Here is a 72,089-nt window from a genome sequence, read left to right on the forward strand (position 1 = left end):
TCATTGCCGATATCCCTGCATTTCAGTTGTAGACTACCTTACACCTCCAACAGACTACCTTACACCTCCAACAGACTACCTTACACATCCAACAGACTACCTTACACCTCCAACAGACTACCTTACACCTCCAACAGACTACCTTACACATCCAACAGACTACCTTACACATCCAACAGACTACCTTACACATCCAACAGACTACCTTACACATCCAACTTGCTTGATTGCACACACTGTAAAACCTAATAAATTCAGAATACTCAACTTTTGTGGAAACTGATTACATCAAAATATTTAAGTAAACTAACTTAATTTTGTTAAGTAAGTAATTACTTACAAATGACAATTTATTGGAACATAATAGTTCAGATTTTTACATTTTCTATTTCAAGTTTACGGTACATAAAATTATATTTAAAAAATCAAATTTGCCCTTTAAACGAACTCTAGGGTTACCACCCATGACTGTATTTGTTAATGCCTGAGACATGGTTATTGAACACATTTATTCCTTTTGTCAATTCATTGTACACAGTTATAAAATATTAACATGGACTGTTCATTTCAGATGCCATAAAATATGCTGTGAAATGTCAGATTGAAATCCTAGCACAGTGGCTAGAAAATCATGTTTAAAAAACAGTCTTAACATCCCAGATTTTCAAAAAGAATTTGACACTTCTGCTGAGAATTCTGCAAATCCTGGGAACTTCGGCAGAGTTTTGCAAAGCTACCCACAAGGCATTGGCTTGCAAAAGAATGCATCATTTCTATTGGAACCAGAACCTCAGACACAAAGATGGATATTTTATGTAATTGTTACAATAATTTCAGTAGTGGGTGCAAACTATATTTTTGATTAAATGATTGGATTACTTTAGACAAATGTATGTGTTTGATTTTTGTGTAGCTAAGATTAATTAATCAGTCAAAGTACATGCAAAAAATGGAAAATAAAACATTTCCAAAACTTGAAGCAGAGCATGTTGGGAACATTTTCAAATTTTAGTAAAAGTCAGTAAAACATAAACATTTTAAGTTATTAGGAACATGTATCGAACTTTGAGTTACATTTAGTAGAAACATTTGAGTAACAAATACGTTAGGGTTTACAGTGCAGTCAAAATTGCAACTTGCACTTGCCTCATCGCACAACTATTAATTCCCACTTGCATATACATATAAATAATACCCTCTACCCTCCACTATTTGTCTTCATTGCTCATTTAGAATTGCCATTTTGCACTGCATTTGCCTTCACTGCACATCTATTCATTCCACTTGTAACATACACTTTACTTAATAAATGGTATTCAAGATGTGCAAATCAGGCAAATGAAGGAGTGATGTATTAAGGTAGCATGTGCACCCGGGATGCAGAGATAGCAGCAGTGAGGTGCCGAGGTAGGCATACACCTGTAACAACTGAAAACATCTATTATCAGACTTTGCAAGGCAGTGTCAGAGTAGTACAAAGGGAGTAGTGCAACAAGGTCCCTGAGAGGTGTGTGTGTGTGTGTGGGGGGGGGGGGGGGGTATGGTAAGTGATTGGTCACAGAGTTCTCTGGGTCACAGAGTTAAGCAGTGTTACAGTAGGAAGAAACTGCTCAAGAGCCTGCTGGTGCCGGACCAAAGCCCAACCTGGTCTGGTTTTCAGGACAGAGAAACGAGAGGAATTAGTGATAAGATGTGAGAGCAACTGTACTCACCAGTCAGGCATGGGTTATCCACAGGATCCTCCAGTCACCACGCATCCCAAACATTTCATACCTGTCCTTTCAAGTCTGACACAGCAGGTTGGTGCCAGAATACGGCCTCAGATCCTCAACGGAAAATGAATGCAACAAAATACACAGAAATCCTGGAAGAAAATACTTAGGCAATAAATTCTTGTTTGTATTTCTAATTTATTGAAAACAATAAAAAAAAAACTTTGAAATTATGGATGTTTTTGTATTGTTCTGTGGCAAAACCCCCAAATTAAATAAAAATAAATAAAAATGATGGATGTTTTTGTGTTGATCAGTGGCAAAACCCCCAAATTAAATCAGTTTTGATTTCATGTTGTCACTCAATAGAATGTATTAAAGTCCAAGTGGGATGCATACTTTTGAAAACCACTGAACGTCTGCTTTAAATACACAATGGCCACATAAGAAACATATATTTTCCTCAGATCATAGGCTACAGACACATAAAAGAACTTTAAACCAAATCAAACATCAAATAAAATCCCATATTTGTTATGTGCAATCACAGCTGCAAGATTTGTGAATTGTTGCCATGAGAAAACTATCTGCACATTGATACAACAATGTACATAGATAATATAAAACTGTAAATGCCATTGTGGGTTTGAAAACATATAGGCCTAGAAGCTGTAGTGACAAAGAGACAGACAGAGACATTGAGAAATTACACTTGCTATGTTCAACAAAGTTACCAGCAGAGGTCAGCATTGCACATTAAGACCTGAAGACCAGAGACCACGAAGACAGCCCAAATCTGACAGGCCAAATATTCTCCAGTCTCTCTTTGTCCTAACTCCTGTAGAAATAGAATAAACACAGAAGACTTAGAACCTCTAAACTGGCAGTGGTACCAGAATAAATGGTACTGGTCCAATAACAGTTGGGTAAACTCTGATTGGTGGTTAAGTGGTCCAATAACAGGTGGGTAAACTCTGATTGGTTGTTAAGTGGTCCAATAACAGGTGGGAGTAACTCTGATCACTTTTAAGTGAAGCTTCCTATACATTCAATGCATTTTTCCACAAGTGGGTAGGTTGTTGAAATAACGAGTTTGGTATAGTTGTTCCTACAACAGTGGCTTTGACTACACAAATGATGCTAACGGATGTGACTCGGTGCACAAGGATGCATGACGGCTTTCACTAGACTCCACTTGATCAGCATTTCCGACTGGGCGCGAACGACGGCATCCTACTTCTATTGGATATGTCATTTTTAATGTAAAGGGCTTCAATTCCCGGAGGGCTGTGTTCCTGTGACCTCTTTATCAGTTAAATGGATGGGGTATAGAGGTCAGTGGAACGCAGATCAAGAGGAGAAAAAGAGGATGCTGTCATCGGCACACAGTCAAAAACTCTGATCTAATACTGGATATTCGTCAAACCCATCACGGTTATATTATTACGATAGGTCAACAGTGGGGTTAATCAAGTCTGATTTGCATATATTGAGAGGTTTTTGTTTTTCAGAAAAAGTAATTGCTAAATGCATTCTTCCGTTGATGTAAGTTTTGCTAGCAGTCAGAAATCGGTTGTTTTAGGAGCACTTGCCCCCTCAGTTTCATCCTGTTTTCAAAAACGTCAGGTGTTACTACAGTGGGGAGAACAAGTGTCACTCTCTTCGTGTGGTGTAGTGTTGGGCAAGGAACCAGGAGCAGGCATATATCGCGTTCGTGGGTTTATTTGACAAACTAAACAAAACAACGAACGGAAAAACTATACCATCGACTGAATGAAACGAAAGTGCGCGACGCGTCTTAACAAGAACTCTTCAAACAGTACATAAACGATACACGAACCGACAATAATCCACAATGTGGGGAGCAGAGGGGAAACATTTAAACACATACAAATTAAATAACAGGTACCTGGTGTGAACAGTAATAGACATGTGACAAAGAACAAGTCCGGGATGCATTTGTGTGCGATGGGAAAGTGAGAATCTGTGGCACGGCGGCGCTGCTGCTCACCACACCGTGACAACAAGTATTTGATACACTGACGATTTTGACAAAGCATGTAGAGGTCTGTCATTTTTATCATAGGTACTCTTCAACTGTGAGTGACGGAATCTAAAACAAAAATCCAGAAAATCACATTGTACGATTTTGTAATAATTAATTTTCATTTTATTGCATGACATAAGTCTTTGAAACATCAGAAAAGCAGAACTTAATATTTGGTACAGAAACCTTTGTTTGCAATTACAGAAATCATGCGTTTCCTCTAGTTCTTGACCAGGTTTGCACACACTGCAGCAGTATTGTGTATGGTGTTTGGCAACAAAAATAAAAGAACAAGTATTGGTAAAGAGCTGGATTCTTGGGCCATTAAAACCGGGGATCAAGTGCGTAATCTTGGTGTTTTGATTGACTCAGATCTTACATTTAACAGTCATATCAAAGCGGTCACCAAAACAGCATTCTATCATCTAAAAAATATAGCAAGAATCAAAGGCTTGGTGTCCCAAAAAGACCAAGAGAAGCTCATCCACGCTTTTATCTCTAGTAGGGTTGACTACTGTAATGGCCTCTTAACTGGACTCTGGAAAAAGACTGTAAAACAACTCCAGCTCATTCAGAATGCTGCTGCTAGAATGTTAACCAGGACCAAGAGAATAGAACACATCACTCCAGGTTCTTAAATCTTTGCATTGGCTTCCAGTCAGTTACAGAATAGATTTCAAAGTGGTGCTTTTAGTTTATACATCTCTGAATGGTTTAGGACCCAAATACATTTCTGATATGTTTGCAGAATATAAACCGAGCAGGGCTCTTAGATCCATGAACACAGTTCAGCTAGTAGAGCCCAGAGTTCAATCTAAACATGGGGAAGCTGCGTTTAACACTTATGCTGTACATAACTGGAATAAACTACCAAATCTTAGACGTGCCCCAAACGTATCAATTTAAAATAAAGGTTAAAAACACTCTTCTCACGTGCCTATGACTGAGCACTTAAATTTAACTACACTGTTTTGCCTTATAGCTTCCCACTTTTAATCTTTATATGTTTTCTTATTGTATTTTTTTAAATATTATGATGTATTTTGGCCCACACTTCCAAACAGACCTTCTCCAGATCCTTCAGGTTTTGGGGCTGTCGCTGGGCAATACAGACTTTCAGCTCCCTCCAAAGATTTTCTATTGGGTTCAGGTCTGGAGACTGGCTAGGCCACTCCAGGACCTTGAGATGCTTCTTACGGAGCCACTCCTTAGTTGCCCTGGCTGTGTGTTTCGGGTCGTTGTAATGCTGGAAGACTCAGCCACGACCCATCTTCAATGCTCTTACTGAGGGAAGGAGGTTGTTGGCCAAGATCTCGCGATACATGGCCCCATCCATCCTCCCCTCAATATGGTGCAGTCGTCCTGTCCCCTTTGCAGAAAAGCATCCCCAAAGAATGATGTTTCCACCTCCATGCTTCACGGTTGGGATGGTGTTCTTGGGGTTGTACTCATCCTTCTTCTTCCTCCAAACACGGCAAGTAGAGTTTAGACCAAAAAGCAACATTTTGGTCTCATCAGATCACATGGCCTTCTCCCATTCCTCCTCTGGATCATCCAGATGGTCATTGGCAAACTTCAGACAGGCCTGGATATGCGCTGGCTTGAGCAGGGGGACCTTGCGTGCGCTGCAGGATTTTAATCCATGACGGCGGAGTGTGTTACTAATGGTTTTCTTTGAGACTGTGGTCCCAGCTCTCTTCAGGTTATTGACCAGGTCCTGCCGTGTAGTTCTGGGCTGATCCCTCACCTTCCTTATGAACATTGATGCCCTACAAGGTGAGATCTTGGAGCCACAGAGCGAGGGAGATTTACCATCATCTTGAACTTCTTACATTTTCTGATTATTGCACCAACAGTTGTTGCCTTCTCACCAAGCTGCTTGTCTATTGTCCTGTAGCCCATCCCAGCCTTGTGCAGGTCTACAATTTTATCCCTGATGTCCTTACACAGCTCTCTGGTCTTGGCCATTGTGGAGAGGTTGGAGTCTGTTTGATTGAGTGTGTGGACAGGTGACTTTTATACAGGTAACAAGTTCAAACAGATGCAGTTAATACAGGTAATGAGTGGAGAACAAGAGGGCTTCTTAAAGAAAAACTAACAGGTCTGTGAGAGCAGGAATTCTTACTGATTGATAGGTGATCAAATACTTATGTCATGCAATGAAATGCAAATTAGTTATTTAAAAATCTTACAATGTGATTTTCTGGATGAAAGAAACTGTGAAAGCAAGGCCCGTATTCTAGCCCATACAGGATCAGTATGGCATGCTGGAAAATCCTACACCACAGACCAACCGATTTTAATTCATCTAAAAGAAAGGAGACTTTTAATCACCCAATCAAAAGCTTTCTAAAAATGAATTAAACAAGCCACGGTCGTTTTTTCTCTTCTGAAGAAGAAGTGTAGATATGTTAGAGACATGCCGTCAGTTTGAGGGCTTGGGGGTTCCCAACTGTCACCACAACACACAGCTTTTTCTAGAAACTAACTAAACACTTCAGATCAGCACACCCACATGTGCACATACTTTCGGACATGGTTAGGACATTGTCTAGGACATAGTTTAGGACATGGTTAGTACATATTTTAGGACATGGTTAGGATATGGTAAGGACAGAGTTAGGACATGGTTAAGGAGGAAAGTTATTTTTTTTTGCATTCGCTGGACATGAATATGGAAGTAACTAACACAGTGCCTACTGTCAAGAAATGTTATAGGTCAAAGGGAGATTATGTAGAAACTTACCGAAAATGGCCAGAACGTCAATACAATACTGGTGAGACAACTTCCTGAAAAAAATTATTTCACTTATATTGAAGGAGTATACCTAGAAGCAGAAAATGTGAATAGTACATTTTACTTATCACCTAAAACATCAAACTTAATTAAATGAATATCACTGACAAATGGTTTGACAGGGAATGTAAAAAACAATTACATAATGAGAGGTTGATTCAACTAAAAAGCTCATAGACACAGAAAACCAGAACATCGTTATAATCGGTTAGCATCAAAATACCCTGAGGAGTAAAGGACAAACGTGTTAGAATAACAGCTTGATGAAAAAATATAATCAAATCACTTGTGAGAATTTTGGAGAACACTCAAAAAACTGTTAACACAGTTCGCCGTCCAAAACAGAGAAGCGCTAAACCACTTCTCCAATCCTTTCAACCCTAACAAAAAAAATCACCAAAAATACACATGAATGTGGTCATTTAGAAACTCAAAAGAAGCTATTAAAAACCACGACAACTCAGTATATTCTCTAGTTACCCATAACAAGCTGCAGGACTAAATACGAGTCCTGCAGCTTCCCACCTAAAAAAAGGTCTGTGATGTTGCTGGCTTACTACACAATTTGATACAATTAAGAAATTCTAATTAGCTTTTCTGTCACATTACCATTATCCTCACTTCTGGCAATATTTGGTACCAATGTCTAATCCCACAAATCCACTAAAGTTGAGACAACTTTGACCTCAACAATTATTGGGGAATCTGTGTGTACAGTTTTCATAATGTCCTTCCTAATAACAAAACCCTGAGCAAATTGTCTTTTGGCCAAAACATCACGCGACAGACCATGTATACACCCTGTTTGGAAAACGCTGTTGGGGGAGAACATAAGATACTACAAAGTAAATGTGAACAAACATATACATTAATATAACAAAAACATACAGATTTTTTACTTCAGCCACAGGGTTGAGACAAGAATGCAGCTTGAGCGCATATATAATTTGAGCCCACATAACTTGAGCCCACGGGTAAGCTGGTGACAGATTTCTTAAATACTTTGACCGCCCCGAAAAAACCCTGACTATGTATAGATTCATTGAACATGGCCTTTCTATTGAGAGAGGCCACCATAGGCAGACATGACTCTTGACAGAACACAAACTATGTGCACATTGCTCACAAAAAATCGTTTGGAAACTGAGCTGCACTTCCTCCTGCCAAAAGTTTTACCATGTAAAAAACTGATATTTCCCACAGATCATACAGACCTACAAAAGAATATTATATTTTAAATGAAACTTTTATTTGACTTCCATATCTATCAGGTGATATAACTTCAACAATCACTGCAGTCAGATTTGTAACCCATTGCCAGTCCCACTCTATATTTTCTTTGCTACCCTCTATTGAGAGAAATATTTACACCTGGGAATCCAGGTGGGTGTAATTAATGGTGAGGTGGAAAAGAAAGCCAGCAGGCTCTGGGCCTCATATGGTAAGAGATGAATACCCTAGGTCTACTCTCCATATAGGGTCAATTGACAGTTCTTTTTTCAGATTAAAGGCTAGTTCTTTAATTACATGTAATATCCATCTACACTCACCTAAAGGATTATTAGGAACACCTGTTGAATTTCTCATTAATGCAATTATCTAATCAACCAATCACATGGCAGTTGCTTCAATGCATTTAGGGGTGTGGTCCTGGTCAAGACAATCTCCTGAACTCCAAACTGAATGTCAGAATGGGAAAGAAAGGTGATTTAAGCAATTTTGAGGGTGGCATGGTTGTTGGTGCCAGACGGGCCGGTCTGAGTATTTCACAATCTGCTCAGTTACTGGGATTTTCACGCACAACCATTTCTAGGGTTTACAAAGAATGGTGTGAAAAGGGAAAAACATCCAGTATGCGGCAGTCCTGTGGGGGCGAAAATGCCTTGTTGATGCTAGAGGTCAGAGGAGAATGGGCCGACTGATTCAAGCTGATAGAAGAGCAACTTTGACTGAAATAACCACTCATTACAACCGAGGTATGCAGCAAAGCATTTGTGAAGTCACAACACGCACAACCTTGAGGTGGATGGGCTACAACAGAAAAGGACCCCACCGGGTACCACTCATCTCCACTACAAATAGGAAAAAGAGGCTACAATTTGCACGAGCTCAAGAAATTGGACAGTTGAAGACTGGAAGAATGTTGCCTGGTCTGATGAGTCTCGATTTCTGCTGAGACATTCAGATGGTAGAGTCAGAATTTGGCGTAAACAGAATGAGAACATGGATCCATCATGCCTTGTTACCACTGTGCAGGCTGCTGGTGGTGGTGTAATGGTGTGGGGGATGTTTTCTAGGCACACTTTAGGCCCCTTAGTGCCAATTGGGCATTGTTTAAATGCCACGGCCTACCTGAGCATTGTTTCTGACCATGTCCATCCCTTTATGACCACCATGTACCCATCATCTGATGGCTACTTCCAGCAGGATAATGCACCATGTCACAAAGCTCGAATCATTTCAAATTGGTTTCTTGAACTTGACCATGAGTTCACTGTACTGAAATGGCCCCCACAGTCACCAGATCTCAACCCAATAGAGCATCTTTGGGATGTGGTGGAACGGGAGCTTTGTGGCCTGGATGTTCATCTCACAAATCTCCATCAACTGCAAGATGCTATCCTATCAATATGGGCCAACATTTCTAAAGAATGCTTTCAGCACCTTGTTGAATCAATGCCACGTAGAATTAAGGCAGTTCTGAAGGCGAAAGGGGGTCAAACACAGTATTAGTATGGTGTTCCTAATAATCCTTTAGGTGAGTGTAATATGAACAGAGGAAGTCAGCAATTTGCAAATACTGAAAAGTCAATTGGTTTAAAAAGCCCGTTGTTGTCAACATTTAACCTGTTATATTAGTGAAATCGCATCACACCTCATGGAATTTTGACTTGTCAGGTTTTTAGTTCAGGAAATGACACGCAGTCACTGAATTATACAGAAGTTTGTCAGAAAAGAACAGAATAAAGGACATTAAAGATATTTAATAAATATCTCACGAAAAACACACAAGGGGGGCCATCAAGACCACAGGATACTAGTCTGTGAAACAGATGACCGGTTTGGCTGAACATAAGTTAGGACTGGGTTTCAGGACAAGGCCTTTACACGCTTTTGAAAAGGGTATCACTGACTGCCCCTGCACACACCTTAGGCCTTCACCAGAAGCACGTTGGGGAGAAGCACATCTATTCATTACAACTTTTTACAGCTTCAAATCGTTCCTAAACATCTATGAGGTGGCCTTCTGCAGTGTCAGGTACCACGACCACGTCTCGGTGGTGAGCCGGGGTGCAGCCACGCGCTGAAGGAGCCCTCACTCACACTCGTCATTGTAAGCTGTGTATGTGCTCTTTGTCTGAGAACAGGATGTTAGTGCCCACCTGCTTTTCCTCCAGCTCACTCACATCCTCTGAGCCCAGGCTCTGTATAGCAGACATGCACACGCACCCACACGTGCGCACACATGCACACACACTTGTCAAAACATGTCAGGGTCAGCTACAGCATTACTGTCCATCACAGAAGTGTGAGCTTTGGCACTAAGTCAAAAAAACACTCAGTTCAGATACATGTTTTGTGTGTTTGTGTGTGTGTGTGTGTGAGTGTGTGTGTGAGTGTGTGTGTCTGGGGGGGGTTGATGGTGGGGGTTGTGTACATTATGTACAGAGGCCACCAGAATTATTTTCCTACTTAGTAAATAAAAGCAAATGCCATATTAGCAGTTTTATGTCAGATTACATTACAGTTTATATTTCAGATTATATTACCAGTTGCGTATGATATTATATGATCTATTCTACATCAGATTATATTACCAGTTGTGTAGATTATTTTATCTGTTGGATATCAGATTATATCACCAGTTGTTTGTCAGATTATATAACCACTCTCATATTAGATTATTATCACTTTTATATCAATTATATTATCAGTTGTTTGTCAGATTATATTACCACTATCCTATTAGGTTATTATCACTTTTATATTATATTATATTATCAGTTGTTTTTCAGATTATATTACCACTATCATATTAGATTATTATCCGATTATATGACCAGTTGTCAGATTATATTACAGTTATATTACAGCCCTGCAAAGGGACAGAGGAAAAATCTAAAATGACCGTCAGCGTTTCACGTTTCAGTTCCTCCTTTCTCCTCCCCCATCCTCTTTAAAATCATGTGTTTATCTGACCGGTCATTTCCTGAAGGGAACTGATGATGTAAATTCATTAGAACCATTAAACCCCCACAAAAGGCTGTTGAAAATAAACTACACAGGTAATGAGTGGTGTTTTAATTTCCCAATGTCGAATCAATTGCACTTTTTATTTACGGAATCAACAAAAATGACAAATTATTGAATATATAAATATATTTCCCAGAAGAATAGTTGTTACACGTGTCTCCAAGTAGTTTGTGTATCCCTCCCAAGTATTTCAATACTAAACCTTTTCCTATACATTTGATGTATTTTGGAGAACACATTGAATGAACAGCCTTCCTCCATAACAAGAAAGACAAACATTTATGCAGATTACATTGTCTTTTTGAAACATCTTGGGAAAAAACATATTGTTTGGGCTGTTGTATTAGTACAAAATAATAGTTTTCTCATATTACATAATATTGCATGAAATACAGCTCATCACCTGTGTAGTTCATTTGATACAGGCATTTTTGCTTATTTTAATCAAAGGTTCCTTTAAGTTTCAGATACACTAACCTGAAACTCAACCCTAACTCCAATGATTTGCCCTAAACCTAACCACTAGGCTGAAGAAATCATTTTCTGCTGAAAATATCCTTGTTATATTTTCAACATGGGAAGTGTTGGTCACCACCATGATTGTTAAACCTGTACATACAAACACCTCAAACACACACACCGAAACATACAAACACCCCAAACACACACACCGAAACACACAAACACCCCAAACACACACACCGAAACATACAAACACCCCAAACACACACACCGAAACATACAAACACCCCAAACACACACACCGAAACATACAAACACCCCAAACACACACACCGAAAACATACAAACACATGAAATGCCCATTGTGATCGCGTGTTTGTTGGCGTACTGGTCCTTAATTTGAGCCATGTGATTGGTTGTTTGCTGTGTTGGCAGCAAGTCATGTCAGATGAAGGTGTTGCTGGTTAAAGACACCACGCCCCTTTCCTGTATCTCAGATTCTACACTTCCTCATATGACCAACACACACACACACACACATACAGGAACTGCCTGCCACTCTACCCTCTCGCTCATGGTGTGTTGAACAGCAGTAGTTGTGTTGCGGAACTCAGCCAGGCAAGATCGGAACTTCTCTTCTTCATGCTATTCTATGTAACAGTCCAAAGCCAGGAAATTACTTCTCGCTCTGCTTCACTGTGATACCTCTCTTCCTCTCTCCCCCTTCCCTCCTCCTCTTCTTCCTCGTCCTCTCCCCCTAGCTCTCTCCTCCTCTTCCTCTCTTGCCCCTCAAACCCATCTCCCCCGTAGCTGGGGGTTAGTGGGGGTCTGTGTGTGTGTGTGTGTGTGTGTGTGGGGTCAGGATGGAAGCAGTGGCACTCTACACATTCCGAGCCACGGAGGTTGACGAACTGAGCTTTAACAAGGGAGACATACTCAAGGTAAGTGACTGGAAGAACCTCCACACTGAGAAACACACTGCCGAAGACACACACTCACACCCACACACACACACACACACACACACACACACAATATGACACGCAGACACACACACACACACACACAATATGACATGCAGACACACACACACAAAGAAAGACCAAAACACACACACAGAAATCCTAAATATAGCTTTATGCTGTGCCCCAGTGATTTCATGTTGGTAAAATCAGTATTGCGGGTATTAATATAGAGTTTTACTAGCATGTTCTGATTCAGTATTGTGGGTATTAATATAGAGTTTTACTAGCATGTTCCGATTCAGTATTGTGGGTATTAATATATAGTTTTACTACCATGTTCTGATTCAGTATTGTGGATATTAATATAAAGTTTAACTACCATGTTCTGACTCAATGCTCTGGATAATTATACAGCTCCGGAAAAAATTAAGAGACCATTGGAAAAGAAAGAAAAAGGTGCAGAAAAGTTGAAAAGGAAGGTTTCGAGTGAGGAACAGAAGGATTAAAATCAGGAGACCACTGCAAATTTAACGCTTCTGTTCCTCACTCAAAACCTTCCTTTTCAAATGTTTTGGAAAGGACAGAAAAAGGTGCAGTGGTCTCTTGTTTTTTTCCAGGTCTGTATATAGAGATTAAATACCATGGCCTGACTCAGTACTGTGGATATGAATATAGAGTATTATAGTATATAGTGATATCAGTATTGAGTTCAGATTGACTGCTCTGCCCCAGTACCAGAAATTAGTATTTGGGACAGCAGGGTAGATCGTAATGTGTTCTTGGCATGCGTACCTGGTAAAAATAATGGTAAAAGAATATAGACCACACATCTTAATGATCAAATATTTTGACCCTTTACACTATCTGAAGATGGGCTACTGTCTTTGTGAGGTCATAAGCCAGTGTGTAATCAGTATCTACATTATAGGGGCACTGTATATAATCCTACCTCTAAACCACAACTTGTCTCAGGTTTCAAGGGGCACTGCATATAATCTTACCTCTAAACCACAACTTGTCTCAGGCTTAAAGTGGCACTGTATACAATCCTACCTCTAAACCACAACTTGTCTCAGGCTTGTCCAGGGTAATTTAGGATGGGAAGGATATATACTGACATGTATATTACAAGCTACTCCAGCCTGGTTTAGGGTGAGAAGAATAGTACTGACTGGTATACAGTATTTCTAGTTAGTCCAGGGTGGTGTAGGGTGGGGGGATAGTACTGACTGGTATATTACTAGTTAGTCCAGGGGGGTTTGGATGGGAAGGATAGTACTGACTGGTATATTACTAGTATGTCCAGGGGGGTTTGGATGGGAAGGATAGTACTGACTGGTATATTACTAGTTAGTCCAGGGTGGTTTAGGTTGGGAAGGATGGTACTGACTGGTATATTACTAGTATGTCCAGGGTGGTTTAGGGTGGGAAGGATAGTACTGACTGGTATATTACTAGTATGTCCAGGGGGTTTGGATGGGAAGGATAGTACTGACTGGTATATTACTAGTTAGTCCAGGGTGGTTTAGGGTGGGGGGATAGTACTGATTGGTATATTACTAGTTAGTCCAGGGTAGTTTAGGGAGGAAAAGATAGTACTGACTGGTATATTACTAGTTAGTCCAGGGGGGGTTTGAATGGGAAGGATAGTACTGACTGGTATATTACTAGTTAGTCCAGGGGGGTTTGGATGGGAAGGATAGTACTGACTGGTATATTACTAGTTAGTCCAGGTTGGTTTAGGTTGGGAAGGATGGTACTGACTGGTATATTACTAGTTAGTCCAGGGTAGTTTAGGGAGGAAAAGATAGTACTGACTGGTATATTACTAGTTAGTCCAGGGGGGTTTGGATGGGAAGGATAGTACTGACTGGTATATTACTAGTTAGTCTAGGGTGGTTTAGGTTGGGAAGGATAGTACTGACTGGTATATTACTAGTTAGTCCAGGTTGGTTTAGGTTGGGAAGGATAGTACTGACTGGTATATTACTAGTTAGTCCAGGGGGGGTTTGGATGGGAAGGATAGTACTGACTGGTATATTACTAGTTAGTCCAGGGGGGTTTGAATGGGAAGGATAGTACTGACTGGTATATTACTAGTTAGTCCAGGGGGGTTTGGATGGGAAGGATAGTACTGACTGGTATATTACTAGTTAGTCCAGGTTGGTTTAGGTTGGGAAGGATGGTACTGACTGGTATATTACTAGTTAGTCCAGGGTAGTTTAGGGAGGAAAAGATAGTACTGACTGGTATATTACTAGTTAGTCCAGGGGGGTTTGGATGGGAAGGATAGTACTGACTGGTATATTACTAGTTAGTCTAGGGTGGTTTAGGTTGGGAAGGATAGTACTGACTGGTATATTACTAGTTAGTCCAGGGGGGTTTAGATTGGGAAGGATAGTACTGACTGGTATATTACTAGTTAGTCCAGTGTGGTTTAGGTTGGGAAGGATAGTACTGACTGGTATATTACTAGTATGTCCAGGGTGGTTTAGGTTGGGAAGGATAGTACTGACTGGTATATTACTAGTTAGTCCAGGGTGGTTTGGATGGGAAGGATAGTACTGACTGGTATATTACTAGTTAGTCTAGGGTGGTTTAGGTTGGGAAGGATAGTACTGACTGGTATATTACTAGTATGTCCAGGGTGGTTTAGGTTGGGAAGGATAGTACTGACTGGTATATTACTAGTTAGTCCAGGGTGGTTTGAATGGGAAGGATAGTACTGACTGGTATATTACTAGTTAGTCCAGGGGGGTTTGGATGGGAAGGATAGTACTGACTGGTATATTACTAGTTAGTCCAGGTTGGTTTAGGTTGGGAAGGATGGTACTGACTGGTATATTACTAGTTAGTCCAGGGTAGTTTAGGGAGGAAAAGATAGTACTGACTGGTATATTACTAGTTAGTCCAGGGGGGTTTGGATGGGAAGGATAGTACTGACTGGTATATTACTAGTTAGTCTAGGGTGGTTTAGGTTGGGAAGGATAGTACTGACTGGTATATTACTAGTTAGTCCAGGTTGGTTTAGGTTGGGAAGGATAGTACTGACTGGTATATTACTAGTATGTCCAGGGGGGTTTAGGTTGGGAAGGATAGTACTGACTGGTATATTACTAGTATGTCCAGGGGGGTTTAGGTTGGGAAGGATAGTACTGACTGGTATATTACTAGTTAGTCCAGGGTGGTTTGGATGGGAAGGATAGTACTGACTGGTATATTACTAGTTAGTCCAGGGGGGTTTGGATGGGAAGGATAGTACTGACTGGTATATTACTAGTTAGTCCAGTGTGGTTTAGGTTGGGAAGGATAGTACTGACTGGTATATTACTAGTATGTCCAGGGGGGTTTAGGTTGGGAAGGATAGTACTGACTGGTATATTACTAGTATGTCCAGGGTGGTTTAGGTTGGGAAGGATAGTACTGACTGGTATATTACTAGTTAGTCCAGGGTGGTTTGGATGGGAAGGATAGTACTGACTGGTATATTACTAGTTAGTCTAGGGTGGTTTAGGTTGGGAAGGATAGTACTGACTGGTATATTACTAGTTAGTCCAGGGGGGTTTGAATGGGAAGGATAGTACTGACTGGTATATTACTAGTTAGTCCAGGGGGGTTTGGATGGGAAGGATAGTACTGACTGGTATATTACTAGTTAGTCCAGGTTGGTTTAGGTTGGGAAGGATAGTACTGACTGGTATATTACTAGTATGTCCAGGGGGGTTTAGGTTGGGAAGGATAGTACTGACTGGTATATTACTAGTATGTCCAGGGGGGTTTAGGTTGGGAAGGATAGTACTGACTGGTATATTACTAGTTAGTCCAGGGTGGTTTGGATGGGAAGGATAGTACTGACTGGTATATTACTAGTTAGTCCAGGGGGGTTTGGATGGGAAGGATAGTACTGACTGGTATATTACTAGTGTGTCCAGTGTGGTTTAGGTTGGGAAGGATAGTACTGACTGGTATATTACTAGTTAGTCCAGGGGGGTTTAGGTTGGGAAGGATAGTACTGACTGGTATATTACTAGTATGTCCAGGGGGGTTTAGGTTGGGAAGGATAGTACTGACTGGTATATTACTAGTTAGTCCAGGGTGGTTTGGATGGGAAGGATAGTACTGACTGGTATATTACTAGTTAGTCTAGGGTGGTTTAGGTTGTGAAGGATAGTACTGACTGGTATATTACTAGTTAGTCCAGGGTGGTTTAGGTCGGGAAGGATGGTACTGACTGGTATATTACTAGTTAGTCCAGGGCGGTTTAGGTTGGGAAGGATAGTACTGACTGGTATATTACTAGTTAGTCCAGGGTGGTTTAGGTTGGGAAGGATAGTACTGACTGGTATATTACTAGGTAGTCCAGGGTGGTTTAGGTTGGGAAGGATAGTACTGACTGGTATATTACTAGTATGTCCAGGGGGGTTTAGGTTGGGAAGGATAGTACTGACTGGTATATTACTAGTTAGTCCAGGGTGGTTTGGATGGGAAGGATGGTACTGCGAGTGTCTAAAGCGAGTATGAGGAGCTTGCAAACTATTAGACGGACAGATGAGAAAGTTTAAAAGGGGACTATATCAGTCATGCTGTTTCTTTCAGAACTTTGAACATTAACCGCAGATGCCTACTGGTAATTAGGGTTTCAGCAGTTCACTGGGTGGTATTATGAAAATATTTAAGGCAGTAGTACTTTTTGTATATCCATCCATCCATCTTCTTCCGCTTATCCGGGGCCGGGTCGCGGGGGCAGCAGTCTAAGCAGGGATGCCCAGACTTCCCTCTCCCCAGACACTTCCTCTAGCTCTTCCGGGGGGACACCGAGGCGTTCCCAGGCCAGCCGGGAGACATAGTCCCTCCAGCGTGTCCTAGGTCTTCCCCGGGGTCTCCTCCCGGTGGGACGGGACCGGAACACCTTCCCAGGAAGGCGTTCCGGAGGCATCCGAAAAAGATGCCCAAGCCACCTCAGCTGACCCCTCTCGATGTGGAGGAGCAGCGGCTCTACTCTGAGCTCCTCCCGGGTGACCGAGCTTCTCACCCTATCTCTAAGGGATCGCCCAGCCACCCTGCGGAGAAAACTCATTTCGGCCGCCTGTATCCGGGATCTTGTCCTTTCGGTCATGACCCAAAGTTCATGACCATAGGTGAGAGTAGGAACGTAGATTGACTGGTAAATCGAGAGCTTCGCCTTGCGGCTCAGCTCTTTCTTCACCACGACAGACCGATACATCGACTGCATTACTGCAGAAGCTGCACCGATCCGTCTGTCAATCTCCCGTTCCATCCTTCCCTCACTCGTGAACAAGTCCCCTAGATACTTAAACTCCTCCACTTGAGGCAGGCACTCTCCACCAACCTGAAGTGGGCAAGCCACCCTTTTCCGACTGAGGACCATGGCCTCGGATTTGGAGGTACTGATTTTCATCCCCACCGCTTCACACTCGGCTGCAAACCGTCCCAGTGCATGCTGAAGGTCCTGGTTAGAAGGGGCCAACACGACAACATCATCTGCAAAGAGCAGAGACGAAATCGTGTGGTCCCCAAACCTGACACCCTCCGGCCCCTGGCTGCGCCTAGAAATTCTGTCCATAAAAATTACAAACAGAACCAGTGACAAAGGGCAGCCCTGCCGGAGTCCAACATGCACTGGGAACAAGTCTGACTTACTGCCGGCAATGTGGACCAAGCTCCTGCTTCGGTTGTATAGGGACCTGACAGCCCTTAGCAAAGGACCCAGGACCCCATATTCCCCAAGCACCCTCCACAAGATGCCGCGAGGGACACAGTCGAATGCCTTCTCCAAATCCACAAAACACATGTGGATTGGTTGGGCAAACTCCCATGAACCCTCCAACACCCCGTAGAGGGTATAGAGCTGGTCCAGTGTTCCACGGCCTGGACGAAAACCACACTGTTCCTCCTGAATCCGAGGTTCTACTATCGGCCGTATTCTCCTCTCCAGAACCCTGGCATAGACTTTCCCGGGGAGGCTGAGAAGTGTGATCCCCCTATAGTTGGAACACACCCTCCGGTCCCCCTTCTTAAAAAGAGGGACCACCACCCCGGTCTGCCATCCCAGAGGCACTGTCCCCGACCGCCACGCGATGTTGCACAGGCGTGTCAACCAAGACAGCCCCACAACATCCAGAGACTTGAGGTACTCAGGGCGGATCTCATCCACCCCCGGTGCCTTGCCACCGAGGAGTTTCTTGACCACCTCTGTGACTTCAGCCCGGGTGATGGACGAGTCCACCACTGAGCCCTCATCCTCTGCTTCCTCAATGGAAGACATGTCAGCGGGATTGAGGAGATCCTCGAAGTACTCCTTCCACCGCCCGACGACATCCTCAGTTGAGGTCAACAGCTGCCCACCTCTACTGTAAACAGCGTTGGTAGGGCACTGTTTCCCTCTCCTGAGGCGCCGGATGGTTTGCCAGAATCTCTTCGAGGCCAGCCGATAGTCCTTCTCCATGGCCTCACCGAACTCCTCCCAGGCCCGAGTTTTTGCCTTCACAACCACCCGGGCTGCAGCCCGCTTGGCCTGTCGGTACCCGTCAGCTGCCTCAGGAGTCCCACAAGCCAACCAGGCCTGATAGGACTCCTTCTTAAGCTTGACGGCCTCCCTTACTTCCGGTGTCCACCACCGGGTTCGGGGATTGCCGCCTCGACAGGCACCGGAGACCTTACGGCCACAGCTCCGAGCGGCCGCTTCGACAATGGCGGTGGAGAACATGGTCCACTCGGACTCAATATCTCCAACCTCCCTCGGGATCCAGTCGAAGCTCTGCCGGAGGTGGGAGTTAAAGATCTCTCTGACAGGAGACTCGGCCAGACGTTCCCAGCAGACCCTTACAGTACGCTTGGGCCTGCCGAGTCTGTCCAGCTTCCTCCCCCGCCATCGGATCCAACTCACCACCAGGTGGTGATCAGTTGACAGCTCCGCCCCTCTCTTCACCCGAGTGTCCAAGACATACGGCCGCAGGTCAGATGAGACGACAACAAAGTCGATCATCGACCTGCGGCCTAGGGTGTCCTGGTGCCACGTGCACTGATGGACACCCTTATGCTTGAACATGGTGTTCGTTATGGACAAACTGTGACTAGCACCAAGTCCAATAACTGAACACCACTCGGGTTCAGATCAGGGGGGCCGTTCCTCCCAATCACGCCCCTCCAGGTGTCACTGTCGTAGCACCACGTGGGCGTTGAAGTCCCCATGTAGTCGGAGCACTTTCCAGCACCCCTCCCAGAGACTCCAAGATGGTCGGGTACTCTGCACTGCCGTTCGGCCCGTAGGCACAAACAACAGTGAGAGACCTATCCCCGACCCGTAGGCGCAGGGAAACGACCCTCTCGTTCACCGGGGTAAACTCCAACACATGGCGGCAGAGCTGGGGAGCTATGAGCAAACCCACACCAGCCCGCCGCCTCTCACCATGGGCAACTCCAGAGTGGTGAAGAGTCCATCCTCTCTCAAGGAGTGTGGTTCCAGAGCCCAAGCCGTGCGTAGAGGTGATCCCGACTACCTCTAATCGGAACCTCTCAACCTCACGCACTAACTCAGGCTCCTTCCCCGCCAGCGAGGTGACATTCCACGTCCCTAGAGCCAGTTTCTGTGTCCAGAGATCGGGTTGTCTAGGCCCCTGCCTTCGACTGCCGCCCGATCCTCTTTGCACCGGCCCCTTATGGTCCCTCCTATGGGTGGTGAGCCCACGGGAGGGCGGCCCCACGTCACCCGTTCGGGCTGAGCCCGGCCGGGCCCCATGGGGGAAGGCCCGGCCACCAGGCGCTCGCATTCGAGCCCCAACCCCGGGCCTGGCTCCGGGGTGGGGCCCCGGCTGCGCCATACCGGGCGACGTCACGGTACTCAAAATTGTATTCTTCATTAAGGGGTTTTGAACCGCTCTTAGTCTGACCCGTCGCCTAAGACCTGTTTGCCTTGGGAGACCCTACCAGGGGCATATAGCCCCAGACAACATAGCTCCTAGGGTCACTCGGGTACTCAAACCCCTCCACCACGTTAAGGTGGCAGTTCTTGGAGGGGGTATACTTTTTGTATACTTAAGATTTATTGAGCAACCTTCTAAGATGTTATGTTCCGGAGGATCACTCCACTTGCCTTATCAATAAAACATATACTAACCAGCAGACAATGGATTAATAATGCCTTTATTTACATGATTATTCACTATTTAACTAAAGATGTTGAAAAATAATGAATTCCAATTCTTGCATATTTAGTAATGGACAGAAAAATATGCAAGAATCAGAATTCATTATTTTTCACCATCTGTAGTGAAATTGTGAATAATCATGTAAATAAAGGCATTATTAACACACAATCCATTGTCTGCTGGTTAACATATGTTTTATTAGTGAAAAACACCTTTATGAAGGTTATGTTGAGCTTGTTTGGCTAATTACTGTTTACGTCAACAGCCATTTTTGTTTTCATTCCACTGAATTCTGGGACCAAATGTCTCTGTCATCAAAAATGGTTGAACAAGACGATACACCAATCTGACTGGAAGTTCACATTTTGATTACCTTCCTGTCTCTGAGTCACTCATCTTGTCACCTGTATCTGACTTTGTTTGATAAACAATCTTTAGCAAACAAGTTGCAAATCATGAAATACCACATCAATAAAAACAAAATATAATGTATTGAACAAAATAGTAAGGTAGACGCTAACTGGGAATGGGGTTGTATTTTTTAACTACGTCATACATTTCAGAAATGTTAATTAATGATACGCTATTTAACATTTTATGTCGCTAATAATTACAAAACATTGACGACTTGATAAAGTTATTATTTGGTATACAAGAAGATATTTTTCAAAACTGCTGCTGGCCTATATGTCAGAATCCGAAAATTATATTTTTATAACTTAATACATATTTTCATTAACACTAGATGTATTTGACAAAGTTCGTTCTCATCAGTTTACTCACATAGTTTCAGTGCAGCTTAGATAAATCAGAGCTTTTATCCAATCAGATTTTCCACATTCACTGTCTAGGTGAAAATCTATCCTGAGCCCTATATAATTTTAGGGAATCACATTTTCTGTTGAAGCAAATCTTCAACCAATCCGATTTTGAGATCGCCATAACGAGCCTGTTCTTTGGCACATAGCAGTTTTCTAGCTTGCCTAGTTGCCTACCTGCATTTCTCTGATGGTGTGATCGGAGAACCAGCTACATAATTGAGGTAAAACTAGTTAGGACTTAATGTAGGAAGTCTTTTGAGATGTTGAGATTTTCTAGATGTAGTGCTTTCTGTTTGATTTTTTGTTTAGATTTGTACTGATCCCTGTTGTCTTTTTAACCCACAATGGAGGAAAATAAATGGATTTGGTGGCGGATTTACTGGCCAAGCCTTTTTCGAGAAAAACATTGAAATTGTGAGGAAGGGTCGACCAAACCCCCATTTAGAAACCGTTCAGGGTAAGGATGTAGATGCAGTGCTTTCTGTTAGATTTTTGTTTAGATTTTTACTTAGCCCTGCTGTTTTCTAGCACTATGGAGAAGAAGAAATATATTTTTTGGCGGATTTACTGGCCAAGCCTTTTTCGAGAAAAGCTGGGAATTGCAAGGAACCAACTGTCTCAGTCAGGGAAATTATTTTTGTGAAAGGATTTGTGTGGCACAGCCACAGGGTTAACAAACTCTTGTGTGAACACAGGTTAAGCTGACCCAGGGCCAGTCTTAGCCTGGAACAATGCAGTGTGTAAAGGCCTTATTTTCCATCCCCCCACTTTAATGTACATGGGATACTTTTTGCTGAAAAACCCTTCAGTACTGCTGTGAATGGATTGTACAAAATACTCAGGAGAGTTTGTAAAATTACAAATATAATTCGCAATCATGGGGCACTGTGCAACATCCAGCAAAACAATATAGTCTGGCTAGTTACTCCATGTAAAATTATACTGATGACATGAACATTATAACTGACTGTTTAGCTATTTTTAATTAGCATTTTAGATATTGTATTATGAATTCCAGCCTCAGTAACTAATCTATGCTCAGTAGCTAATTAATCCACTGTTGTCATTTGTACAATGACTTGCTACATTAGGCTAATATTTAGTGGAATGCAATGTTGCCATGATTATTTAATTTAAAATAAAACTACCTAGCAGAGTCAAATAAATGGCTAACAACGTTAAAGATAATTGTTATCGACGTTAGCTAACTAGTAACGACATAAATATATTTAACTAACCTCAGTTTAAGCAAACATTAGTCCATCTAAAATCATTTTGGTGACATTATAACATACGGTTTAGCTAATAATAATTTGACTTTGATCTCAAAGTCTACATTCAAAGGTCCAAATCTGAATTTTCATCAATGACAAAGGTCCGGAACTATTGGTAATTACCTTTTTTTTTTTTATAAACATGTATAACAAATTAACATTCATTTTATGAAAAAATAAGGTGCCTTTTGCATTCAAAATACATGGATAATAAGTGCAAAAGTGGTAAAAAAAATTAATTTAAGTGTCTGGATTTTTCTTAACAAAACACCACAAAAGTAACATGCATGGTGCAAAATACAGAGCAGTCTAATGTGAGAAATGGCACTGTCTGTCTCCCATCAGCTGCCGAAACCATGGCACAAAAGGTGTGGTTGCTAGACGGAGACACTGGCCTAAATGTTCATTAGTCAAGCTGCTGCGGTGTGAGTTCTTTACAGCATTCATTGCTGAGAATGCAGACTCACACCGAAAGGTTGACCCAAACATGGTAAGAACACAGATGGCTACTTTCTGTAGATTGGGGAAATTTTCAGCTGTGACCATTTTAGTCCAAAAGGTAACAGTGTCACAGTCCACTTCCTGCAAAGCCACATTCTCCTGCAAGTCGAGTTCAGTTTGCAGAAATGCCATGCTTGCCCACGGGAAGATGCTCTTAATTTATTTTGTAAACTCCTCAACATTCTGTTTTTCCTCTGTGAACATGCACTCATGGATGTCTGACATTTTTGTTGCTTTTGTGTGGAGATTCCAGATTTAAAAACGTGTAAAAGGTCTATAGATATAGAGGCTACACTTGTACCGTTGCTCTCACTGAACAGACTAACGTTAGATATGCTTATGTACTGTCAGATGCAAATTCCTGGAGGTGTCAGTGCTTTCCGTCCATGCAATGAACTAATGCACACCTGAATGAGCACGGATTTCTAGCACATTTACTTGAACTTCTTGGGTAATAAATATGGTTTGACCGATTTGAGAGGCAGCCAAAATTAAATTTTAAAATGGACTGAATAAAGCTCTCTATGAACTTGATGTGCAATGCCGCGCTGGCTGATATGACATGTTTGTGCATGAAACACAAGCTCACATCTATACTGTAAGTTAATACACTTTAACTAACAGAATAATACAGCATCACGATACACAGTCTCACTTTTAGCTATGTCTTAATAGTATTTCGAAGGGCAAAAACATGAACTTTAACTTTTGGCTTTACTTCAAGTCAGCTGTTGTTAGTCACTTAGTGGGAGGCCAGTAGCATATAGCATTAGCTTAGCCTGAGCAAACTCGTTCACGTCGAGCTAGGTTTCAGGTTTCAGCATCCAGGCTCCTCGCTGAGCTCATCCCGCCTCTTTGCACATTTATGTTTATCCCGGAGTGACGTGCGTTGACGCGCTGCCAAAATGGCGACGGTTGGCTCCGCCCACTTTAGGCTTCAAAACTGCTCTTCACAAACCTACGGGTGACGTCACGGACACTACGTCCATATTTTATTACAGTCTATGGTTGAAATACGAAATGGAGGCGGGTCCGGATTGAATTCCCTCCGGGTCCAGATCCGGACCAGAGTCCGGACTTTGAGAAGTGCTGATTTAGAGATTCAGAAATGACCATTTAGGTGTCATACATTCAAGCCTCGTAGCTTATCTATGCTCGTAATTGCTAGAAAAGCCTCAGGCTAGCGTTAGTTACTTTAAATCATTCTGGTGACATGAACATTGTAACTAATGCTTTTGCTTTTGGTAAAGAGGATGTTATGTGTTCAAACCTCAGTAGATGATCCTTTCTCAGTAATTAAGTAATTTCTGTTTTCATTTGTTTCTACAATTCCACTTCTAACTGAGGTCTCAAATTATCAACTGCACCTTTTAATTGTAGACATGGCAGTTAAATTAAAATGAAATCTGAGTTGTAATTCAACAACAACACATGGGCTTTATGCCCATGCCATACCAAAGTCAACATATTTTAATAATAAAAACAAAATTGAACAATTCTAATAAATAGTTTGCTCAATCATTGATGATAATATGCATACTTAAGTAAACATACCTTTGAAAATGAAAATCATTAATGAAATCATTAATATGCTCTGCGCTGGGGAAGACTGACAAACTTCCATTCAGTTACATTTACCATGCGATTAGGGTACATTTATTACATTCTGAAAAATTCTAACAACTTCCTAGTTACATTGTTTGGTGCTCCAGGTGTTGTACTGTTCTGATAGTGTCAGACTTTTGAGGTATCCATATTTATCTAATGCAGAACATTCTATTATAATACCATTTGAGGTAAATGTCCTGAAAACTATTGCAATGCAACATGCAAGTACATTCAGTTTGGCCAAACAGTGGTGGCATAAAAGCCATAACCCTATCTATTGATCGTTGTCACTCAGTGAGATTACATTTGGTACACATGATCAGGGTTGTGATTTTACTTTGTGTGAATGATGTTTCAATATGGCTACATGGGGTCACTATAGGAAAGGAAAGAACATAGATGTCGTATTGCTTGCAACTATGGATATAAGTTGAAAAATGTGCAGTCTGGGTAGTATTTTATTTGTTATTGTGCTGGTATAAATGTTGTCCTCTCTGACATGACACTGTCTCCAATACATTATGTCAATATAGACCCCAGGCTCTGTGTAGTGATAAGCTTCTCTTCCTGAATGAAAGAGTGATATCACTAGTTATCATGGAAACTGTGCATGTGCTTGTGTGTGCCCAGATCATCAACATGGAGGACGATCCTAACTGGTTCACAGCAGAGCTAAACAACAGGAAGGGCTATGTACCGAAGAACTACATCAACCTCAAACCCCACACGTAAGTATGCAGACACACACACACACACAGTACTAATAATAGCTCCTTGTTAGCACCTCATTGGGTGTCTGTCTTTGTGTCTGTATTTGTGTATGTGTGTGTGGTGATGAGCTGCTGTGGACATCTGTACTCCACCACACGACTCTCTCCCTCCGGGACAACTGCACACACACGCGCACACACACACACACACACACACATACACAGTGTCTCCCTTACATAACAATGTTTGTTTGTCTACGATGTGTGTGGTTTTCAGGGGGACTCGTTGGTACATGCCGTTACACTGGGGGGCGGGGCTTGAAGGGGGGCTACACATCCGGGCCATGGGGGGGGGTACATGCAAACAACGTCAACCTGGCACTGGATATATAGAGTGAATGAAAACTTTCCTTTAATAGAACTGGTGTGACGTTTCACCATGATCATGTCTAGTATCATGAAACTAGTACAGCATGATGTTTGCCTGATTGGCCGTCACCTTGGCTTCCGCCAAATGCCACGCCTACTTCTCCACGATCGGTTGGAATTTGCTTTCCTCGCCAACTCTCCTGGAGTACAAACACATTCCCAGCAATTGACTGGTTGGGACAGACAAAGCCTACATGAATTATAGTAAATGTGGAATCATCAAAATTGGGCAACTGTTTTATAACACCATGACAACATATTTCTTAAAAGTCTAATATGGTGATAATAAATATTTCACCAGGCAAACTACAGAGGCTGGATTGCAAAGGTGGAAAAAACGAATTAGCCTCAACACAGGGTATCCCCCAAAATAGCCATTTCTGGAAAGAAGATATTGTGGAACATGAACATTTTCCACAGTGATGGCAAGAGAAGTGTGAAAATAAAAAACTGGCTGACCAATTCATCTGTGCAATATTGTGGATGGGTTGGTGTGTTTTGGGCATGAATGGCTACCACTGGAACTGGCCCACTTGTCTTCATTGATGATGTCACTGCTGACAGCAGCAGGATGAGTCATGAATAGTACAGATAAATTGTGTTTGCTCGGTTCCAACCACATGCCTCAAAACTCATTGGACGGCTCTTGGCCTTGCAGAAAGACAGGGACCCTTAAAATACAGCTAAAGCAACATCCAGAAAGTGGAATGTTCTCAATCTTCCAAGTTAATCTCCTCGACCTGAATCCAGTTGATCATGGGTTTCACATACTGAAGACAATATCGAAGAAAAACAGGACCTGAAGATGGTAACATTGTTGGCCTGGCAGAGCGTCGCCCAGGAAGATACCCAGCATCTGCTGATGTTAATTTGTCACACACTTCAGGCAGTCATCGAAGGCAAAGGATTTGACAACTTTATTTAATATTATATTAATTTGTCCATTGACTTTTACAGGGGAGCTACGCATAAAAAGCATAGTTTTGGCTTCATGAATTGTACAGAATTGTCATTAGGATACACATTATTTTAAAGCATCACAATGACTTCATATAAATCCCACACTTCACTCTAAAGCAGCGGCTGTTGGATGTTGTTGTGTCTCATTGGTCTGAGCTGGGGAGATTCTTTCTCATATATTAACATCTGTTCCTCTGTGTGTGTGTGTGTGTGTGTGTGTGTGTGTGTGTGTGTGTGTGTGTGTGTAGGTGGTTTGCAGGCCGGATTTCACGGGGCGTGTCAGAGGGCAGACTGAGACAGAGGGAATGTGGGGCGTTCCTGGTCAGAGAGAGTGAGAGCGCTCCCGGAGAATTCTCCATGTCTGTCAGGTGAGACATACACCCTTTACTGAGACACACACCCTTTGTTTAATCCACAAAACAAGAAGGGGATTTAGACATTCTAGTGGTTCTTGCAATCCACACAGTTAAGACTACACAAAGCACCATCACCTCCACTCATCCAGGCTGCTAATGACAGCAGAGCATCATGTAGCCAGCTGCCTTGCTCTGGTTGTAGACAGACAGGCCTTCATTCTGGAGGCCACATGCAGTTAGCAAGCAAGTTTATATATATATAGCACAATTTATACAGTGGGGAAAACAAGTATTTGATGCAGGTCCAGTTAAGAGGCCATTACAGTAGTCAACCCTACAAGAGATAAAAGCATGGATGAGCTTCTCTTGGTCTTTTTGGGACACCAAGATTTTGATTCTTGCTATATTTTTTAGATGATAGAATGCTGTTTTGGTGACTGCTTTGATGTGACTGTTAAATGTAAGGTCTGAGTCAATCAAAACACCAAGATTACGCACTTGATCCCTGGTTTTAATGGCCCGAGAATCCAGCTCTTTACTAATACTTGTTCTTTTATTTTTGTTGCCAAACACATGTCTCAGTTTTATCTTGGTTTAAATTGGAGACAATTTTGGTTCATCCAGGTATTTATGTGCTCTATACAGTGACACAGAGAGTCTATTGAGCTGTTGTCATACGGTTTGAGAGCCATATATATTTGAGTATCATCAGCATAGCTGTGGTAGTTAATGTTGTTGTTCGGTAGAATTTGGCCCAGAGGTAGCATACAGAGATTGAACAGAAGCGGTCCGAGAACTGATCCCTGTGGAACTCCACATGTCATAGCCACCCTATCAGATTCATGATTACCAATGGTGACCAAGTAACTCCGGACATCTAGATAAGATCTGAACCAATCAGAGTCCTACCCAATTTTCCAGCCTGTCTATAAGTGTTCTATGATCTACAGTATCAAATGCTGCACTGAGATCTAATAGAACCAGAATTGTTATTTTATCAGAATCAGTATTCAAGTGTATATCATTTAAAACTTTAATCAGGGCTGTTAGCCCCTGCTTTGCTTCTCATCACACAGCATATCAACCAGGAAGTATTTGATGATACTGTCTGAAAACGTGCTGGGGCTAATATCTGGTTCTGTTTGGGCTGATATCTGGTCATGTTGTGCCTGATATCTGTTCATGATGAGGCTGATACCTGGTCATGTTGAGGTTGATATCTGGTCATGTTGAGGTTGATATCTGGTCATGTTGAGGCTGATACCTGGTCATGTTGAGGCTGATATCTGGTCTTGTTGGGATGGGTATCTGTTCATGTTGGGATGGATATCTGGTCATGTTGGGGCGGATATCTGGTCATGTTGGGATGGATATCTGGTCATGTTGGGATGGATATCTGGTCATGTTGGGGCTGATATCTGGTCATGTTGGGGCTGATATCTGGTCATGTTGGGGCTGATACCTGGTCATGTTTGGGCTGGTATTTGGTTCTATTGAGGCTGATATCTGAAAAAGAAAATTGAGGCTGATAACATTTCCCTGATAACAAAATGATCAAATGTTTATGTTTTTAAATATAAAAACATAGTGTGATGTTAGTGTAGGACCAAAAGACCACAGAAGGGCTAATAAAAAATACTTCAATTGATGTATTTGATGTAAGGTATTTACAGTTCTTAAATGTTTGTTATGATACATTTGTGTTTCAGTTAAATATTGTGATTTACAAGATTGTAATGGTGAAAAAAGGTCTGACATGATTGGTCATGATTTCAGCACCCAAAATTAACAGAACCTGAATTTTTCAGGGTAGAAATTTTATATCCACTGTCCAGTAAAAACCAGGATTATACGAAAACACATCTGCCAGGGCTGTCAAATATCTGCAGCTTTGAAGAACAGGACATTGGAGAGAAACCGAGGAAGGGAGAACTCAAGTGGAGAGAAAGAAGGAGAGAGAGAAAGAGGAAGAGAGAGAAATAGAAGTGTAGATGACCTTCAAGCAGCCTCAATTGTTTGCTGTGAAGTTATAAATATAACTTCCTTTCAGCTTTATCCATTCATCTCTCTGCCCTTCCTCTCTTCCATTTTCCCTTTTCTTTCTCTGCCTCTCCCTTCTTTCTGATCTGTCTCTCTCTGAGCCTATTCACCATAACAACATTTACCGGAATGACATTTAGATGGAAAATCATTTGAAGTAACATGTTGATAAACTCTTTTAGTCAAACGTGCGACTGGAATGTATCGGGCCAACCAAGCACTGAGATGTGCACACACGCGTGCACATACACAGCAGCTTGAGATGGTCAGACAACAATTAACCGTGATCAAAGATAATATGACAAACCAGGCAGCTAAAATGATTCATGCTGTGGTGACCCGTCACTACAGTATACCTGTGGTATATTTAAACAATAAGGAACGAGTGGATGTGGTATATGGCCAATATATCGCGGCTAAGAGCTCTTCTTCGCCACGACGCGTTGTGCTTAGCCGTGGTATATTGGCAATCGCAAACCCCTGTGATGCTTATTGCTGTTACATAGCGGTTAACAATTCAATAAGAGTGGTAAAAGAAGATCTGTCATTTCCTGCTTGTCTACACAGAATGAAGTGTGGATTGAACAGGGTAGCGTTAGAAAAAGGCCATACTAGCCTTGACAAAAAAGCTTTGTGGAACTGTGGAGGTGTGGCTACATGAGACATGCAGTGAGTGGATATAGGAGTGAGATCTGAAACAGTGATACAGTAGATATAGGAGTGAGATCTGAGACAGTGATACAGTAGATATAGGAGGGAGATCTGAGACAGTGATACAGTAGATATAGGAGGGAGATCTGAGACAGTGATACAATAGATATAGGAATGAGATCTGAGACAGTGATACAGTAGATATAGGAGTGAGATCTGAGACAGTGATACAGTAGATATAGGAGTGAGATCTGAGACAGTGATACAGTAGATATAAGAGGGAGATCTGAGACAGTGATACAGTAGATATAGGAGGGAGATCTGAGACAGTGATACAGTAGATATAGGAGGGAGATCTGAGACAGTGATACAGTAGATATAGGAGGGAGATCTGAGACAGTGATACAATAGATATAGGAATGAGATCTGAGACAGTGATACAGTAGATATAGGAGTGAGATCTGAGACAGTGATACAGTAGATATAGGAGTGAGATCTGAAACAGTGATACAGTAGATATAGGAGTGAGATCTGAGACAGTGATACAGTAGATATAGGAGGGAGATCTGAGACAGTGATACAGTAGATATAGGAGGGAGATCTGAGACAGTGATACAATAGATATAGGAATGAGATCTGAGACAGTGATACAGTAGATATAGGAGTGAGATCTGAGACAGTGATACAGTAGATATAGGAGTGAGATCTGAGACAGTGATACAGTAGATATAAGATGGAGATCTGAGACAGTGATACAGTAGAAATAGGAGGGAGATCTGAGACAGTGATACAGTAGATATAGGAGTGAGATCTGAGACAGTGATACAGTAGATATAGGAGTGAGATCTGAGACAGTGATACAGTAGATATAGGAGTGAGACCTGAGACAGTGATACAGTAGATATAGGAGGGAGATCTGAGACAGTGATACAGTAGATATAGGAGTGAGATCTGAGACAGTGATACAGTAGATATAGGAGGGAGATCTGAGACAGTGATACAGTAGATATAGGAGGGAGATCTGAGACAGTGATACAGTAGATATAGGAGGGAGATCTGAGACAGTGATACAATAGATATAGGAATGAGATCTGAGACAGTGATACAGTAGATATAGGAGTGAGATCTGAGACAGTGATACAGTAGATATAGGAGTGAGATCTGAGACAGTGATACAGTAGATATAAGAGGGAGATCTGAGACAGTGATACAGTAGAAATAGGAGGGAGATCTGAGACAGTGATACAGTAGATATAGGAGTGAGATCTGAGACAGTGATACAGTAGATATAGGAGTGAGATCTGAGACAGTGATACAGTAGATATAGGAGTGAGATCTGAGACAGTGATACAGTAGATATAGGAGTGAGACCTGAGACAGTGATACAGTAGATATAGGAGGGAGATCTGAGACAGTGATACAGTAGATATAGGAGTGAGATCTGAGACAGTGATACAGTAGATATAGGAGGGAGATCTGAGACAGTGATACAGTAGATATAGGAATGAGATCTGAGACAGTGATACAGTAGATATAGGAGTGAGATCTGAGACAGTGATACAGTAGATATAGGAGTGAGATCTGAGACAGTGATACAGTAGATATAGGAATGAGATCTGAGACAGTGATACTTTAGATATAGGAGGGAGATCTGAGACATTGATACAGTAGATATAGGAGTGAGATCTGAGACAGTGATATAGTAGATATAGAAGGGAGATCTGAGATGGTTATCTAAAGATGGTTATCTAGAGATTATTCAGGGGATGTTTATTTTGCTGTCTCCGGTCACTGTGATACCTTAACACTAAAAGGGGAAAATTAGGAAAATATATGTTCTAAAAACACAAATATCCCTTTAAGAATATCATATTGTACTATTCTACATCTACTTAAGGCAGAGGCATTCTAATCTCGTACTTGAAACCAGTTCCACTTCATTTTGTTTTATTTCCGCCCCTATTCACGTATTAACTCCTAGGGCACCAGGTGGGTGCAATTCATGATGAGGTAGAACAGAAAACCAGCAAGCCCTGGACAACATAGTGTAGTAGTTGAGCACTGATTTAAGTTCACTAATCATGCATCAGTTCTTGTTTTCATACTGTTCTTATCTCTAAAGTTTCACAGTCACAAAACTAGCAACTTCAGCCAGGAAAATCACACAGTCCAAGAACAAAGTGACTCCAGCCTCTCAGTCGTTAGAGTCAACATGTCCTTTGCTCCCACGTGCTGCTGCATTGCTTTCCACCATAAGTGATGAAGGGCACCAGCGTTAATGCAGCCAAAATGTTTGTTGCATTCTCTCTCTCGTAATGTGAGCAAGCCCTTGGTCTCTCCTTTGCTGTCTCCTTACTGCCCTCTCTGTTTTCTATTCTCCTCCTCTGAGGAAACAGCATCATCTCTTGATTGGCTTTAGGCCTTAATTAGAATATACTGGAACAGAAGCATGGAGATAAACACCAGTCAAACGCCTGGCTTTGTGTCTGTGTGTGTGTGTGTGTGTGTGTGTGCCTGTGTGTCTGTGTGTGTGTGTGTTTGGCTCCGGCTGCTGGCCGACAGCACTTTCATGCTGTCAGAGCTCTTTCTTTAATGTGTGTTTCTATAATTAAAACACATCACTTCATCATGACAATATTAACACAGATAATATTACCATTTCCTCTCTTGCCTTTCCCCCTCTACTCTCTCACTTTGAGGATGCTTCCAGACGGGAAGATTTCCTCTGTATCTGTGAGATTCATCGCTTCCTCAGTTGTGCTTTGGAGGAGAGAGGACAGGTGCCGGTCAAAAACATCCAGCACTTCTCAATGACAACATTGTCAGATTAGTTAAACTTTTGACGGACTGACGTGTACATTAGCAAGTTAAAACAGAACCTAGAATGCACCAGAATTTGTCTCATTCTCCTTCGGTTTATTTTTTCTAAAGTACACTATCAGTGTGGCCAAACCAAGGCTAGTTACACTACATCACACTCAGGGATGGGATAGGATGGTGTACTGCTAGTTACACTACATCACACTCAGGGATGGGATAGGATGGTGTACTGCTAGTTACACTACATCACACTCGGGGATGGGATAGGATGGTGTACTGCTAGTTACACTACATCACACTCAGGGATGGGATAGGATGGTGTACTGCTAGTTACACTACATCACACTCAGGGATGGGATAGGATGGTGTACTGCTAGTTACACTACATCACACTCGGGGATGGGATAGGATGGTGTACTGCTAGTTACACTACATCACACTCAGGGATGGGATAGGATGGTGTACTGCTAGTTACGGTTAGGGTGAGGTTAGAGTTAGGTCCTCATAGAGGGTTAGGGTGAGGTTAGAGTTAGGTGCTCCTAGAGGGTTAGGGTGAGGTTAGAGTTAGGTGCTCCTAGAGGGTTAGGGTGAGGTTAGAATTAGGTGCTCCTAGAGGGTTAGGGTGAGGTTAGAGTTAGGTCCTCATAGAGGGTTAGGGGGAGGTTAGAGTTAGGTCCTCATAGAGGGTTAGGGTGAGGTTAGAGTTAGGTCCTCATAGAGGGTTAGGGGGAGGTTAGAGTTAGGTCCTCATAGAGGGTTAGGGTGAGGTTAGAGTTAGGTCCTCATAAAGGGTTAGGGGGAGGTTAGAGTTAGGTCCTCATAGAGGGTTAGGGTGAGGTTAGAGTTAGGTGCTCCTAGAGGGTTAGGGGGAGGTTAGAGTTAGGTCCTCATAGAGGGTTAGGGGGAGGTTAGAGTTAGGTGCTCCTAGAGGGTTAGGGGGAGGTTAGAGTTAGGTCCTCATAGAGGGTTAAGGGGAGGTTAGAGTTAGGTCCTCATAGAGGGTTAACTCAGTTATCCAGACACAGAGACGGGGTACGCTTAAATAAATGCGCTTGATGAAACGTTCTTTGCCCTCCTTCATCCTGCATGTAGAGACAAGTGCCTGTTTGTTGTAGAGACAAGTGCCTGTTTGTTGTTGAGTAGGTAAGTGTCCCATAATGCTTTTGGAGTAAGTAAGGGTCCCTTTAAATAATGTTGGAGTAGGCAAGGGTCCCTTTAAATAATGTTGGAGTAGGTAAGGGTCCCTTTAAATAATGTTGGAGTAGGTAAGGGTCCCTTTAAATAATGTTGAAGTAGGTAAGGGTCCCTTTAAATTATGTTGGAGTAGGCAAGGTTTCCTTAAAATAATGTTGGAGTAGGTGAGGTTTCCTTAAAATAATCTTGGAGTAGGTGAGGTTGCCTTAAAATTATGTTGGAGTAGGTAAGTGTTCCTTAAAATTATGTTGGAGTAGGTAAGGTTCTAGCTGTGGACCTCCCTTGAGTCCATGACAACACCCCCTTGACAAGCGAGGTCATAGGGTACGAGTACACACACGTGGATGATGTCACTACTGATGACATCACAGTCCTGGTCGATTATTCCCAAGGGTGATGACCTTTCACTTAACAACAGATGTCTCCTTCTCTCCCCTAGTTATGGGGACCATGTGCAGCACTTTAAAGTGCTCCAGGACAGAGGGGGACAGTACTTCGTCTGGGAAGAGGTGTTCTCCTCCCTCAACCAGCTGGTGGATTTCTACCACAGGAACAGCATCGCTAAAGAGAGGACGGTTTTCCTACGAGACCCAGGAAACTTGGCCAAGGTCACTCTCTCTATGTGTTGAGCTCTCTCTTGCTATCTTTCTCAGCTCTCTCTACTTTTTCTCTACCGTGCATTCTGTCCAAGTCATTCCAAAGTGTCTGAAATGTATTGTAAAACACAATAAAGTCACTTTTGTTAAAAATGCTAATATCAGTACCAGAACTGCTAAAACGTTTACAGTTCAGATGAACTATCCATTTAATGCCTTAAATAACCTCCTTGCAAGTTGGATCTCTGATAATATTTAAAATATACCCAGGCATCAAGTTACACCATCTAGTCACATGACATAACCCAGCCCGGAGGCCATCCTACGTAGTCACATGACATAACCCAGCCCTGAGGCCATCCTACCTAGTCACATGATATAACCCAGCCCTGAGGCCATCCTACCTAGTCACATGACATTAGCTAGCTCAGTATGACTTCATCACCCCAACCGGTAGCCATGAGCACAGACGGCCACATGACCTCAACATCACAATGCACATCCATCTGGTACAGACTCTGCTGATAAAAACCTTAAGAACATTTAATGCAACTAGGCTGTACGAATGGGGCACCTGTCTGATGATTAATAATGCACCAGCTGTAGATCTCTCTGGTTAACAGTCTGCTTTGCAAAGTGAAAACACCACATTCAAAGCCACACTGTCCCTAGAGGGTGTTGCATAGTGGAGTCTAATCTGACTGGCCTGTTCTAGAGGTTCTCACAGGTGTGGTAAAATGATGCAAACGACTGCTCTCGTTATGCATGGCCTTGAAATGGTACAAAAAACCTCTCATTATGCTTGCCCCTCAAACAACACAAATGACTCCTTTTGTAATGCTTGCCCCTCAAACAACACAAATGACTCCTTTTGTAATGCTTGCCCCTCAAACTACACAAATGACTCCTTTTGTAATGCTTGCCCCACAAACAACACAAATGACTCCTTTTGTAATGCTTGCCCCTCAAACAACACAAATGACTCCTTTTGTAATGCTTGCCCCTCAAACAACACAAATGACTCCTTTTGTAATGCTTGCCCCTCAAACAACACAAATGATTCTTTTTGTAATGCTTGCCCCACAAACAACACAAATGACTCTTTTTGTAATGCTTGCCCCTCAAAAACAACACAAATGACTCATTTTGTTAAGCTTGCCCCACAAACAACACAAATTACTCCTTTTGTTATGCTTGCCCCTCAAAAACAACACAAATGACTCATTTTGTTAAGCTTGCCCCTCAAATGGCACAAATGTCACCACAGCCTGAACAGAGGGCCCTTTTCATGATACAACAGGCTTCCCTAAAGCGGGAAAAGAGGAGTGACAGCAACGGTTTAGATGTATGGCTGGTTCTGCTGATAACCATGCCATGTGCCATTCAAATATTTTATCTCAGCGGTGTCAGAATTCCAGGTACATTCCACCCGTCACAGTTATGTGAGTGTTGAACTGGTTTCATCAAGATTTGAAAATGCTCTGTGTCACGTCTGATACTTTCTTTAAACACATTAACCACGCTGTCTGGAGGAGAATTTCTCTAACTGAAAATCAAAGCTAAAAATCCCTTGTCCCAATAACATTGTGGCTAAAGTTGCCTTGCTAGTTAGCTACAGGACGTAACATGGTTTTTGAAATGACAACGAAATGACACCTGGCTAACGTTACCGTAGCTGTCCTAATAATACTGTCAGAAGTGGATGGAGGTCTGTCAGTGACCTGCTCGTATTGTATGGCACCATCTGTGGATCATCTAACGGTTTCCTCTTCATCCACAGCGCCCTCTTCACGCTAAGGCTGTGTACGACTTCACCCCAAACCACCCGTCCCAGTTACGTTTCCTCCGCGGGGATTACATTGACCTACTAGACTGCTCCGATTCGCTGCGCTGGACTGGCCGTTGCCATGGGCGTGTCGGATTCTTCCCTCCAGAGTATGTCCAGCCCATGTAACACTAACCTGCAATGCAAAAGACTGGCCCCATCCCCTCTCCCACTGACCTGCAATTCAAAAGACTGGCCCCATCCCCTCTCCCACTGACCTGCCATGCAAAAGACTGGCCCCATCCCCTCTCCCACTGACCTGCCATGCAAAAGACTGGCCCCATCCCCTCTCCCACTGACCTGCCATGCAAAAGACTGGCCCCATCCCCTCTCCCACTGACCTGCCATGCAAAAGACTGGCCCCATCCCCTCTCCCACTGACCTGCCATGCAAAAGACTGGCCCCATCCCCTCTCCCACTGACCTGCCATGCAAAAGACTGGCCCCATCCCCTCTCCCACTGACCTGCCATGCAAAAGACTGGCCCCATCCCCTCTCCCACTGACCTGCCATGCAAAATACTGTTACCACCCCCTCTCCCACTAACCTGCCAAACATAAGACTGGCCCCACCCCCTCTCCCACTAACCTGCCAAACATAAGACTGGCCCCACCCCCTCTCCCACTAACCTGCCAAACATACGACTGGCCCCACCCCTACTACAACTGACCGGCCACTGAAGCAAATTACCACAAATACTGCACTTCTAAACCTACACACTGTGGAACTTTGCCTCTCTAACACACATACACAGCAAATGAAAACAATTTTCGGTTGAATTTGAATGTGACCCGAGAGTCCTTTCTACGGTGAAAAGACAGTCAGACAGACATTCTGGGACAGGGAACTGACACTACACACTACTCTGGAGGGCTAGCATGAGTGTTTGAGTGTTTGTGATTGTGTGATTGTGTGTTTATGTTTGTTAGGTCTAGCCTGTCCTTTTTTGTAGCATCAATGTCTGGTCTACGCTCTGCCTGTATATTAACATGTTTATTACTTAGCTTTCTTCTGTGTTCTACTGACCATATTAACTTTCATATTAACGATTTTCACCATGATGGTCGACCATGTGATCAAAATATCTTAATCTCTGTACTTGTAATGACAAACGGTTTCAATAAAGATATTTAAGTGTGAGGAGAGATGTTTTCTGCTGTCCGAAATACAAGTGGGAGTGTGTGTCTGTGCCGTGTGTGTGTGTGTGTGCGTGTGTGTGTGCGTGTGTGTGCAGTGTGTTCCTGCGTGTGCAAATGTGCACTTCATCGCTACGTGCGCTTCCTGTGAGGAATGCAAGGCTCCAGACATGGCATTAGGATGTGATGTTTGAGGACCAGGAAAAGGGCTCACCACCCAGAATTCCCCAGAGTAAAAAACAGCACCCAATAGCATGCAACACGGATGTCAACACAGGAAGTCAGACTCCACCTCTTCATTACACTGATTGGGTGTCAGTATGGAGCTGCCTGTTCTCCTTGTCACTTCTTGTCCCATGTCTTCTCTGAGGTCTCACTCCCATGTCACTCTGAGGTCTCACTCCCATGTCACTCTGAGGTCTTACACTGCAGTATTGTGTCCCTCTCATTCTCACGCAGCCCTGCCTGGTCATCAGAGGACCTGCCATGATAACTGGGATCTTGAAGAACGTCTGACTTATTTGACCTTCACAGTATTTACCACCTCTGATGACCTCTGGCAGTGGTGGTATGGGGGACAGATTGGAGGTGTCTCCAGGTTAAACAACCCCACTGTCATGCTGAGCACGATGGCAACGGCCCACAGAGAGTCAGGACACCCATGGAGGGACTGACCACGAATTAATTTGAGTGAACAATGATCAGAGGAAGGGGGTCAATATCGCCAGGCTATGTATTTCTGGTTTACTTTTTAGAGCTCACTTTGGCACAAAGCAAGCAGTACAATCTGCCTTATGCATTGTCTGACTAATATATTCAGTATATGTACTGTATGTCTGCTGACCTTCCGAAAATACAGCTAATTCATGTTTAAACGTGATATTTCCCACCATGCAGCACTGACTTCATCAACGTGGAAGTAGGTAACCTTTACTAACTCTGCCCAGAAGTTTCATTCATTATCTTCATCAGCCAGGGTTATGGAACCGGTGATTAGTTATTGTATATTTTTAAACTATCATAATTTCGTCTTAGTTGCAAATAATGGGTTCATATTTAAACAACAGGGTGACGAGGTGACAGTGTGTGGATCAGCCAAACAGAAGAGAACAAGTCCGACCTGTTGCCGGCACAGTCTATGGTTGCCGGTCAACCCGACGTCTGATCTCGTTAACGTCAACAATGGAGCAAATGGAAAACGCATTCTGTGATAATTTCGCGTGCAGATAACATTTCATTTAATTACATTTCATGTGACAGACGCAGGCTGTTCACAGTAATGGATATAGGAATATATGAGAGCAACATTCTTGTAATGAGAACATATAGTGTATAGGGTTTTTATTTTGGTTTTCATGCGGGAACAGATGCAAGGAGTGTTTTTTTATTTATCGGGCGACTGTAAATGTTCTGGCCAAAGGCATGCAATTGGAAAAGGACAGCAAGGGAACACATGCATAAAATATATATATATATATATATATATATATATATATATATATATATATATATATATATATATATATATATATATATATATATATACATATATATTGTGTGTGTGTGTGTGTGTGTATACACACAAATAAACATTATGTACAAGGGAAACAAAACGTAATCATGTATTTGCACTACAAAGTATTGAAAATGACATTTCATTCTGCATAGCTAACCTTTATTATTTTGGGCGGGTCTGTTTGGACACTAAAAACTGTCATTACTGCCTTGCGGCCCGGACTATACTGGATTGGTAAGAGTTTTAACCTGGATATGGGCACGTGACTGAGCGGGCGGGTCTGTTTTTCACACCTGTCCGCAATTCCAGTGGCGGGGGTACCTCGCGGGTGTGTGTCCCTGTGTCCCTGAACTCCTTGAAGAGAGGGACGAGAAAACGGGTGGACGAAAATAATGGACTGGTAACAGGAACTATCCCGGAATAATGGAATATTGTACACGTGGATGCAGGTAACAGAACCACCAGCCGCAGGACAACGGCGCGTGAGTTTGTCAGACTTTACGACGAGGGAAAGTTCCACGCCTCCCTGAAACCTTTAATTCCAAAGAAAGTTGATGGATATGGATTTTATTTATGTCAGTAATTATATCCCCATTAGCCATACTGCCTGAAGAAGTAGCTAGTCTTCCAGTGCTCACTGGCTTTAGTGGAATGTTGTCTGTATAACTTGCGCTCTAGTTGTTTATTGGATTCTTTCCAGCGAGTCTACAGTAGTCATGGCGTTATCTCAGATAAAGTGTTTGGACGAGAATAACGTGAACCTACGGACGCACGAGTCCAAACCGGAGTTCCTTTATTCGGAGGAGCAGCGGCTTGCACTGGAGACGCTCCTCCGGGATGGGAGCGAGGCTTTCACTAAATTCCTGCAAGTGTCCGGCCTTCGGTGCTTCCTATCTGACCAAGAGGTGGACAGCCTGACCGGGGCGGTGCAGGTGTACGACCCGGGATCACAGCTCCTTCAGGCGGACTCCGACAGTGATGACCTCCCGCTGTCTCTGCAGTACTGGCCAGACATGTCGGACTTCTCTCTCCCGCGGCTGGACCTGGGCTGGCCGGACTGCGCTGCCTACAGGGGGGTAACACGCGTCACCGTGTACACGCAGCCACCGCTGGATGGCTTCGTGCACATCAAAGAGGTGGTTAGGAAAAGCATCGGGCAGGCGCAGAAGGTAGGACAGGTGTATTGATGCAAACAAACACACCAGGGTGGTCAAGACCAGTGTCTGGAGATTCACAGGCTTTAGATACTGGCCAAATCTAAGCTGTGTTGAATAGGTGTTTACTGTATTGCCCTTGATATAACGTATTAAACGTTCGTCACCATTATAAAGGTTATTCAGTATGTCAATATTAAGCTTAGGCTGTATCATCAGCCTAATAGTAGACGTGTTTGCACTTTGCACTTCACTTATTTCACTTGTGCTAGGACCAAAAATCCATGCCAGGATAGTAAAACAACAAGGTTAGCTGTTCCCCCTCCAGTCTGTAGGGTCATAGTACAGAACCACGTGAAGGTTCCAGCAGAACACAAAGCACCCTGATTACAAATCATAGATAAAACTTAACAGCTCACTACTCACCTAGTCGACATGCAATGCCCACTGGAGCTGAATATACTGGGGGTTCAAATAACCATGCATTATAACTGGCTGTAATGGCCCTATGTTGCCTTATAATCAGCTGTTACAACCATATGACGCTTTACAACCAGCTGTAACCACCTAGTAAGAATGTATTATTTCATCGCATGCGCAGTTAGTTATTGTAAAAAAAAATCTGCATGTTCTTAATAACTAGCGTGTAAAGATAAATACAAATATGACATATTTTCAAAATGGAAATTGCCCAGGTTTATTTTGTGTGTAGACGTCTGCTCGCACAACATTCTGAGTTAAAAATAGACATATAATGTTGTATCCTATATATGCAGGATTTATGTCTGATTTTCAATAAACATGAAGCAGTGACATAGGCGAGATCGTTTAGATTTGAATTGCAGCTCTGCCTTACAATGTAGTACTGTATATCCAGCAATTACAATTCTCAAACCTATTTGTCTGGATACCCTATTTTGATTCCAACATATTTTTAGCTGATCCCATCACATATACACTGAACAAAGATACAACATACAAAAATGTACAGAGTTAACATTAATTTTAATGAATCAGTCAATCTATAGATAGCTAATAGCTGTACATTAATGAAAACAATGACTCCAGTCACGCCATGGCTGTTTCATTGATTTAGAAAACAATGACCACTACGCTATTTAACAATGGACAGTCAGTCACCCACTCCATAAGAGACATTCGCTCTTCTTGGCCGGCTCCGCTTACGTGGTCTGTAATTAGTTAGTGATTAGTTTTCATTGATTAGTGCCTGATCCTGAACAACCCCACCCACCTGTGTGTGTTTGTATGTATGTGCGGCTATGTGTGTGTGTGTGTGTGTGTGTGTGTGTGTAGTTGATTGCAGTAGTAATGGACCAGTTTACTGACGTGGATATCTTCCGAGACCTTTTGGAGGCAGGCTTCAAGAGGAAGGTGTGTGTCTACATCCTGTTAGAGAGAACAGCATTACCTCACTTCCTGTCCATGGCTGAGCGGTCTGCCATGCACCCTGGCCACCTAAAGGTAACACACACACACACACACACATAAACACAAACATACTGTATACATGCACACATATACACACACACACACAAGCATACATACACACACACACCTTGTCGCTTCCTGCTCTGCATAGCGTGAGAGAGAGATGGTGAGGCAGAAGATGAACATAATCAGTTCACATGAAGCACACAGAGACACTCTGGTTTCAATAACGAGCCAATCTGACAGTCTAGAATGTCACTAGCCCTGGGGAATGCCTCTAGGATTTATGGGGTGGGAATTTATTTTTTGTCATTAACGTCTCAAAACACGTTAACCCAGTCAAATGCATTGCTTGGGTTAATGCCTCAAAACATGTTAACCCAGTCAAATGCATTGCTTGGGAGGGGCTTATATCATTCCTTTTGCATTCAGAACACAGACCTAATCCTTGATTATTGAAATCAGTAACCACTAGTATCATTTAACTGTCCGTTTTCAATTTCAATGAATCGCAGACTGTCGGCCATGCTTGATAAATTAAACTTTCATCATAGCCTGAAGGAAGGCACGCCAAAACATCTCTTTTTCAGAACAGCATTTAACCAGAGAATTTGGAATGGCTCTATTGACTCAATCTTTTGAATAAAGCAAATCTTAAAGAATAATGAATTTTTCCTCCATCTTTGCTTCTTTTCTGATATGTTGTAACCTAGGTAGGAACTAAAAACTTTCAGGAAATGTGTTCTGTCCAGTTCGAAGAAATAGTAAAACTGCACTAAGCCCGCCGTTAACAAACCTGTGAGTTAAGGTTTATTTGAAAACTAACATTCAATTGAAATCTTGCCACTGAAAATCAGCGACAACCTTTTTTAATAGGAAGTAGTTCACTGTCTTCGTATCAGTAACTCTGTCTGTAGTCCACTGTCTTAGTATCAGTAACTCTGTCTGTAGTTCACTGTCTTCGTATCAGTAACTCTGTCTGTAGTCCACTGTCTTAGTATCAGTAACTCTGTCTGTAGTCCACTGTCTTAGTATCAGTAACTCTGTCTGTAGTCCACTGTCTTAGTATCAGTAACTCTGTCTGTAGTCCACTGTCTTAGTATCAGTAACTCTGTCTGTAGTCCACTGTCTTAGTATCAGTAACTCTGTCTGTGGTCCACTGTCTTAGTATCAGTAACTCTGTCTGTAGTCCACTGTCTTAGTATTAGTAACTCTGTCTGTAGTCCACTGTCTTAGTATTAGTAACTCTGTCTGTAGTCCACTGTCTTAGTATTAGTAACTCTGTCTGTAGTCCACTGTCTTCGTATCAGTAACTCTGTCTGTAGTCCACTGTCTTAGTATCAGTAACTCTGTCTGTAGTCCACTGTCTTAGTATCAGTAACTCTGTCTGTAGTCCACTGTCTTAGTATTAGTAACTCTGTCTGTAGTCCACTGTCTTAGTAACTCTGTCTGTAGTCCACTGTCTTCGTATCAGTAACTCTGTCTGTAGTCCACTGTCTTCGTATCAGTAACTCTGTCTGTAGTCCACTGTCTTCGTATCAGTAACTCTGTCTGTAGTTCACTGTCTTCGTATCAGTAACTCTGTCTGTAGTCCACTGTCTTAGTATCAGTAACTCTGTCTGTAGTCCACTGTCTTAGTATCAGTAACTCTGTCTGTAGTCCACTGTCTTAGTATCAGTAACTCTGTCTGTAGTCCACTGTCTTAGTATCAGTAACTCTGTCTGTAGTCCACTGTCTTAGTATCAGTAACTCTGTCTGTAGTCCACTGTCTTCGTATCAGTAACTCTGTCTGTAGTTCACTGTCTTAGTATTAGTAACTCTGTCTGTAGTTCACTGTCTTAGTATTAGTAACTCTGTCTGTAGTTCACTGTCTTAGTATTAGTAACTGTCTGTAGTCCACTGTCTTAGTATCAATAACTCTGTCCGTAGTTCACTGTCTTAGTTTTAGTATCTCTGTCTATTGTTCACTGTCTTCAGTCACTGTGTGTAGGTCAGACTCAAATAAGACTGAACCATCAGATAGTTACTAAGACAAAGAACTACAGACAGTGAGCTGATACCTTTTTGCGAGAGCTACCCGGGTATTGAACCCACAACCTCAACCTGCTCTATTGACCAAGGAAAACAGGTCTGTGTCATTGCACCTTAAACGTTTGGGAATTGTCTCATGTCCTTGGCTATGTTTGGCCCTGTACTCATGTCCTGGGCTATGTTTGGCCCTGTACTCATGTCCTGGGCTATGTTTGGCCCTGTACTCATGTCCTGGGCTATGTTTGGCCCTGTACTCATGTCCTGGGCTATGGTTGGCCCTGTACTCACCTCCTTTTGAGAAGCCCATTCTAAGGCCTCCAGCAGCTGATATTAAACAACAAATATGACAATGTGTCCACCCTTAACCAAGCAGGCAGCATGTGGCACCCCCCACCCCCTCCCCACTGCCTCTCCTCCCCTCCCCACTGCCTCTCCTCCCCTCCCCACTGCCTCTCCTCCCCCTTCTTTCGTCTCCTCCCCTTTCCTCCCCCTTTTAATCATGTGTCAGCAGAATAGAGTCACATTGTTGAAGACAGAACATAGAGCTGTTGGACACTCACACACACAACCTCACTCACACAGACTCACACACTCACACAGACACTCACACACACAACCTCACTCACTCACACAGACACACACACACACAGACTCACACACACACACAGACACTCACACACACAACCTCACTCACACAGACACACACACACAGACTCACACACTCACACAGACACTCACACACACAACCTCACTCACACAGACACACACACACAGACTCACATACTCACACACACAACCTCACTCACTCACACAGACACACACACACACACACACACACACAGACTCACACACACACAAACTGACAGACAGACATACAGACCCCCCCCCACACAACACACACACACACACACAAACCCACAGTCTTCCAGCTCTTTATCTAATCTGGGAAATAGGGAGAGAACTAACAGGCAAATTCTTCTGTCTCCTCTATAGAGGGATTGTTCCTGAAAACGTGACCCCTTTTCCAGAGAGACAAGATTATCTCCCATTCACCACACTTTCCTACCACAGGCCAAACTCATCTATACCAATGCAATACCAGGCTAGACTCTGGTACATTTATACCACTGTAATTCCAGGCTAGACACTGATACATTCATACCACTGTAATTCCATAGACAGAGAGAGAGAGAAAATGACAGTGTCTGTGATGTCTCACTGTATTATTGTGTGTTTATGATACTGTCCATGTTAATCTGGCAGTTAAACAACCAGGACACACCCACTGAACACACGTCACTTCTGTCTGTTCCAACATACATTATACCAGTACAACTGGCCTATATCGAACTATCATTATACCAGTACAACTGGCCTATATCGAACTATCATTATACCAGTACAACTGGCCTATATCGAACTATCATTATACCAGTACAACTGGCCTATATCGAACTATCATTATACCAGTACAACTGGCCTACTGTACCTCAAACTGTCATTATACCAGTACAATTGGCCTACATCACCCTGTCATTATGCCAATAGAACTGGCCTACGTCACACTGTCGTTATACCAGAACAACTGGCCTACATCACACTGTCCACTTACCATTCATCATACCAGTACAGATAGCCTACCTTTCTAACAAAAAATGTCAATGTTTTTTATACCAGTAAAATTGTTCTTTCTATTTTAACTCTACCCATTTCACTTTCCTGGTTCCCCACTACTGTGCATTGTGTGTGTGTGTCCTGTAGAACCTGCGTGTGCGTGTGACAGGTGGAACCGAGTTCTTAAGCCGGTCGTGTACCAGGGTTAGAGGACGGCTGGGCCACAGGTTCCTCTTTATAGACGGAGACAAAGCTGTGTCTGGATCATACAGGTACCCTGACAGTGCTTATAAATCAATACTAATGCTAGCCTGCTATTTCATGTATCCAGCTAAAATCAATTAGCCCAGACATCAAGAATAAGAATATAAATTGGATGGGCTGGTTTAGTAGCTGCATAGAAATGCTAATAATGTTACTAGCAAGCTGCAGTGTAAAGAATGTCATCCACAGTTAGCATACATTGCTTATTGTCAATCAACTGCATTAGCATTGATCAAATCAGTGCCGTGGGCAGAAACAGTTCCCATTTAGTATTCATGACATAGACTGTGACCAGGCTGGGACAATTCCTGCAGCTCATTTCAAAGTGAATGGCTTGTTTGCACAGGATCCTGTCTGTTCAGTCTTGAGGCTCCAGTTACTCCAGTTCAGCTAATTGTGTGCCTGTGTGCCTGGCCATTTCTCTCTTGTAAAGTTTCACCTGGACAGCATCTCGTCTGGACAGACACCTGGTTACCATGGTAACGGGCCAGGCAGTGGATTCCTTCGACAGGCTGTTCCGTGACCTCTACTTAACCTCCAGCGAAGTTGACCTCCGCAGGGTTGCCGTGGAGAAGGAGCCGGTGCCGGAGCCCCTCCCCCCAGCGCCCCCTGTAGCTCAGCTCTCTGCCGTCGACGCCAGGAAGCTTTTCAGCCCAAAATACGCCCTGATGACAGGCCATGCTACAGCTAGAGAGGCTAGCCTCGCCTCATCCAGACAGAACACCTCCCAGAACTGCCTGAAAACAAAGGTACCACAATGCACTGCTGCACAGTGCGTCACAATGCTTGCATGCTTACCCCAAACCCCTGGCTCCAGCCAATGCCAAGAGCGTCTTGTTTCTCTCCGCACTGTTGGTGTCCGAATACCCAAGGCCAAGATGGTTAACGGATCATGACGATCTAACCATTCTGATTAGTCCAAGAAACCAGCGGTGAGGGCAAGAGCCAGGACACATGTTGGTGAAGAAGTTTTTAAAAGTGGCTTGGAAACTGTGACTGGTTAGAGGTGAACGCTGATGAAAGAACACTTTCGTTCATCACTCTCAGCACCAACAACCTGAAGGGTAGTTGTCTCACACTAGATTTCTATAAATTGTTCATTTGGATGTCATGAACTGCCAATCCAAGATTGTCGGTGAACTAGAACAAGCTTCACTTCTTTGTGTCAATTGGTCAATAGTGCTGAACTGTCTGTGTACATTTCAGCTTTTCTTAACTTTAGTATCGCCCTGTTCACGCTCCATAACCCCTAAACAGACCCCGTGCCTCATGGTTGTAGGGCGGTCAAATTCATATTCTGATGATATTCAAAGATAAGGAAAAACAGCTATTTGAATATTAGTATGAGCGTCTGACTAACATTTTGTGCCCAGTTTTCAGTTTTCTTTAGCTAACAAGCTCAAACCCTCGCTTATTTCAGACGAGACAAATAGGGATTTGCAGTAGTCGCTGTCTTGTAGCTCGATCTTCTCAGGAGCAATATCCTTTTCACAGGCAACAATAGTTCATACAAAATCCAAATGTCTCCCACCTGTCAAGACCATCCATCCCCTCTCAAACCAATCCCAAAAAATCCCCTTTTCTCCTGCCTCACTCTGCCATTGATATTCCTGAGGGAAACAACTGTGCTACTACTACTAGTAATTGAAATTGAAAACCAATCAACCAATCATTTCTATCACACTAGGAGCGTGTCAGTGAGCCAGTGCAAGACCCGCCCCTCCACCTGGGATTGGCCTGTCTGGAGAAGGCGTACCTGATTCCATACTTGCCTACCTGGCCGGAACCTGACCCCCCCAGTGACGTCATCGGGTTCATCAATGTGCGAGACCCGTCGCGGCCGACCCAGGTGCACCTTCAGCGCTCCGAGAGGTTTGAGACCAGCCAGGCCATCCGCTTCAGCAGTCCGGTCACACGGCCCACAGTGGAGCTGCCACCTGACTTGGGAGCCAAACCGCCATCTAACACCCCTCCACACACTGCTGCCTGCCTTAACTCACACAGCCCACGTCGTTCCGTCTCTATCCTCGGCCCACAGTCACCTGCTGAGGACAAACCAGCACTGTCTCAGTTAACACCACCCAGATCTCAGTTAACTCCGCCTCCCACCCCCCCGCCCACACCTCCCTACACCTCCACCGTCTCCTCCTCCTTCCACCCTCAAGTAGTCCCACCCAATCTGCCCATCCCCAAACCTCGGACGGTCCAGTTCATGGTGAGTGATAGGAGAGGCTGGGATCTTTGTGGTGTTAGAGTGGTCACGAGGACAGAATGGGCTGCCCCGGCTCCTCATGGTGTAGGCTGTGAGAGCACGGCACGGCCACAGAGTGGACGCGAGATGGGGGAAGTGCCGCGGATACGAAGCGCCTGTACAGTTACCGTTGGCGAACTGACGGGGCACAATCAGCCACCACCGGAAGAGTGTGTGTCCACACCACAACCACAGAAAGACCACGTGAAGGGTTTGGAGACCAAAACACAACCGCTGTTGTGTGAAGGAAACCCTGGTGTGAGGGAAACCAGGACTGAAGAATACTTTGAGACTGCAGAACAAACCCCAGGAGGCTTTGAGGGCGTAAAAGGAGCGAACACACCTGGCAGACAGGCACACACGCATGACAGAGTCCGGAGTACACACTCTCCTAAGCTCCGAACCCCTCCTCCTGTCAGGGAGGTGTGTCCCGTCTCGCCTCCCTCGGGTGACTCTAACGCGTCAGTGGCTTCAGAGGAATATTACGAGTGCTGTGACTCTTTACTGGCGGAGCCGGGCTGTAACCTGCTGGCCAACGGGCTTCCCTGGGCGCCTGAGAAGAACCAGAGCAGAACCATCACAGACACAACCGCTTCACACGCAACTGCCACAGATAGTACAGATAGAACACCTCCCGCGGTCAGCATGGACAGAGAGGAGACGCATAGTTACCAAACACATGAGATGCATTTGCCCCGTGATAGCAGTAAGTTGGAACAAGAGACTAACAGCCTCCTAGCCCAGGCAATAAACGTAGCTAAAAACAGTCTGCTACCACAAAAAGCTAACAATCGGCTAAAAGAAGCTAACAATCAGTTCACACAAGAGAAACTGCAGTATGGTAATCTGTCTTCAAAGGAACTACAAGAATGTGACCGACAGTTAACATTTGGCCCCCGGAGGGCCCATGAACCAATAACCTCTCAGACGAACTACGGCCCAACAGTGGAGAGAGATGACGACGCTGAGAAAGCTGGCACATTTAACCCTGGCTATGCACTGCCTAAAATGTCTCCTGGTGCAGAGCACACAAAGCTGGTGAGACCTGCAGAGACATTATATACCTCCCCCGGCCCCAGATACAGAGAGACCGAACTACAGTCTGAAGACATGGAACAGCCCGGACTTGAACAAGGACCTGCAGAACTACTCAGAGAAAAACCAGCAAACAAACCCACTGACAGACTTACAGACAAACCAGCAGAGAGCCAATCAGACATACCAGCAAAGAGACAATCAGACATACCAGCAAAGAGACAATCAGACATAGCTGAAAATGGACCAGCATGGAGAACAAAAGAAAAACCAGCAGACAGACTAGCTGAACGACCAGCAAAGTTTCTGGCAGATAGTCCAGTTGAGAGACCAGCAGAGAGTATAACAGAGATACCAGCAGAAAGTTTAAAAGAGAGACCAGCAGAGAGACCACCAGAGACTCCAGCAGAGAGTCTAAAAAAGAGACCACCAGACACACCAGCAAAGATTCTGAAAGAGAGACCAGTAGACAGTCTAACAGAGACACCAGCAGAGAGTCAACCAGAGACACCAGCAGAGACTCCAGTGTCTTCAAGTCCCAAAAGTGGAGACAAGCTCCGGATGAACAGAGACACAGGCAGACGGAAGGTACAGACACACAGCATATTTTCTGAGCTAAAAAACCGGTAACACACCGCCTGTAGTAAGTTAGACATACTACTGACACATACATAGATTACACATCACGTTTTACGGACACTCCTCCCCCTCTCACTCCCCCTGTCTCTCTGTCCCCCCGTCTCTCTGTCCCCCTGTCTCTCTGTCCCCCTGTCTCTCTGTCCCCTGTCAGTATGAATTGTGTGGAGCTCATGAAATATTTGCAAAAGTACTAAAACAAAGAAAGTTTAGAAACTCTCCATGCCTTTCCTTCTGGCCCCCCAGCCTCTCCGAGCCCCTCCCAGGCCCTCCATCAGAGGACAGCAGGAGGACCAATCAACCAGCCCCTCCTCCACCAGAGCATTAGCCCTCTCCAAAGCCACCCGCCCCCCTAAAAGAGTCTCCCCTTTCCCCTTCCAGCTCTCCACCCCCCCACAGCGGAGGCCCGGGGCTGTGGGAGAAGGCAGGCGGTATGGGGCCAGTCCCCAGAGCCTTGATAAGGCCTCTGCAGGCCTAGGTGGAGGAACCCCTGCTAAACTTCCTGCCTCCTCTTTACCAGCGAGGAAGAAGCAGGCTGAGACGACACCTCTAGTAGCACAGGGCAGGTCCAGAACGCACAACCAGAGCAACACACCGCTGCGCACCCCCACCCAGTCACACTCCCCTAGCCACACAGAACCAAACCCCTCCAACCGGTCACACACGGTCAAAATGTCACAAGCCCCCATTCTCACCGAGCACCAAGTCCTGAACTGTCATCAGCTCCAGCTCCACACCAAGACCTCTCCGGCCCAGCTCCCCCAGCCCTGCGGTGCTAGGAAGAGTCCCGGCTCTGGGTCGCCGGGTCAAGGCGATAGTGGCAGAGCTCCGTTTGGGCTCTCATTTGCTAGGCTGCAGCAACTAAGGAGCAGGAAAGAGAGAATCAACAGAACACCACCAACGAAGAAGACCTCCACAACACAAGGGGACTCTGCCCAGGGGACTTTCTGAACCTGTGAAGTCATTAATGAAGTGATCACCTGGATTCACCGGACAGAACTGCTGCTTCCTTACACACTCCCTAACACCGCTGACTCCTCACAAACTCCCTCACACTGCTGCTTCCTTACACACTCCCTCACACTGGTGACTCCTTAAACACTCCCTCACACTGGTGACTCCTTAAACACTCCCTCACACTGGTGACTCCTTAAACACTCACTCACACTGCTGACTCCTTACAAACTCCCTCACACTGCTGACTCCTTAAACAATCCCACACACTGGTGACTCCTTACACAATCCCTCACACTGCTGACTCCTCAAACAATCCCTCTCACTGGTGACTCCTTACACACTCACTCACACTGCTGACTCCTTACAAACTCCCTCAAACTGCTGACTCCTTAAACAATCCCTCACACTGGTGACTCCTTACAAATTCCCTCACACTGCTGACTCCTTAAACAATCCCTCACACTGGTGACTCCTTACACACTCACTCACACTGCTGATTTTCTTACACACTCCCTCATGCTACAGAAGATCCACTGTGATCTGCTCAGGTCCACGCAGACTCCAATATCACCACATTCACCCCTTACTTTTTCAGGTGTGAAGCCCTGCACAGTCCTGCACATGCCAATGAGGATGTGAAGCCCTGCACAGTCCTGCACATGCCAATGAGGATGTGAAGCCCTGCACAGTCCTGCACATGCCAATGAGGATGTGAAGCCCTGCACAGTCCTGCACATGCCAATGAGGATGTGAAGCCCTGCACAGTCCTGCACATGCCAATGAGGATGTGAAGCCCTGCACAGTCCTGCACATGCCAATGAGGATGTGAAGCCCTGCACAGTCCTGCACATGCCAATGAGGATGTGAAGCCCTGCACAGTCCTGCACATGCCAATGAGGATGTGAAGCCTTGCACAGTCCTGCACATGCCAATGAGGATGTGAAGCCCTGCACAGTCGGGAGCAGAAGTTTCCATTGAACAGTTTTTCTGTCCTGGCCAAAAACCGCAGTGTGAGTTCAGTGTAAAATTTCTGAGTGTGGTGCTGATGTTCTAGAGCTGAGAAGTACAGAGTGGATATTCATATTTAATAATGCTCTAACTGTGTTCAATGTTAACCTGATCCTGAATCGCGGCAGATTCTTTTTTTTACCAAGCTGGAAGACCAGGACACATTTATCTGCCACTGTTTTTCACTAAATTCTGTTGCAGGTAGACAGCCAAGGATTATTCAAGACCCAGACAAAATGAGTATATTGTCTGTGTGATCAGAATGTCTTAATCTGTGACACATTAAACATGAATAAAGCCTAGTGTCAAACACTAACTGCACTCCCATACCAAAGCCTCATATATTGACACATTTGAAAAACATTAATATACATACAGTTGACAAATTAAAGGGAAAAACAACAGTGTCTCATTAAGGTGTTGGGCCACGAGCCACCAGAACTACTTCAATGTGCCTTGTCATATAAGTATCTGGAACTCTAATGGAGGAATGAAACATCATTCTAACAAAATAAATTCCCTCATTTGGTGTTTTGATGGTGGTGGTGGAGAGAGCTGTCTGACACTGGTCCAAAATCTCCCTTAGGTGCTCAGTCTTCCTACTCATCAAACCATTCAGTGACCCCTCATGTCGTGTGGATGGAGGCATTGTCATCCTAGAAGAGACCCAATGATAATGAACCATAAGTAACTTAGTTCCTTTTCTCTTGTCATCTTGTTCCAAAATCGAGGTCAACTGGGTGTGCTCAGCATTTTAATACATGCCACAGAGCATGATAGGATGTTAATTGCTTAATTGTATCATGCAGAACACCTGTATGGAAGCACCTTCATTCGGTATGTTCCTCCAATAATTTCTTCGGGTTTTCCTGTCTTCATCTACCTGTGTCACTATCTAATTGAGAGGGTGGTCAAGTTGTCTCAAGTCTTATCTTCCTTTTAGCTGTCTACTCTCCGAAAACTACAAACAGCAGGTACATGTAAGATCTGTGTGGTTAGCTAAAATTAGCTAATACTATTCATTGCTTAAGAAGACGGTTGAAATGCTAACATGAATTGCCTGATAGATCCCACTTAATTAAACTCGTTGAGCTGGGGTGTGGCCCACTTAATTAAACTGACTCCCGGGCTCTCACAGAGCGTATACATAATATAGTAATGTATGACTGAATATTATCGAGAGAAATGTCTCCCTATCTGAAGAAACAGGCTGCTTAACAATGCTCCTTTTACAGCCTATTTATCATGTAACACACAGGGTTGTATCAGCTGTTATACTGCCCCCTGCAGGAGATGGGCCAGGCAGTGCTGACACAGCATTTCCTGTTGGGAGTGGAGGAGAGATGAGTGATGAGGGAGATTAGAGAAAGAAGAACAAGGGGAGAGGGATGAGGAAGAGGGGTGAGAGCAGAGAAAGAGGTGAGGGGAAAGAGATGATTGAAAAGGGTGTATTTAAGAACTATGAATAGATGTTCATAGCACATCATGTTGTGGACGACCACCACAACTCCCACCCTGGTCGCCAATCTGGTGTTACACCATGTACACAGTGTTGCCATCTGCTGGACACCAGTGGTACTACCCATCTTGTGTCAGAACATCCAAAACACATGGCAAAACTCCCATCTGACGACAATGAAATGTCAGATTAATGCAGATCACAAGGAAAAAACATAGCATATCTGTAATTTAATACTTTTCTTTCAGTGCAGAAAATACAATAAATACAAAAGCTTGTAACATTAAGTACCATAACAAACATTTGCTTCATTACCGGCATAATCATCATCATAAACACCATCATCACTGTCATCATCACAATCATCATTATCACCATCATAATCTTAATAACTGCCCTATTCTGTCCTGCAAATCAAGTTTGATAAACAATCTAACAAAAAATTTGTGGCCCTCCGTAAAAATGTTTAAATGCCAGTGTGGCACTTGAGCCAAAAAGTTTAAACATCCCTGTTCTAGAGCTTAACTTCCTGATTCAACTGATACATTTCAAGTGTCACCATGGCAACAGTCTCTACAGACTAGCGCTAAAAAAAAAACACTCAAATGTTGTCATTATCCTTTCAGACACTTCACACCAATGAGAAAGAATCACGGACAGAAATAGAAGACTTTTGAGATGAGACAAGATCGAAGGATGACAAGAAAGAAGTCGTGTTCAGTGGGATTTCATGACGTGTCCAGGTTAGGGAAAACAGTTAAGACACAACAATATGGTGTTCCCAAAACACTGCAGTGCTGCGGATCAAGGACACAGAGGCAGTTGACGTGTGAGAGGTTTATACTCCAGCACACGGGATTTGAATGAAACAAGATTAAGTGGTTAACATGCAGGCTGTCAGCTTAAATTTGAGGGTATTTAAATCAATAAATTGTGAAACCTTATTGGAATTACAACCCTTTTCATACATAAGCTGCCCCCTCCCCCTTTTTCAGGGTACCAAAAATTACTGAACAAATTAACTTCAAGTTAACTTCAAGTCTAAAGTCATCATATTCAGTACTTGGTGGTAAAACCTTTGCATTCGATCACTGACTGTTTCTGGGCATGTTTGCCTTCATTCCTGTCTTCAGCAGGAACATTTTGATTTAGGTCAGGTTTCTGGCCAGGACATCCAACATTTTGACTGAAAAACAGATTGTTTACAGATGGTTGTTTACAGTATTTTTGGGGTCATTGTCCTGCTGCAAGTGCTGTGAAATAAATCTTTTGTTGGATCTGAGATGTTTCTCTAAGCTTCCAAATGAATCATCATCAATGAAGATAAGTGAGACAGTTCCAGTGGCAGCCATTCAAGCCCAAAACACATCACCATATCAGTTGGTATGTCAACCAATTTACTTTTCTCCACACATTTCTCATGCTATCACTTTGGTGATATTTCTCATGCTATCACTTTGGTGACATTTCTAATGCTATCACATATGTCCCCAAACATTTTGGTATTTTTTAGACCATCCTGTTCTTGAGGCTAATTAGTGTTTTTGCACCTTGCTGTCAAGCTGCCGTAATTTGCCAGGCGAAGTCTTGAAAGAATGGTAGTGGCTGCTGATACATCCACACCCACCTCCTGGAGAGTGTTTCTTAACTGTCGTGGCAGTTTCTTTGTTTGTATTCTATTCATTATGGTAAACATTATTTGGTCAGCCACTTTAAAGGTTATTTGTTTGGCATTGCTGAGTTTACCAGTACTTTCTCTATTAATATACCACACAGTGGATTTTGGCACACCTGATGATTACACTATTCATTTATTTATCGACATCATAACGGACAGCTTGACTTGCATTGACACTTCTTTGGTCCTTGTGTTGTCAAACATCAACAACTGACAGCAAATGCAAAGCCTAGAATTAAAACTAGACATTGTGCACTAATGATGCCAACCAACACACCTGCCTAATGAAGGACAGCTGTGAAGCCAATGCAAATGTTTTAAATGGGAGGGCTGAAAACAAAACATGCTTTTATTTCTAAATGCATCCAATATGGATGAAGATACCCTCAAATTAAAGCTGGTAGCCAAAAAAACTAAACTGGTATCAATATTAAAAAACCTATGGACTGGATTGTCCATGACCATGTTACTATAACAACCAAAGTTACTATAACAACCATACTAATTATAGTTAAAACTTCAAAAGCACAAGGTAAAAGTCCATGCTAAGTAGTTAGTTAGTTAGCTAGCTAGGTAAGTTGAGAATGTGATAATTGAAGGCACTGGGTGGGGGATATTCATATGTAATAAAAATATTTACACATGATTCATTTCCATAGATGATAAGATGTTGATGGAGAGATTGAAAGAAGGAGAGATGGCAAGATTGAAAAGGGAGAGCGACAAGTCTACAGCCAGGAATGGTAATATCGTAGAACCAGTGACAACAACCAGAGTGGGTTTGTGTGTGTGTGTTCAGTTTGCGTTATGTTAGTGTTTGCATACTCTTCAGGTGTGTCTTTAGTCGTCAACCCCTATGTTTGCAAACAGGTAGCTCATACTCTCTCCGTTGTGGATGCGTCTGATGGCCTCGGAGAGGATCATGCTGATGTCAACTGTCTGGATCTTAGGGCACTGGAGCTTCTGGAGCTCGTGTGGAATAGTGTTGGTTACCACCACCTACACACACACACACACACACACACACACACACACGGTTAATGCACACATGGCAGCTTCTGGAGCTCATGAGGAATAGTGTTGGCCTCCACCATCTACACACACACACAACGTTAACACACTACACACACACACACAACGTTAACACACTAAGCACCTGGTGGATGGGTGACTCCTCTATGAGCCTTGGTGCATCAGAGGACAGGATGCCATGCGTTGCCATGATGAAGATCTTGTACGCTCCGCGCTCCTTCAATGTCTCGGCCGCCGCCAGGAAACTATCGACATCATCAATGATGTCATCCTGGAGCGGGACACACACAGCCATACATCTCTGAGGAAATACCAAGAACTGAGAGGACGTCAAAGTGTGTGTGTGTGTGTGTGTGTATATATATATAAAGCTCTGGAAAAAATTAAGAGACCACTGCACCTTTCTCTTTCCTTTCCAAAAAAAAGTCGAAAAATAAGGTTTTGAGTGAGGAACAGAAAGGTTCAAATTAAGGGACCACTACAAATTGAAAGCATCTGTTCCTCACTCAGAACTTCCCATTTCAACTTTTTTGGGAAAAAAAGAAAAAGGTGCAGTGGTCTCTTATTTTTTTCCAGAGCTGTATATGCGCACTACCATTTAAATGTTTGGTCACTTAGACATTTGGATCTTTGAAGGAAAAGCTATTTTTTGTCCATTAAAATAACATCGAATTGATCAAAATACGGTGTAGACATTGTTAATGTTGGAAATGACTATAGCAGCTGAAACGGCTGAAGCAGCATTCCCAAGTCGCCTCTTCACTCTTGACACTGGAGACACTGGTGTTTTGGGTCCAATTTAATGAAGCTGCCAGTTATCTGTCAGTAGTTGAGCACCTGTGAGGTGTCTGTTTCTTAAACTAGACACTCTGATGTATTTGTCCGCTTGCTCAGTTGTTCACTGCGACCACCCACTTCTCTTTCTATTCTGGTTGGAGCCAGTTTGCAATGTTCTGTAAAGGGAGAAGTACAATGTTGTGTTCCTCAAACCATTCCTGAACCATTTTTGCTTTGTGGCAGGGTGCATTATCCTGGGGGCAAATGCCATCAGGGAATACCTTTGCCATGAAAGGGTGCACATGGTCTGCAACAATGCTCAGGTAGGTGGTACATGTCAAAGTAACATCCACATGAATGGCAGGACCCAAGGTTTCCCAGCAGAACATTGCCCAAAGCATCACACTGCCTCCGCCGGCTTGCCTCCTTCCCATAGTGCATCCTGGTGCCATGTGTTCTCCAGGTAAGCGACGCACACGCACCCAGCCATCCACATGATGTAAATGGAAACATGATTCATCAGACCAGGCCTCCTTCTTCCATTGGTCCGTGGTCCAGTTCTGATGCTCACATGCCCATTGTAGGTGCTTTCTGCAGTGGACAGGGGTCAGCATGGGCACCCTGACTGGGCTGAAGCTACGCAGCCCCATACGCAACAAACTGTGATGCACTGTGTGTTCTGACACCTTTCTATCAGTACCAGCATTAACTTTTTCAGCAATTTGAGTTACAGTAGCTCATCTATTGGATCGGACCACACAGGCCAGCCTTCACTCCCACGTGCATCAATGAGCCTTGGTCCTGTTGCCAGTTCACTGCTTTTCCTTCCTTGAACCACTTTTGATAGGTACTGACCACTGCAGACTGGGAACACCCCACAAGGGCTGCAGTTTTGGAGATGCTCCGACCCAGTCGTCTAGCCATCACAATTTGGCCCTTGTCAAAGTCTCTCAGATCCTTACACTTGTCTGTTTTTCCTGCTTCTAACACATCAACTCAGAGGACAGAATGTTCACTTGCTGCCTAATATTAAGGTTAGGCATTAACGTTTAGGTTAAGAGTTAGGTTAAGAGTTAGGTTTATGAGTAAGGTTAATGAGTTAGGTTTATGAGTTAGGTTAAGAGTTAGGTTCATGAGTTTAGGTTGGTTTATGAGTTTAGGTTGGTGATTTGAGGTACTGGGGGTGAAGTTAGGTTTAGGGACAATAGGATTTTTAACGTGAATTCATTGTTTAACTCACCACTATGATGGCGATTCGTCCTCCTACGTCTCCAACCACCGTGATGGGAGGCTTCTCTTTTGGGATCAACACTGTAACACACAGGAGGACAATAAAGACTGTAACACACAGGAGGACAATAAAGACTGTAACACACTGGAGGACAATAAAGACTGTAACACACAGGAGGACAATAAAGACTGTAACACACAGGAGGAAAATAAAGACTGTAACACACTGGAGGACAATAAAGACTGTAACACATTGGAGGACAATAAAGACTGTAACACACTGGAGGACAATAAAGACTGTAACACACTGGAGGACAATAAAGACTGTAACACACAGGAGGAAAATAAAGACTGTAACACGCAGGAGGACAATAAAGACTGTAACACGCAGGAGGACACTAAAGACTGTAACACACAGGAGGACACTAAAGACTGTAACACACAGGAGGACACTAAAGACTGTAACATGCAAGAGGTTACTAAAGACTAAAGTGTGTGTATTACAGGGTATCTCCATGCTGGGGTGTGTGTGTGTGTGTATTACAGGGTATCTCCATGCTGGGGTGTGTGTGTGTGTGTATTACAGGGTATCTCCATGCTGGGGTGTGTGTGTGTGTGTATTACAGGGTATCTCCATGCTGGGGTGTGTGTGTGTATTACAGGGTATCTCCATGCTGGGGTGTGTGTGTGTGTGTATTACAGGGTATCTCCATGCTGGGGAGTGTGTGTGTGTATTACAGGGTATCTCCATGCTGGGGTGTGTGTGTGTATTACAGGGTATCTCCATGCTGGGGTGTGTGTGTGTGTATTACAGGGTATCTCCATGCTGGGGTGTGTGTGTGTGTATTACAGGGTATCTCCATGCTGGGGTGTGTGTGTGTGTATTACAGGGTATCTCCATGCTGGGGTGTGTGTGTGTGTATTACAGGGTATCTCCATGCTGGGGTGTGTGTGTATTACAGGGTATCTCCATGCTGGGGTGAATGGCTCCAGTGGTCTTGACAGTGGGGGGGGAGTGTCGTCCATCCACAAGGTCTGACTCAGCATCCTGGGCCTCCCCATGAATCACTGCAATACCAAGACGCAACCTTTCCGCAAACGACTGGGCCCTACACATACACACACACACACACACACAAATACATACATACAAAACACAATTTTAAAATCAGCTCATCCAAACTAATCTACTTTTCTAAGAAGCAGGCCTGACATCCTACCCATCCACCCAGTTCAGCACCACACCAGCCACTCCTGGGATGACACCACAATCTACAACCTCAAGACCCTAACATACCTCAGCTACCATCTACAACCTCCAGACCCTATCATACCTCAGCTACCATCTACAACCTCTAGACCCTAACATACCTCAGCTACCATCTACAACCTCCAGACCCTATCATACCTCAGCTACCATCTACAACCTCCAGACCCTAACATACCTCAGCTACCATCTACAACCTCCAGACCCTATCATACCTCAGCTACCATCTACAACCTCTAGACCCTAACATACCTCAGCTACCATCTACAACCTCCAGACCCTAACATACCTCAGCTACCATCTACAACCTCTAGACCCTAACATACCTCAGCTACCATCTACAACCTCCAGACCCTAACATACCTCAGCTACCATCTACAACCTCCAGACCCTAACATACCTCAGCTACCATCTACAACCTCCAGACCCTAACATACCTCAGCTGTCATCTACAACCTCCAGACCCTAACATACCTCAGCTATCATCTACATCCTCCAGACCCTAACATACCTAAGCTACCATCTACATCCTTCCGAACCAATCTGAAACTCAGCTACCCTCCAGGCCATCATCTGAAACTCAGCTGCCCTCTATAACCTCCAGGCCCAAACCAAACCCTAGTCTTCACCTGGGAGTTTCCCCACTGGACCAAGGCTCTGCACAAATATACCTTTTAGCAGAGGCTGGAGATTTGGCCACGATCACTGCATTTCTGTAATCAGGAATCTGCAGACACAGAGAACTAGAAATCAATAAAATAGATAAACAAATACTGTATGTACTGCCATAAGACAGGGCGGTGGGTAGTGTAGCAGTAAATCCTCCTGTATGTACTGCAGTAGGAGGGTTCAGTGGATAATGTAGTTTTACCTCCTCCTGTATGTACTGCAGTAAGAAGGGTTCAGTGGATAGTGTAGTTTTACCTCCTCCTGTATGTACTGCTGTAGGAGGGTTCAGTGGATAGTGTAGTTTTACCTCCTCCTGTATGTACTGCAGTAAGAAGGGTTCAGTGGATAGTGTAGTTTTACCTCCTCCTGTATGTACTGCAGTAGGAGGGTTCAGTGGATAGTGTAGTTTTACCTCCTCCTGTATGTACTGCAGTAAGAAGGGTTCAGTGGATAGTGTAGTTTTACCTCCTCCTGTATGTACTGCAGTAGGAGGGTTCAGTGGATAGTGTAGTTTTACCTCCTCCTGTATGTACTGCAGTAGGAGGGTTCAGTGGATAGTGTAGTTTTACCTCCTCCTGTATGTACTGCAGTAGAAGGGTTCAGTGGATAGTGTAGTTTTACCTCCTCCTGTATGTACTGCAGTAGGAGGGTTCAGTGGATAGTGTAGTTTTACCTCCTCCTGTATGTACTGCAGTAGAAGGGTTCAGTGGATAGTGTAGTTTTACCTCCTCCTGTATGTACTGCTGTAGGAGGGTTCAGTGGATAGTGTAGTTTTACCTCCTCCTGTATGTACTGCTGTAGGAGGGTTCAGTGGATAGTGTAGTTTTACCTCCTCCTGTATGTACTGCAGTAAGAAGGGTGAAGCTCTCAGGTTGTCAACTGGGATGTTAAAGAAACCCTGAATCTCCTTCTGATGAAGGTCCATCGTGATGAGATGGCTCAGACCTACACAAAGAAACACATGATATGATCACGGGTTACCTGGGAAAATGTGTTTACAGTATACTTTGTCTGCAGTGACTGCACATGTTCAACATAGTATAGTTTAGCAGTATACTGTAAGGTTACATTGGCTTCACGTTGGTAACTATTTGTAATAAAAATAAAAATTTATATAAGCATTCAGCCCAAGTGCTGTGGAAGCTCCCAATGAAAAGAAACAGCCCGAACAAGAACTTGCTCTCAAAAACTCAATCTAACCTTCAATTGAGTGAAAATCGTTCATGAAAATAAAGGTTGCCTGTAACCTCACCTGCTTTACACATCATGGAGGCCAGCAGCTTAGTGACAATGGATCCCCTCTTCCTCATTTTGCACTGTTTACTGTAGGGGAAATAAGGAAGCACCCCTGTGATGCTCCTGGCACAGGACGTCCTGCATGCGTACACCATGATCAACAACTCCATTATGGTAGTGTTCACGTCCCTAAAGAGACAGAGGTAGAGAGAGAGATGTGCACACTGCACAGAAAATTTGCTGGAAATGGAGCTGGACTAGATTGGTGAAAATGGCAACAAGTGGATCACTAAACATTTTAAACATAACGAATTACCAACATTATACCTAATTGTCCTTTGTATAACGGTGCTGCATAAAAATGAGGCCTAATTAGACAGACTTATTTGTTAGACAAACTTGTTTGAACAACTAAGGAAAAAAAAAGATTGAGTCAATCATATTTAAATGTCTCTGGACTTCTGTACCTTTGGCAACAATGCTTTACTAATTATTTGCATATAGTTAAAACACTGTTTATGTACTATTATAAGAATTGAAATGCCTTTATCCTTTTGAAACTGTGTATTTTTCTGTTCACATATTATTTAATATATCTTTATTATTTTCCACTTGCTTTGGCAATCTAAACAAATGTTCCACTTGCTAATAAAACCTTCACATTGAAAAGTAATTGAATGTAGAGAGAAAGTGTGATTTGTGACTTAGTGACTTGGCAACATCAGAACCTGTCAACTTGGGGACATTAGAACATGACAACTTGGCGACATCAGAATCTGACAACTTGGCGACATCAGAATCTGACAACTTGGGGACATTAGAACATGACAATTTGGCTACATCAGATTCTGTTGACTTGGTGACATCAGAACTTGACAACTTGGCTACATCAGAGTCTGCAGACTTGGCGACATCAGAACCTTACAACATCAGAACATGAGAACCTGGGGACATCAAAATCTGTTGACTTGGCAACATCAGAACCTGATGACTTGGGGACATTAGAACATGACAATGTGGCAACATAAAGAATCTGACGACTTTGTGACTTGATGACATCAGAACTTGACGACTTGGGGACATTAGGACCTGAAGACTTGGGGACATTGGAACCTGACCACTAGGTGACATCAGAAACTTACAACATCAGAACTTGGAGACAGCAAAACCTGATGACTTGGGTACATCAGAACCTGATGACTTGGGGACATCAGAACCTAATTACTTAAGGACCTCAAGACTTGGAAAATGTTAAATCAGTGAAGTAACTATGAAATATTCTCAATAACAGACATTAAGGGAAAGGTGTGTGTAATCATACTTAGACATTGTCTGGATGATGAAGACATCTTTGCCTCGAACTGACTCCTGGATCTGAACACGCGTTTCTATTAAGAGAGAAGCAAGAACATGAAAAAAAAAACTGAAGACCAGGCTACCTTGGACAAGCTGTGCGCCAATGCATGACTACTCTCCAGCAAATGTTCATTGCACACTGCTGGACAAACGTGGTCTATGCCATGTGATTAGACTTGACAGATAAATGAGGTCCCTGGTATTAATGAGAGGATATGGAGCTGAGGAAGACTAGGGACTAGGAAGTAAGTTGAGGGGGGTAGGGTGTAGAAGTAGGTGTTATGGGGTAGGTTTAGGGGTTAGGGACTAGGGTTGGGGGTAAGGTCAGAGTCGTTTCTATCAGCGTCATTTACAGAAGTCACAGGCAGGATCGGCAAGGGTCAGAGTCTCACCTCTGTTGTCTTCCTGGTACACCTGCACCTTCCCAAGCTCCACCCCTAGACGCCTGCAAATGGAGACATAACCAATGAGAAGAGAGCTGAGGGTAGACAGCCAATGAAAAGAGAGCAGAGGAGACATTCTGTGAGAAGAGAGCAAAGAGGGGAAGGCCACTGACATGGGAGAAAAGAGGAGAAAGCCAACTACAAGGGAGCAGAGACAGTGAGAGTCTGTGTATGCCAACGTGAGTTTCTGTGTGTGTCTGTGTATGTGTGTGTGGGTGTGTGTGTGTGTACTGACTCTGAGAATGTCTGTGTGCCATTGTGAGTTTCTCTGAGTGTATGTGTGTGTTTGTGTGTGTGTGTGTGTGTGTGTTCTGACTCTGCGATCCTCTTGCTGAGCTCCCTAGAGGATGGGTGTGAGTTGGCAGTGAAGATCAGCAGGCCTCCCTTGGTGTGATTCATCTCTGGCGGGGGGCGACCACCCCGGTCCCCAGCGTCAGACAGCCTGTCCCTGGGCACCCAGGCTGCGCTCAGTCCTTCCTACAGAGGAATCGGTGGTAAACAGTTAACCAAGCAGTCGGTCGACCCACACTGCACTACACTTCCTAGGAAGGGCAGACAACCATTTAATCAATCAATCACGCAAACTAAAACAAAAGGCAGACAGTCAGTGACTTCTTCTTGATTTGAGTCCCAAATTGAAAACTAGTGTCAATAGTGATGTCAATAGTGATGTCAATAGTGATGTCAATAGCGATCAACCACAGTACTACTATCACTTTAACCAACCAGGCTGTCCTTTTCACTCTGCATCACTAGCCTCCCATTGAAAACCACACACTGTGGTCGATGTTGGCTTAGTCAAACAAACTGTTGGCATTCCAACCCGAGTCACATAGAGAGATATTACTATTCCAGTGACCAAGGGAAACATTATTACTCCAGTTGACATAGAGAGATATTACTATTCCAGTGACCAAGGGAAACATTATTACTCCAGTTGACATAGAGAGATATTACTATTCCAGTGACCAAGGGAAACATTATTACTCCAGTTGACATAGAGAGATATTACTATTCCAGTGACCAAGGGAAACATTATTACTCCAGTTGACATAGAGAGATATTACTATTCCTGTGACCAAGGGAAACATTATTACTCCAGTTGAAATAGAGAGATATTACTATTCCTGTGACCAAGGGAAACATTATTACTCCAGTTGACATAGAGAGATATTACTATTCCAGTGACCAAGGGAAACATTATTACTCCAGTTGACATAGAGAGATATTACTATTCCTGTGACCAAGGGAAACATTATTACTCCAGTTGAAATAGAGAGATATTACTATTCCAGTGACCAAGGAAAACATTATTACTCCAGTTGACATAGAGAGATATTACTATTCCAGTGGCCAAGGGAAACATTATTACTCCAGTTGACAAGAGAGATATTATTACTCCAGGGCCCCAGAGACATTATTGCCCCAGTGATGTACAAATGCATTGATACTCCAGTTGCATAGGTAGACATTACTGCTGATGACTTGATGACAAATACGTATATATTCCTGTATTAATCTCCTCTCTGTATTTTGGGCTGTTCATTCTTCCCACAATTCTGACCAGTCTTGCAGTTGCTGCTGTTGAGAAGCATCCCCATAGCATGATGCTCTCACTGATTCACTGTAGGGTTGGTATTTGCCAGGTGATGAGCAGTAGCTTGTTTTTGCCAGACATAGCACTGGGCATTCAGAGCTAATAGTTTTGGTCTCATCAGAACATTGTTTGACAAACTCCAGACAGCATGTCAAATACATTTTATTCAGGAGTGGCATCCATCCAACCACTCTACCATAAAGGCCTGATTGATGGAGAACTACAGAGATGGTTGTCCTTCGGGAAGGTTCTCCCATCTCTGCAGAGAAACTGAAGCTATTTTAGAGTCACCTCCCTAACCAAGGCTCTTCTTGGCTAATTACTAGTTTGGCCGAATGACTAGCTCTAGGAAGAGTCTTGGTGGTTTCAAACTTTATTTTCCCAAAGATGGAGCCCACCCAGAGTTGGCAGATTTGATTGACAGTATAATGGACCTCCGGTCTTGGTTTTTGCTCTGACATGTACTCTGGAGTGTTGGACCTTATATAGACAGGTGTGTGCTTTTCTAATCCATGTCAAATTGATAACATTTACCACAGGTGGACTCCAATCAATTTCTAAAGACATCTCAAGGATGTGTTGTGGCAAAGTGTCCAAATACATAACTATAACATATTTCAAATATTAAATAAATTGCAATATCTCTAAAATTTTGTTTTTTCATTGTGGAGTACTGTGTATGAAATGATGGCCTTTTTAGAATTAAAGTATAAAACAAAAAAATGTAGAAGGGGTCTGAATACTTCTTGAAGCCATATCGTTCAGAGTTTCACTCTAGCCTTGGATCTCCTTCCTTTTGCTTTGAAGACAGAAATGTATGTGACTGGTTGACTCAATGGAGGAGGCTGAGCTTATATCAGTACTCTGAAGTGACACAATTTAATTTGCAATTTAAAAACGCTTTGGGTAATGGTTAACTTTATGGGTACGGTAAGGATAATCACTAAACCAGGACAAATCTCCTGTAAACCAATCCTAATTCTGCTTCCAAAACGTGTTTGTCGAAACTCCGTGCCATACAGCTTGCCATAAGCGACGGCAACATAAGATACACAACAACACGACGTTCTGCATTGCTTGTCCTAAGTTTTTAGGGTGTTATTCGTGACACGTAGCTTACTGATGACGACACGGCGTAATAAACTAGATATATGTGATTTATCGATAATAACATTAGCGGTTCCACAATCAGAAGCATTATATCAACCAGAAGCACGCCGTCGTAACAACGCAACTTCATCGTAACGACGTCGTCATAACGGACAGCTCAGAATGAAAGCATTACAATAATTAGCTGTACTCGTAATAACCTAGTAAAGGCTGGAGAAAACAGGGCGCAGAGTTAGTTCCGTTAATAAAACATTGCATCACACAGCGCGCTAGGGATACAACATGCGCGCTTTCCTATCCTAGATGGGCGCAACGTCTACTGATAAACAGGACGGATGGGCAGATATGTTTTTGCCACTGGGTTTCGGTAAACACAACAAAATACAACGCTTAAATCGCAAGAACACAACACTGAAACACCACGGACTGATCATTCTATACCCACCAGTTTGTGTTTGTAGTGTAACCGTTATTTATCCTCTTGGTTGATTCAAAAGCCTGTATCTTACAACCTGTTCCTCCCGGCCCACTGAGTCTGATGGACAGGCGTTCCGACCAATTACAGAGCAGGAGTTCCGACGGATGATTTCACCCAACGGACGTGCTTGCTGTGAGTTGGGGAGACGGAATCACGTGTCCTGTCATTTCAATGTCAGATATGGTCTTTGCAGATGTTTCTGGAATCAAATTTAGAACGTATTTATTATACCACAAAGCTGTTTAGATGTAAATAATTGAAACACTCAAATGAGGGTTAAGGGAACGTTTGACTTATTTACACCGTTCTTGAGCCTGATTTGTTTCCTTGGGATTTCTTAGGAGTTCTTCAAAGGATTCCCTTTTAAATCGTTCCTCCTGTTGAAACGTTGGTCTAGAGTGTGCTGGTTATTCGTTTATTTTCTAAATGTGACAGTAAACAGCTGGTTCAGTAGACGTTACATCATTTTGGGTATGGCGTCACGTCCAATGACACCCCTGTCCCCAAAGGCATAATGTAGTGAAATGTCAACATTTTAAGGTAAATAATGTTACGGTTATGAAAAACTAAAAAAGGGTACAGTGTCATTACAAAATTATTTGCAATGGGATTAAATTGGGGATAAATGTCAATGTAGCTTTTGTTAGTGAACTATGCATTTCTAGAAAAATTGCTGCCAGTTGGTTGCTGTCAAAATGGAGAATAGATAATTGGACAGTTGATGAAATTGTGGGTTTGCACAACCGAACAATTGCCTTGAGAAACCGTCACAAACCATGCTCTCCAGGCTGTTGACCTGAATGGAGTTCTGCGCATTGTAACTGATTTTCATGGCCAAATGCTCACCTTCAATGAACAGAAAGGACAAGTCACTGACCTTTTTGGAGATACATGTTCTATTAATTCCATTTCTATATGTTTTCACAGGTGAAATCCAGGTAGATAACATCAGAAAATTGTCACAGAGGATCCTGAGAGCATGTTCCACAGCTGTACACTAGAGGTCACTGTTGTCTCAAGGCAGAGCTGTCTAGTCCATTCAAGGTTTTGGATCAGAACCACCAAATCCACTTCAGGCATTTGAGGATGTCGGGCCGGGGCAATTGTCTGTCTCGCTGTAGTTGTCTGTCTTGCTGTGGTAGTCTGTCTCACTGTGGTAGTCTGTCTTGCTGCAGTAGTCTGTCTCACTGTGGAAGTCTGTCTTGCTGCGGTAGTCTGTCTCGCTGTGGTAGTCTGTCTCGTTGCGATAGTCTGTCTCGCTGCTGTAGTCTGTCTCACTATGGTAGTCTGTCTCGCTGCGGTAGTCTGTCTCGCTGTGGTAGTCTTTCTCACTGTGGTAGTCTGTTTCACTGCGGTATTCTGTCTCAATGTGGTAGTCTGTCTCACTGTGGTAGTCTGTCTCACTGCAGTAGTCTGTTTCGCTGTGGTAGTCTGTCTCACTGCAGTAGTCTGTTTCGCTGTGGTAGTCTGTCTCACTGCAGTAGTCTGTCTCGCTGTGGTAGTTTGTCTCACTGTGGTAGTCTGTCTCACTGTGGTTGTCTGTCTCACTGTGGTAGTCTGTCTCACTGTGGTAGTCTGTCTCGCTATGGTAGTCTGACTCAATTAACATGATTGACTCAATTCTCCTGATTGTGTTGTGTGACCTACCTCTGGCTGTATCTACATGTGTTCCTTAAAGTTCAATTCTTGGGTCGACCTTAATCTGTGTATAATCATAACGATTAGCTTGAGGCCGGTAACTCGCTCATCAACCTTTTCTTCGTCTACACTGTTATGTATACTACTGATTTGTCACCGAATACTATGCTTTTCACCCTACAACAGGGCGTTAATAACATCCAACATGCCTGGAACCTACATGCCCCCCAAACATCCTGAATGGGCCAGGGTTACAGAATGTCCAGATTTAGAAAATGTGTATTTGGCTTGAAGGCTCACACCATTAGAGTGCCTGAATTAATTTAAAATGATCCATAAGCATGACACTTTTGTCCAAATTTGTATGCTGTTCTGTGTATTCTCTTTTCTTTCAAATGAAGGCATTTGCCCAGGTCATCACTGAGAATGAGACTTACCTCATCTTACCTGATTAAATTAAATTAAGGTTAAGTTAAAAAAAATCAACTGTCACCCACTCATCTATTTCCCCTGATTTACCTAATTCAAGAAAATAGTTTTTTAGCAGATTCAATAGCAGGTTAATAGAATTAGCATAGCATTTTAGAATGAATGTAGCACTATCAGGTTAAATAATTAAGTAGTCGGTTAGGAGAATGAAGTAGCAGGGTAGGAGAATGAACGTAGCACTAACAGGTTAATATAATTAATGTGGTAAAAGAATTACTGTAGACATTTGAGATAATTAGCAATGAAGGTTAGGACAGTTAACATGGCAGGTTAAAAGAATGAAGGTAGCAGGATCGGAATAGGGTTAGAGCTAGGGGTTAGCGGGTAGAGTGGTTAGGTTTAGAGGTTTCCCTGAAAGGAGGGTTGTTTCACCGTGATGTTAATTTGGTCCCACTCATTATGCCACAGCCTGGGGTGCCAATGGAGGAGTGGCGTGTTTGTGGCGTGTGTGTTTGTGTGTGGCGTGTGTGGGTTTGTGTGTGTTGTGTGTATGAGTGTCACTTGTGTGGTGTCTGTGGAGTGTGTGTCACCTGTGTGTGTGTGTGTGTGTGTGTGTCACCTCTGTGTTGTGTAGTAACACTGAGAGGTTGTTTGGTGTGAAATCTAACAGCAGCTCAGACGGCAGTCTGGGGAGAGTGACTAACCCTTCCCGCCCAATGGGAGCACACATGCTGGTCTGTGTGTGTGTGTCTGTGTGTGTGTGTGTGTGTGTGTGTGTGTCTGTGTGTGTGTGTGTGTGTCTTTGACTTTTTCTAACAAGGATACATTTGTCCCAAAACTGTGGTTTAATCAGAACATTTTTGCTAAAATTTTTCCAGCCCCTGTTTCAAGTGTTAAGGTTTAAAGGTAAAAGTTGGGGTTAGGACTAGAATTACATTTAGTGTTTGGTTTAGACATTACATTTTAGGTTGCATTTGGTTAGAAATTTAGTTTTTCTTTTATTGTTACACTGATGTTGTGAAAACCATAATCCTGCCCCCTTTTAAATCAGGGCTGTGAATGGGAGAGCACCTGGAAATGTTCACCCCAACCAGACTCAGCATCTCTGTGTTGAACAGAGGCTGAGGAAAATAAGTGTGTAAAATACATATTTATGTCATTTCTTTTCATTAAATTAACGTGATGTGATTTATCTGACAAAGATCATTTGAAAATAGAATTCTAAAGCCTGCAAACAACGGTACATTCCCTGCTTCCTGCTTCCACAACCGATATCCCTTCGCTGTGAGGCTCACTTCTATTCTAGATGCAGTGATGGATGTAACACTCTGTGTGTAGGCAGATAGAAGACTCATGCTCTCTGTGGCCCACACACTCACACACTCACATACACACTTACACACACACACTCACATACACACTTACACACACACACACACACACAGAAACACACACTCACAGACACAAGAACACCCATACACGCATACACCGTCGCAGAAGTTTATCCAGGTGCAGAAAACATCTACAAATGATTTTAATGAGGTGACCTACTCTAGGCACCTTCATTTTAAACAAGGCTCCGTCAACTTGTTTGAAATGAATCTCCTCTAATACGATAATGATTTAAAATGTTTAAATGTATATTCTGTAGGAGGATAATAACGCGTTGTTTATAAAAGTGCATTTCCATGCTTGGTCATTTTAAACATTCCTGACCTTCACTGTTTGCTCCCACCTTCAGTGCTGTGGTGAGTTAGATTTAGTACACAACTCACAAATGCTATCAGTCCCTCTGAGCGGTAGATAATCACGTTCTATGTGACGCAATGCTGTCCTTTCACAGAAAATTGTGAAATTTTTATTTTAGGAAATGTACTTAAGTGTTCCTCAGTATTATTCCCTTTCTGCTTATTAAATATATATTACTCCTCCCCAACTTCATCATAGAAAATTCAGCTTAATTCAGGGCCCCCTTCATCACTGCAACTCCCGGCAGACTCGATGTCGAGATATGTGTCCTCTGAGCGCTCTCAACCAGGCAGCCAACACCGGAATCCTTATGCGATGGGAGGAACGTACTCGCATGACTTCTACCACGATTGAGCTCACAGGTCTGCCGTGAGGAGTAATTACTCTTTTCTGATTCCTAACCTCCGACCCCTGGGTGCCCGTCCACTGGAATTGCTCCGATTGGCACCCCTTAGGCCAATCCAAGAGCGGGATTCAAACTCTGGTCTCCCAATGACAGAGCCAGCTGTGAGTGTGAGTGATTGTGCTGTGAGTGTGAGTGATTGTGCTGTGCTGTTAGTGATTGTGCTGTGCTGTGAGTGATTGTGCTGTGCTGTGAGTGATTTTGCTGCATTGTGTGTTTAGTGTCAGTGTGTGTGCAGGGTCAACAGGCCGAGGCCCGGGTTGCTGAGATCTGATGACCTTTGCGGTCTTTCGGCATTACCGTGTGGAATAGATGCCCCGGTGGCCTGGCAGATTTCCTTCCTGTAGTGTTGGGCTGACCTCACCATACGGCACAAACCCACAGCCACGCACGTTAATGTGCAGAGTCATGACCACACAACCACTCCAATTACTCCAACTACAAAATCACAATTTAAAAGACCCACCAAATGACATGTCACGTGACAGCGTGGATGGGGAAGAGACAAACACACACACCAGAGACACACAGACACAATCTCACACATACTAACACACACACCAGAGACACACAGACACAATCTCACACATACTAACACACAAACACACACACACCGGAGACACACAGACACAATATCACACATACTAACACACAAACACACACACCAGAGACACACCGACACAATCTCACACACAAACACACACATAAATGCATGTTTAACTATATTTTTTTAACCCAGACCTTAATCCTAAACCTAACCTTAACCCCAAAAAACTAAATATGAACGTAACTCTAACTCCTAAGCCTCACCATAAACAAATTCCTTAATGCTTTAACCGATCCCTAAACTTTATTAAAACTCATAACCCCTTAATCTGTAACCTTAATTAACCTTAACCCCAAGCCTAATTATGAATTTATAAAAGTGAGGACAGCAACATTTCCTCACTTATCATGATTTAGCACAGGTTACTATACTCACATACTAATTATGTTTTGTGCCTCCTGTGCTTCAGTAGAATATAAGGGGTATTCAAATTAATAAATAAATGAATACACTTTTTCTTGATCCCTGAGACACTTTTAATGGGGTCCAGTTGATCTCTATCAAAACCTAATGAGCACAGCAGTATTATTTTCATCCAAAACTGTTAGTCATTTTTCATAGTTCTCACACACAATACAAATGCCAAGTAAATTTCTAGCAAAACAGCTCTTTATTCAGAAAATTGAGTAAATCCTGACAAAACATTTGCTCACTGCTAACACAAACTACTCCCTTGAATGTGAACATCCTCTGGTCATTTAAAACACTTCTACCCACAATTGTTCAATCAGCAATTAGTCCTTATTCATGAATAAAAGAGCTGTGAGTTGTTATTGGCGAGATCGGACCAAGCAACGGGAAGGGAAGTGGGGGTCAGGTGTGTGGTGGCGGAGTAGCTCCAGGAGAAATACAAAGAATGCATAGAGCCATACTTTAAGATCAAATCTGAGGCACAATTGTTGACAGTTTAAACGTTTACAATCGCTAGGACCCATTTTTCAATGTTTACGTCACCTTTTCAAAACTCTTCACACAGTGAGCACAACAGCAGTCCACATGGTCTAAACTGTGGATCATTTTTCATTGCTTTGGCACAAAATGCATTCAATGACTACATCTTTCAAATTACATTAATTATTTTCTCACTCAGACACAACCACCAGCAAAACTCTATGTACCTACAGGCCAATTTGTACATGTTTACATATTATTTTCAAAACCTGAAGTAGCACAAAATGTAATAACACAACAATTTGCTACATTTCCACAGCAATACTGTATCGAAATATGTTCCAAATCTTAAAAATAAAATACTATCAAAACGATTAGACCAACCTCAACTGATTCCCATTGTAACTGAACACCTGCCCAGATGTTAGTCTTTCAATTTTATGACCATTTATATAGAAGGGGACATCTTAGGAATCATTTTGTACTGTAATGCAAACATGGACCCAGCCAGAGATAGAGAAATGGCTGATCGAGGAAGAAGAGTGTCTGGGAGAGGGAGAGGAGAATGAATGAGTGGTGGAAGACGACTGAGAGGAAGATAAAGAGCTGTAGACTCAGATGAGATGATCAAATGTCTCTCCTGGACGCAGTGAAAACTGGATGCCTGGACATATCTGCAGGAGATTGCCAGGGATGGACCAGGCACGCCAGAAGAATGTTTCCTAGGTGTATTGCCCAAGACGACATAAGATGTGATGTGGATGAGAACCTGTGGCCAAACACAGAAGACAGGATTGACT

General features: G+C 43.3%; 3 protein-coding genes across 6 annotated transcripts; 2 read left to right on the top strand and 1 right to left on the bottom strand.

Annotated features, from left to right (window-relative positions):
- The first annotated feature begins 11,789 nt into the window (after nt 1-11,789).
- grapa (GRB2 related adaptor protein a) lies at nt 11,790-37,332 on the top strand. Its single transcript, XM_010904141.5, has 5 exons — nt 11,790-12,213; nt 25,240-25,337; nt 26,957-27,076; nt 34,209-34,377; nt 36,146-37,332. The coding sequence occupies exons 1-5, from the start codon at nt 12,136-12,138 to the stop codon at nt 36,317-36,319; spliced, it is 639 nt and encodes a 212-aa protein (XP_010902443.1). The 5' UTR covers nt 11,790-12,135; the 3' UTR covers nt 36,320-37,332.
- Nucleotides 37,333-38,959: 1,627 nt separating this feature from the next.
- On the top strand, nt 38,960-51,586 carry LOC105030341. 2 transcript variants are annotated; one of them, XM_010904157.5, is made up of 6 exons: nt 38,960-40,010; nt 41,310-41,477; nt 45,237-45,361; nt 45,787-46,102; nt 47,041-49,227; nt 49,657-51,586. In XM_010904157.5, exons 1-6 carry the CDS (start codon nt 39,558-39,560, stop codon nt 50,224-50,226), a joined length of 3,819 nt encoding a protein of 1,272 aa, XP_010902459.4. In that variant the 5' UTR covers nt 38,960-39,557; the 3' UTR covers nt 50,227-51,586. The 2 variants fall into 2 exon arrangements, with proteins under 2 accessions (XP_010902459.4, XP_028979464.2); XM_029123631.2 differs by having other exon boundaries at nt 38,961-40,010; nt 49,522-51,586.
- Nucleotides 51,587-52,910: 1,324 nt separating this feature from the next.
- Nucleotides 52,911-65,657, bottom strand: prpsap2 (phosphoribosyl pyrophosphate synthetase-associated protein 2). Of its 3 annotated transcripts, XM_029123736.2 has the most exons (11): nt 65,540-65,657; nt 62,704-62,864; nt 62,337-62,389; nt 61,910-61,976; nt 60,605-60,777; nt 60,182-60,297; nt 59,355-59,410; nt 58,377-58,525; nt 57,427-57,497; nt 55,534-55,680; nt 52,911-55,376 (listed from the first exon to the last, which is right to left on the bottom strand). In XM_029123736.2, the coding sequence occupies exons 2-11, from the start codon at nt 62,784-62,786 to the stop codon at nt 55,218-55,220; spliced, it is 1,074 nt and encodes a 357-aa protein (XP_028979569.1). In that variant the 5' UTR covers nt 62,787-62,864; nt 65,540-65,657; the 3' UTR covers nt 52,911-55,217. The 3 variants fall into 3 exon arrangements, with proteins under 3 accessions (XP_028979569.1, XP_028979570.1, XP_028979568.1); XM_029123737.2 differs by lacking the exon at nt 65,540-65,657 and having other exon boundaries at nt 60,605-60,675; nt 62,337-62,803; XM_029123735.2 differs by lacking the exon at nt 65,540-65,657 and having other exon boundaries at nt 62,337-62,803.
- Nucleotides 65,658-72,089: the final 6,432 nt, after the last annotated feature.

The sequence above is a fragment of the Esox lucius genome, chromosome 11 (genome assembly GCF_011004845.1).
Source record: "Esox lucius isolate fEsoLuc1 chromosome 11, fEsoLuc1.pri, whole genome shotgun sequence".
NCBI classification, from domain to species: domain Eukaryota; kingdom Metazoa; phylum Chordata; class Actinopteri; order Esociformes; family Esocidae; genus Esox; species Esox lucius.

Excerpts from the sequence above, each read along its gene's own strand:
- grapa (XM_010904141.5), top strand. The coding sequence starts at position 12,136 with ATGGAAGCAGTGGCACTCTACACATTCCGAGCCACGGAGGTTGACGAA. Across the intron at positions 12,214-25,239 it reads ACAAGGGAGACATACTCAAG|ATCATCAACATGGAGGACGA; the intron begins GTAAGTGACTGG and ends GTGTGTGCCCAG. Across the intron at positions 27,077-34,208 it reads GAATTCTCCATGTCTGTCAG|TTATGGGGACCATGTGCAGC; the intron begins GTGAGACATACA and ends TCTCTCCCCTAG.
- LOC105030341 (XM_029123631.2), top strand. The coding sequence starts at position 39,558 with ATGGCGTTATCTCAGATAAAGTGTTTGGACGAGAATAACGTGAACCTA. Across the intron at positions 45,362-45,786 it reads GCTGTGTCTGGATCATACAG|TTTCACCTGGACAGCATCTC; the intron begins GTACCCTGACAG and ends TCTCTTGTAAAG. Across the intron at positions 49,228-49,521 it reads GAGACACAGGCAGACGGAAG|CCTCTCCGAGCCCCTCCCAG; the intron begins GTACAGACACAC and ends CTGGCCCCCCAG.
- prpsap2 (XM_029123735.2), bottom strand. The coding sequence starts at position 62,502 with ATGTCAGTGGCCTTCCCCTCTTTGCTCTCTTCTCACAGAATGTCTCCT. Across the intron at positions 60,778-61,909 it reads ATCATCCAGACAATGTCTAA|GGACGTGAACACTACCATAA; the intron begins GTATGATTACAC and ends CTGTCTCTTTAG. Across the intron at positions 55,377-55,533 it reads AGGAGTCACCCATCCACCAG|GTGGTGGTAACCAACACTAT; the intron begins GTGCTTAGTGTG and ends GTGTGTGTGTAG.